Here is a 70,537-nt window from a genome sequence, read left to right on the forward strand (position 1 = left end):
CCCCCAGCCCCTGCCTGTGTCCCCCATAACCTCCCAATCCCAGCCTGTACCCCCCATAGACACTCCCACCCCCCAGCCCCTGCCTGTGCCCCCCATAACCCCCCAACCCCAGCCTGTACCCCCATAGACACTCCTACCCCTCACCCCCTGCCTGTACCCCCATAGACACTCCTACCCCTCACCCCCTGCCTGTGGCCCCCTTAGACACCCCCTCAGCAGAGGAGTCACCTCCTCCCCACACAGCGCCGCGGGGGGAGGGGGGCTCTCACTCACACTCTGCAGCAGGCTCCTCCTTTGCGCCGCCATCTTGCAGCAGCAGCGACACGCCGGTCCCAGCCCCGCCGAGCGCGGCGGCGCCGAGAGCTGCGCCCGGGCTGGGCCGGCGGGTTTGGGGAGCGCGCAGCGCCGCCTGGCGGGCAGCGGGAGCGCCGCAGCGGCCGCGCTGGGATGGGGGCGGCTGCCGGGTGCTGGTGGGTTATTCCCTGCCCCTGCGGCCCCGGGGCACCCACCCGCCTGGGCTGTCCCGCCGTGCGCGGAGGGGACCCCCAGACCCCGTGGCGGGGAGGGTCAGGATGGGGATTAGGGTCCCCAATTTTCTAATCTCACAAAATGGAACACCGTAGCCCCGCCCCTTCCACGAGGCCCCGCCCCCTACTCACTACTTCCCCCTCCCTGGCTGGGGGAGGGGACGGTATGTTGAGGCAGGGGATTGGGGCACAGGAGGGTTTATGGGCTGGCTGGGGCTGAGGGGTTTAGGGTGCAGGAGGGGTTCTGGGTTTGGGGGTCTCAGGGCTATGGTGGGGGGGGGGGGGTTGGGGGTTCAGGCACAGGCTTATGTCTGGCAGCTCCCAATCAGCGGCGCAGCAGGGGGGCTAAGACAGGCTTCCTACCTGTCCTGGCTCCGCGTTGCACCCCAGAAGCGGCCAGCAGGACCGTCTCCTAGGCAGGGGGAGCCTGGCAGCTCTGCGCGCTGCTCTCGCCTGCAGGCACCACCCCCGCAGCTCCCATTGGCCGTGGTTCCCCGTTTCCGGACAATTGGACTGCTCAGGGCGGGGGCAGCGTGCGGAGCTCCGTGCCCCCACCACACACACACACCTAGGAGACAGAACTGCTGGCTGCTTCCAGGACACAGCGCAGAGCCAGGACAGGTAGGAACTAGTCTGCCTTAGCTCTGCAGCACCACTGACTGGACTTTTAACGGCTCGGACGGTGGTGCTGACCAGAGCCGCCAGGGTCCCTTTTCGACCAGGCATTCCGGTCATAAACCGGACACTTGGCAACCCTATGTGGCACCTGGCTTGGGCCCTGTGTCGTGGACTCTGCCTGGCTGCCCTGGGGATCAGCTCCCTGCCTGCTGGGTTCTTAGCAGGGCCTCAGCCCCTGACCCAGCCCCTGCCTTTTTCCAGTGGGCCTGGATTCTCCTCCTCTGCCACACACCACCTCCTTTCCCTCTCCCTCCTCCTCTCACCCCAGTGCCCACTCCTCTCCTTCCTCGCACCCTGAACGCTCCCCTTACTGGAGCCAGACATGGCTCCGTTTGCACTGCAGCCAGGTGGGCAAGTCCCAGCCTGAGCAGATGCACACATGCTAGCTCTCCTCAAGAGCTAAAACAGCGGTGTGGCCGTGCTGGCACAGGTGGTGGCAGCAGTTAGGGCCTTACTACAATCCTACTTGATTCCCTGGGCACGTACTGTGAGGTCTAACCTGAGCCACCGCCTGTGCCGAGGCTGAAACACTGGTTTTGGCGCTAGCTCGAGCTGAGTTAGTATGTGACCATCTATCCACGCTAGAAGCACCCTCCCACCCATACCTACAGCGTGATTGCTCATACTTCCCTCTTCATGCTTCAATCACACAGGGCTGGATAAGACACAGGCCTCTAGCTCCTGGAGTCATGTGATTACACCAGAACCTCAGCTTTCATTTTCACTTAGCCCTCATGGTTCAGAAGAAAGGTTTGAAAATGTGACCTGAAAATCTGCCTGAGCCTGAAACAATAGATTGGAGAGGTGTGATCTGCCCCAGGCATCTCAATGGACAAGCCCCACTGCTCTGGGGGCCCCCACAAACACCACTCAACAGAGGTCTGTGTGTGCCAGCCAGGAAAAGAGTATAGCAGATACTCCTGTCCTGTGGGGAAGTACTGAAGGGCCTCTCTGCTATTCTGCCTCTTCTCCAGGGGAAAGAGGGTCCTTTGCTTTCCCTCTTCAGGAGGGAGAAGGGGACCTTGAGGAGAGGGGAGGGTGTCCCTCTGCTACCATCATTCTAAGTGGGGGGAAGGATCGGGGGAAGAACCACGGTGGGCCCATGTCATGGTGTGCCTAGGGTGCCTGAAATTGCCTTAATCTGACCCTGCACTCAAAAGCTCTTCTCCTCAGCTCCAGATGACAGCTGGTGCATCTAACAGGTCTTTAAAGAGGGTCAGTTCTGATTAAGTTCAAAACCTTAGGTCTCATGTCTCAGCTGTGTTCTTTCCCCTTTATGCCATTGGAGTAGCTAGATCTACTCCATTTAGAATGCCCCTGGTGTAGAGGCAGCATAAAGCCCTCTGCTGTCCTCCTTTGCAGTGCCCAGCATAGGGACATGTTGGGGCTGAGCCCTGGGACAGTAGAGGGCATGTCAGCAGCAGAAAGGGTGTGTGGAATGTCGGAATGCATAGGTGGCTGTGAGTATCCACCCTAAATTAGAGCAGCCCCTGAGGTGGTTCTAATTTACACCAGAAGCTCAGCTGGCTCCTGGACCAATTCAGAATTCAGTCACCACAAAACTACCTTTGCAAAACCTCTTCCCCTACTACTGGCCTGTGCTTCCTGCGAGGCACAGCTCAGAATTTGGGCCATAGTTGCCGAAGTCAGTGGAGTTACTCAGGAGTCTCTTATAACTGGCCCTTGGTCAGGGCTAATCCTATCAAAGGAACCCAGTGAATGAATTTAGAGAAAGACAGCATAGTTTTTAAAAATTATATCATTATATACATGCACATGTACAGATAATTGGTTTTGGTCTTTCTCAAGAATGTGCCTGCACCTTTCTAGGTGAGGGTAGCCTGTTTCAGGAATGATGGGTTTTGTATAACATCTTTACGGGAACAGGAGGGGAAATGTAAAACTAATCCCATCATTTAATGAGGAGTCAGATGAAGAGACCTCCACTTGTGTGACTGACACATTTTTGATGTGAATGATGGATAGCAGAATGGATGCCATAGCACTGAAGGTTTCTGAGAACAGCACATTTCTCTGTGTGAATCAGTACCCAAGGGGCGTAAAAGTGATCAGATGTGAAATTCTGCTCTTGTGTGGCAATGTCATGCTGGCCAGGGTGGGAGTTCTCAAGGTTGGACACTCCAGTAGTCCCATAGTATTCTATTGTTTTGTAGAAAATATATGAGGTTCAGACACATAAAATTCTACTTTCAGAAAAAACACCAATGAATTAACTCAATGATTTTTAACTATGTCTATGAAATGTTGGGGGCCTGGCCAGCACAGTCCAACCCCTCTTTGTCCACTCTTGTCTAGTGCCTGATCACATGTTTCTTTCAAATATGTGGAGCGTTCGGATCCTTTTCCTTCAGACACAGTACACGATCCATTGGCTGGAAGTTGAAGCTAGACAAATTCAGACTGAAAATAAGGTGTAAATTTTTAACAGAGAGGATAATTAGTCACTGGAACAATTTACCCAGGGCTGCAGTGGAGTCTCCATCACAGGCAATTTTAAAATTAAGATTGGATGCTTTTCTAAAAGATCAGCTCCCATTCAAACAGGAGTTAATTAAAGGAAGGCCTATCAGCTATGTTATATGGGAGGTCAGACTGCAAGGTCACAGTGGTCCCTTCTATCTTTATAATCTATGAAGGACACAAGAAGTTCAATAATCCAAATGGAAATAGATACCATGTTAGAATGATTTCTTAGAAAAAAGGTTAATATTGGCCAGGTAAGAGAATATGCTAAACTGAAAGTCCCAGTCCTGCAAACAGGTACACAGAGGCTTAGCTTTATGCACAAGTTTAGTCCCATTGATGTTGGTAAGCCCATGTGTAAAGATAAGCACATGTGTAAGCATTTTCAGGATCGGGGCTTGCATGTGCACACAAATCAAATGGGGGAAATTATTTTAAAATAACATTTCTCTGGAACTTCAAAAACCCATGTAGAGCAGAATGTTTCTATTTGGTTTATATATTAAAAAGATGAGGGGAGATCTCTATTTTAAAACACAACTGCATTGCAGCTATCACCTTTTCTGGATTGCAGCAGATGCTGATTTGATGATGCCGAAGGTCACAGTCCTATAACATGATGAGCATGGGTAGCTTCCTGTGCCTGCAGAGAGCTCCACTGAAATCATTGAGGCTGTGTATGGGCACAGGAATCTGTCCATATGCATCACATTGCAGGATTCGGAATTAGGATTGCATTCTGCCTTATAACATGTACATGCAGCTCCCACTCAGGTTAATAGAAATTGTGTGTATATGTTACAGCAGAATTTAATCCAGCGAGAGAGAGCGAGAGAGCACTCTCTAGAGGTTAAAGCAGACCTGCTTTAGTCCTAGACTCTCAGAGTTTATGGCCAGAAGGGACCATTAGATGAACAAGCATGACCACCTGTGTATCACAGGCCATTACATTCCACCCCTTTACACCCAGGATTGAGCCCTACAGCGGTGCTGCTATGTTTTACTAAAACACATCTTTCAGAGAGGCATTCAGTCTTGCTTTGAAGACATCAAAGGATGAAGAATCCACCTCTGCCCTTGGGAGTTTGTTAATCACCCTCACTGTTAAAAACGTTTGCCTTATTTCTAATTTGAATTTGTCTGGCTTCAGCTTTCAGCCATCAGTTCTTGTTATACCGTTATCTGCTAGATTAAAGAGTCCTTAGTCGCTGTGAAGATACTTATACAGCGGAGTCTATTCTTGGCTCTGCCACAGTCACACTGTGTGACCTTGATCAAGTCACTTCACAGCTGCGTACATCATTTTTCCCATCTGCAAATTGTGACTAGTAAGAATTACCTCACCGGGGTGTTTGCATAACACTTAGAGCGCCTCAGCTGGAGAGTGCTACAAATGCTGCGCCACACAGCTTTTGCTGTGTGTGATTAACCCTATTTCCCCTTTTCTATATTTCCCCTTATTCTCTCTTCTTAACAAATTTCAGCAGAAATCACTGTGCTGAATGTCATAGCCAGAACCTACCTGAGGAAACAGGATGTTGGTCATTTAAGCCCCTCTGAGCCCCAATCAATAAATAAAATGATCCAGTGAGTCAAGCTAATAGTGGCATTAAAACAATCCCTCTCTCTCCATGTGTCATACTGCAGTCCTTGTATCAGTTATGGCGCTCTTATTTGTATTTTCTCCATTGTTTTGCTATCCCTGGTAGGAACCAGATCTGCATGCAGTTGTTTCAGGTGAAGACTGGCATTATTGCCTCCCTAGTTCTACAGGTGTTTTCTCCATAATAAGGGAAGTGCAGTGACTCTATTGGGCCAATGGGCGGGAGATGGTTTCTACAGATAGACACAGTCCTGAGGAGTGCAGTGATGGCGAGATAAACATTCACAATGCTTATGTTTCAGAGTAGCAACCGTGTTAGTCTGTATCTGCAAACAGAACAGGAGTACTTGTGGCCCTTAGAGACTAACAAATTTATTAGAGCATAAGCTTTCGTGGACTACAGCCCACTTCTTCGGATGCATATAGAGTCATATATATATGCATATATGCATCCGAAGAAGTGGGCTGTAGTCCACGAAAGCTTATGCTCTAATAAATTTGTTAGTCTCTAAGGTGCCACAAGTACTCCTGTTCTTTTAACACTTATGTTGTGTGTGTGATGAGTCATGAGGCTGGATTCAAATATATAATAGAGGGGAAAGGTGGGCGAGGTAATATCTATTATTGGACCAGATTCTGTTCGTGAAAGAGACACGCTTGTGATCTTACACAGAGTTCTTCTTCAGGTCCTGTGTTAACTCGAAAGCTTGTCTCTGTCACCCACAGAAGTTGGACCAATACAAAATATTACTTCACCCACCTTGGCTCTGTAATATCCTGGGACCGACACGGCTAGAGCAACACTGCAGACAATCGTCTAATAGTTCCAGCCTTGCCAATCTGTAGTCACAAGCAACATCTTTTTGTGTGTGTGTGTGTGTGGGGGGGGGGGTTCTTCTTTGCTTGCAGATCATGGAGGCTGAGGTTGGAGGAGAAAGCTACAGTTTTCGGGGAAGGCTGCAAGTTGGATGGTGGAAGAGAAATGCTGGTGCAGCATAGCTGGGCCTGCTGCACTCATGTCATGCTACTCCTGGTCTTACTGCTGCAGAGCCATTCAGAACCTGCCCATTGAAGGGGCAGGACCAAAAGGTATAATGGAGACCCTCCCCTCGCCTAGGGTTACCATACGTCCTCTTTTTCCCGGACATGTCCGGCTTTTCAGCAGTCAAACCCCCGTCCGGGGGGAATTGCCAAAAAGCCAAACATGTCCAGGAAAATGGCGGCTCTGCTCCTCCCCGACTCTGTTTAAGAGCCGGGCTGCCCGAGCGCTAACGGCTTCGGGCAGCCCCCGTGCCTCCGGACCCTGCGCCGCCGGAGCCCGGGAGGGGAAGTGCCCGGCTGGGGGCGCAGGGTCTGGAGGCATAGGGGCTGCCCAAAGCCCGAGCGCTACCGGCTTCACGGTTTGCCGGGCAGCCTCCAGACCCTGCGCCCCCGGCTGGGCGCTTCCCCTCCTGGGCTCCAGCTGCGCTGGGGAAGCGCCGGCCGGGAGCGCAGGGTCTGGGGGCTGCCCGGCAAACCGTGAAGCCGGTAGCGCTGGGGCAGCCCTTTCCCCATGGCTGGGAGTGGGAGGGAGGAGGGGGCGGAGTTAGGGTGGGGAAGGGGCGGAGTTGGGGCGGGACTAGGGGTGGGGAAATGGGCGGGGCCAGGGCCTGTGGAGGGTCCTCTTTTTTTATTTATTAGATATGGTAACCCTACCCTCGCCTCTCCCTTTCCCCACATCTTCAGCCTTCTTCCTGCAGGCCCAGCTGCCACACCTTTGCTGCCCCCTCCTGGCACCGACCAGCTACTGTAATAGTGGCTGCAGCACCACGTGTCAGGTCTATGAAGTGAGTAATGAAGATGCTGCTGTGTAGTGCACTGGCACTAAACAGGAGTCAGCAGGCAGCAGCTGGGCCTACAGGCATCCCCCTTTCCATGCAGGCTCGAAAAGGAGAGAATGGGAGAAGGAGAGGGAAGAGACAGAAGTGTGAGAAAGAACTGGAGAGAGAAAAGCTGTCAGCTCCCTTTCCCAAACACACCCCAGGGGTTTGAAAAGGCAAAATGGAATAGCTTCGCCCAGGAGAAAGGTGGCGGGGAGCAGGGAGACAAACCTGCCTCCACTCCATGTCTGTGTGTGCCCAAGAGACCAAACAACAAAGGTGATGATCCCCCGAATGTTCAACCAATCTGGATTTTTTGAGTGGGTAGGTTTCGGTGTTGCCAGCGACTGTGATTTTATTGAGAGGCTCATGATATTTATTTATATTTATTTCATAGTCTCACAATAGCCTAAAGCCCCAGCTCCTGGAGTCCTTGTGATCTCATGAAAATTTCAGCTTTCATTTTAAAATACAAGGCAGTTTCTAGCCTTCATGGCCGCAGAGCAAAGCTTAAAAACATGGCCCCTAAAGGTTCAAAAAACAGAAGGAAATGAAAAGATGCCAAAATGTCTAATTATCTGAAATCTCATGATTTTTAAGACAAGCTCATGGGTTGGAGGGGGGTCGGAAGCTAATTATTTTTGATTGCTTGGTCAGCAATGCTGCAGTGGCTCACGGGTTATTGGTTGACAATGAGTTTTTAATGGGCTCCAAAGGACATTTTTGCAACCTACTAACATCTCAGAAGCTAGGGGAGTAGAACGAAGCCTTGCCCCAAATGTAGCCTCCCACTTCACTGGGTGCACTGTACTAAACTCTTTTTGACATGATTTTGAGTTGTAATCAAGGGAGGCACATTTGACCCACAGCAGCACCTTAATCCTGGCCCAGCACCACAACCCTAATCCTGGCCTGGTGTAGAGGGGAACTGGAGAGCAAGCCCACCCCACACTCACTCCACAGTGATGGCGCCTGTCCCTGGGGCTAGGCCCAACTCCCCAGTCTGGTTGTTGCCATCTGGTGCACGGGGGTCACAGCACCATTCAGGTTTGGCCCAGTCACCCCTCTGTCATGACAAAGGGGCATCTGGGTCAAATTCGAATGAGTGGCATTGCAACCTGGCTCGCGGGTCACAGCGCCACTCCGGTTTGGCACCCTTGGTTTCAGAAGTTCTGCGGGTGCAATTGAACCCAGGCTAAAGCCCCAAACAAAAATGGATCAGAAGATGGCTCTGCGTTTCCTGGCTACTCGATATTGCCCTAACTAGAAGGAGAGTGTTGCAGGGGGAAGGAGGATGTCTCAGGGGATTGGGAAATGGAGTCTTTCACCACCAGGACCCCTGTGTTGATTGACCGCAAGTTGGGAGAGGGGGATGGGTAGGATCCATAGGACTCAGATACCATGAGGATTAAGATAGACAGATGTGAGGAAAGTGTCATCTAAGGTTAGGCAGGGGATGGTAATTTGAATATTATGCTTATCACATTGTGGCTATTGGAAATGAGATAGGTGTTTGTGGGAGGGTATCTATTGCTGAAGTCTACTGTAGCCGTGCCTGGGGATTTTTTTAATATTTAATGAGATTTTTAAAATGTGTCCCCTGCTAGAGCAATGGATAAATAATCTAGAAATACATCACAGCAATAAACTGTAGGGTAAAATAACCCCCAAATCCCCAGGATATGAAAGGGAAGAAAACCCAAGACATCTTCATTATGGTTTGTTATTTTGAACATGACAACTTTATTGATAAGAGACACCAGTAGTTACCACCTTCACTTTGTTAACCACAAATATACAGGACGTAGTAAACACAGGTGCCAAGATGGCAGGGTTTATTGGAGTTGGTTTTGGAAAAACATACTAGGTAGGGGAGGGAGTGGGGGGGACACTCAGCATTGGACAGACACCCGAGGAATCTGTGTGCAGCAGGCCATTCTTTAGTCATCATATATATGTATTGCTTTATATTATACATCTTTTTATTTATATATAATATATATATACTATACACAGGCAGTAACACTGCAGGGGAGGGGCAGGGAAACCCAACTGGAGCTATCAACTCCACAGAGGCAGTGAGATCGTCTGGAGAAATGGTTCGTATGTGCTGCATGGGGTGACTGAGCTAACCTCTGGGACTCATTGTCTCCTCGTCTCTCCCGAGGCTGGAGTTAAGATTCCTAAAAGGACCCACCCATCTGTCCTGCATTCTCAGGGTCTCGCACATGCTTATAAGGGTACAGGGTGCTGGCAGTGTCAAGTGCAGAGACTTATTCCTAGGGAGCCATCAGGAACAAATGCGGGGGGGCACAGGGGGTAGTGAAATTAGTTGGTGAATAGCATGTGTGTATGGGAGGGAGAAACCTTGTGCCTGGGACTTGTCAGGACACTGGAGCTATAACCCCCTCTGACACCTCCTGTTGTGAAACAGCCTCTAACTCAGGGTCCCCACATGCTCTGTGTGCACGTGGGTGGGGGGCCAGAATCGTTTCCTCATTTCCAGTAGGGAGCCTGCAACCCTGTTAAAAAGCCACCAACACCACAGAGGGAAATGCCCCCTAATTGTTCTACTACTCAGAGACCCTTGTCCTCTTCTCTCTAGCTCCCCCAGTCCCTCATTCATCAGGGCTGAAGATGTTACATTGAAAAAGAGTTCGCTGCTCCCACCAGGCAAAAGCAAAGCCAGGAACTGAGCCACCAGAGTGGGCAAACCCCCTAGGAACCACTGCAAGCTCCTGCTTGCCATGCAGACATGGGCCGAGGGACAGAGAGGTGGGGAATAACCTGAGACAGGAGCAGACTGGTTCTTCAGCTGCCTGGGAGGTGCCTGTCCTGACAGGGGAGGTAATGAGCCTGGCCGAGTTCCACCTCAGAGCAGATAGGGGGTCCCTCGGTGTTTTGAGGGTAGCAGGGTGTAAGGGGGAAAGGTCTCTTTAAGGCCAGCTCTAGATGACTTTAGGGACCCTCCCAGCTGTGATGGGAGAGGGGACATTAAAATAGTCCCATGGTACAAACCAAAATAAAAACATCCCCTCCCCACGGGCCGAACACTCTCTGGTGAAGTGGGAGATGGTTGCTGGGTCTCAGAGATTCATTCCAAAAGACATGTTGGGGTTTTACCTTGAGACACCAGTTGCTAATATCTCCTCTACCTCCCCACACAACCCTCCTCCATCCCGTCATATTCTCTCTCACTCCTGGGGGAGAGAGAACTTGGAGAAAGCTCTCTCTGACATGGATTACAAAGAACCCCTCTCGATAAAGTCCCCCCTCTCCCCAAACCTAAATATTAGGCTACCCCAACAGAAGAGAAGCTTGGGAGATGGGAACCCTTCCCCACCAAACTTCCTATTTACAGTATTGCTTTTGCTCGGGACCATGGAGTGAGAGACTTGCCCAGCTCCTCTTTGTGCTTCAACTGTGACAGGGCCTATCATTTCCTTCCCCTCACCTCCACTAGCTGCTAGCCATGTGCCACGTACAGCGAATCACTGGGAGAGGCGCCAATGAGGAGGCCTGTAGACAATATACACACACAGGCACATAGATCACGCAACAGCTGGAGTCTCAGCTCCCTCCCATAACAGCTCCTCCTCTTTTCAGTGCCCGAAGGTGGCAGCTCTGAGAAACAGCCCTTTAAAGATAGACACTGTAGATAAAAACATGTATATAATTGTGTACAAAGGAGGGGATTCCTCACTAGACAGTTCCTCCCCCCATTTTGGGGCTGCGTCTCCCTATTTCTACTTCCCCCGCATTTGGGGAGGGGTGTGTGGCAGGGGAGGAAGCTAGTAACCTAGATCAGTGGTTTTCAACCTTTTTTCATTTGCAGACCCCCTAAAAAAATTTCAAATGGAGGTACAGACTTCTTTGGAAATCTTAGACATAGTCTGTGGACCCTCAGGGGTCTGCGGACAACAGGTTGAAAACCATTGACCTAGATGTTTTGCCCTGCTCTCCTGGCAACCCAAGTTCAATTCCCAAACCTGGCAGGAACTAGGAGTCCTAACAGTAAGTGCTCTGCACTGCAGGGCCACCCAGAGGATTCAGGGGGCCTGAGGGCAAAGCAATTTCAGGGGCCCCTTCCATAAAAAAAAGTTGCAATATTATAGAATACTATATTCTTGTGGGGGCCCCTCCGGGGCCAGGGGCAAATTGCCCCACTTGCTCCCCCCCCGGGCGGCCCTGCTGTACTGCCACCTAGCACACCTGTGTTCCATCCTTGATCTCTCAATTCCTCAAGGTGCTCTGGAGAGTGGCCGCATGGTTATTGTTCTGTACTATCATACTGCCCTGGTTCTGCTCCTGATCCCTCCATCCTAGAGGCTGTGAGCTCTGCCCAGCTCAAGCGTGGTAGCCTAAGAGTTAATATTCTGCACACCCATATGAGATACCTAAGCTTTGGTTCCTGGCCTCATTTTCTTAGGGCTTGTCTACATGGGGAAATTGCCCCAAATAGTTATTGTGGAATAGCTCCCCCTGTGGACACTCTATTCTGGAATAAAAGTCACTTGTAGTCCGGAATAATTAGTGTACTTCCAAAGCCGAGTAAGGATTCTGGGATAAAAAAACCCATATTTTATTCCAGAACAGAGTGTCCACACAGGGAGCTATCCTGGAATAACTGTTCTAGTGGATTTCCCGGTGTAGACAAGCTCTTAGGCTGCCAGGAGCTAGGGGCTGAGGATGGAGCACTGACATCTCTGAAGAGCTGTAAGATAAACAAAGACCATATTTCAGTGGGAAGAGAGTGCAGCACGGCCCCTCCGGATTTTGCAAGGGCAGGGGGAGAGGCTCCCCATTCAGCTCACTTAGCAGAGCTGCTGTTTAAAGATCCCTCTTAGGTTCTCTGATCCAGTCTCAGTCAGGATAACTTTGGGACAAACACAAGAGCCCAGCTGCTGGGGCCCTTCTCATTGGTTACACCCACTCTAAGAATGTCTAGACACCAGCTGGCAGAAAAGCAGCAGTATTTCTTTCCAGAAGGGCGAGAAGCTCCATTGGGAGTCCTGCCCTGTTTCTCTGGGCTCCAGAGAGCGTGGCACAGATGCCCAGGATGATCAGTCTAGGACAGGGGTCGGCAACCTTTCAGAAGTGCTGTGCCGAGTCTTCATTTATTCACTTTAATTTAAGGTTTCGCGTGCCGGTAATACATGTTAACGTTTTTTAGAAGGTCTCTCTCTATAAGTCTATATTATATAACTAAACTATTGTTGTATGTAAAGTAAACAAGGTTTTCAAAATGTTTAAGAAGCTTCATTTAAAATTAAATTAAAATGCTGATCTTACGCCACCAGCCTGCTCAGCCCGCTTCCAGCCTGGGGTTCTGTTCACCTAAGCCTGCAGCGGGCTGAGCGGGGTGACTCGAGGTCAGGGCAGAAGGCTGGGGGTGTGTGGAGGTGCAGAGCAGAAGGCTGGGGGTGTGTGGGGAGGATCAGGGCAGAGAGCTGGGGTGTGGGGGGGGGTTCAGGGCAGAGGGCTGGGGGTGTGTGGGGGGAGGTCAGGGCAGAGGGCTGAGTGTTGGGAGGAGGTGCAGGGCAGAAGGCTGGGTGTTGGGGGGAGGTCAGGGCAGAGGGCTGGGGGGGTGTGGAGGTGCAGGGCAGAGGGCTGGAGGGCGTGGGGGGTGCAGGGCAGAAGGCTGGGGTGCTCAGCTGGTGGGGGTGCTCCCAGCCCCCTGCCCTGAGCGGCTCATGGCAGGGGGCTGGGAGGGATATGCCCTGTTCCACCCCCAGGCCCGTCCCTACCTCTCTCTGCCTTCTCTACGGAGCAGCGAGCACGCTACCGCTCGGCTCTACTTCGCTCCCCCTCCCCTTCGCCGGCAGGAAGAGGGGGGAGGAGGAGGGGCCGGAATGCACCACGTTGTGGGAAGAAACGGGGGGGAGCTTGGCTGCTGCAGGACCAAGCTTCTGCCTCCTGCCCCCGCAGGGGAGAGCGGTGGGCGGGGGGGCTGAGTGGGGCAGGGGGCCGGGACCCCCCGCACTGTTATCCCCTGCAGGGGCAGGCGGCAGAAGCTTGGTCCTGCGGCAGCCAAGCTTCCCTCCTCCCCCTTCTTCCCCCAGCTTGGTGCATTCCGGCCCCTCCTACTCTCAGTGGGCAGCAGCCGTGCCACTCAAAATCGGCTCGCCTGCCATGTTTGGCACAAGTGCCCTAGGTTGCCGACCCCTGGTGTAGGAGCACAGGGTGGGTGGAATCTCTCTAACTCCACCAGGGATGTGGATTCAACAGGACTATAGAAATGAAAATTCACCCATTTTCGTCCTGCACCTTTATTCTGGGCAAAGGCCACAGCGCTACCAGAGTTGGCTGGCAAAGTTCCCCTTCAGCTGGTGTGAAGCTGGCTTTTCCCCAAATCAGCCCAGTGCCTTCCTCCTCATGCCGTGCTAAGCCAGTTGTGATCCCTAAGCGGAAGGAGCAGGGGACCGAAGGGAGTTCTCAGGAGTTTCTCTCAAGACATCTTCCCCACCCTGAGGGTGCAGCTTGGTTCTGGTTCTCCCTAGAGGAACGCAGTGTTAACCTCAGAAGGGTGCTTACATGGGGATGGGGAAACACCTCCAATCCAATCGCCTGGGGAAAGAGGGATTCTCATCGCATAGCCCATCTAGTCCAGTCCTGATTATTCTCTTGGTTTAAAATCTACCAATGTCTTTGTAGTTTTCAATGGTGCCTGCAAAACTCCACCCCCAACCCATTTTCTCTTTCAACCCCCCATCCCCCACCCTCAATACCACTCTTCCCTACACCCCTGAAGATAAACCACCAACAACTTCCCATACTGTCTTGTACTGCTGAGAGGGCAATACCCCATGGGACAAAAGGGTTGTGATCTGCCCCATTGCTTGCACATCCACCCACCCCCCACACTTGCACGCCTGCATGCTTGCTCTGACCTCTCCCTCCCTCACACACTCCTCCCCCATCTCCAACTCTCCCTTCTACACACACAGACACACACACATCCGCTCCAACACTGTAGGTGCCACCTTCTCTCCCCACCTGCCAGAACCGCTTGAGCCTCTCCACCTCTTAGGCCTTTGCTTCCTGCACTGGTGCCCTTGTCACCCTCCCCTGCCCACCAAAAGACTGAGCTGGATTCTTGCCCAAAGCTGCTGCTCACTCCCAGGTTGCCACGGGAGCTTTTGCCGAGACAGGGACAGACTTGGGAATACACAGTTTGGGTCTGGTGGACAATTCAGAAGGAGGGAGGAGCAGTTAGGGATTTTTTTTTTCTTAAAAAAACCCACCAATAAATAAAAACAAATGGCCCAGAAGGCTGGAGCATGGCCAAGGGCCACCTGTTGTGCTGGGACACACCTGTCTGTTTTGTGCCGCGGCCTCCCACCGGCAGAGGGAAGGGGGCAGAGGGGAGGGGCACAGGAAGGGGCACCAGTGTAGCTCAGTAGTTCTGTGTTTGGTACCCCTGCGTCTCAGCGTCAAAAGCGTCTACTGGAGGGGGCTGCTGGTACGTCCCCACCGTGTCTGTGGCATCGTCCTCGTTTGTGTAGGGGGCGTAAGGCAGGCCGGAGTCCTGGCTTGGGTCCGTGTAGTCCTGGGAGAAGAGGGCCGAGTCGGCACCAATCCGGTAGCGCTGGTACGCCAGAAATGCCTGGCCCACCTTTAAGGGAGGACAAGGGGAGAAGGGAAGCAGAGAGAGAACAAGGCAAGAGAAAGGGAAGGAAACACGCCAAGGAGGAGAGACAAACAAAAGCCGAGTTAGTAGTGGTTAAGGATTAGTGCACAAGGCATGACTGGAAATCACTGGTTAAACACACCCAAGTGCAAGAAGAGTTAGTGTGCCCCATGGAGAGTGTGAGCCCAGGACAAGAGAGAGAATGCGTGAGTGTGCCACCCGCTGCTTGCACTTGCTTTGCCCAGGCCCACAGCAGTCGCTGGGGTATGCTGGGTCCATCCTGCCCAGCGACGGGGTTCAAATTGTGCAGGCATAGACGGCCTGCAGATATACATGTATAACGTCCCCTCCCCAGCCAGGTGATCTGCTTCACATCCACCTCAGAGGTCTTGCTCCTTTGGGCTGGATCTGTGACCCATTTCACCTTAGACCCCATTGGGGCTCCAGACTGACCCGCCAAAGGGAGGAGATGGACGTGAGGCAGTGGCTGTTCCCATTAACCCTTTCGCTGCCAGTCATCCACTGAGCGACCCACTATGCTGCCAAGAAAAAAAATCACAGGCCTTGCTGGGGATGGGAGGAGAGGGGAAGCAGATGCCTTCCCTCTGGGAGAGCAGTTAGAGTAGGTCCAGCCTTGTTCCTGCTCCCTGCCTCTGACATTGCTTTTGGAATGCTCTTTGGTGTGACAAGGTCATTGGGGCTGGGGCTTATTGAGGGTCAGGGACCAGAGGGCTGCATTCCCGCAGCGTCCCAGACATGTTTGAATGGTCCAGCCACCCAGGGACCATCCCAGCGAAGTGAGTGAAAGGGGCAGAGGAGTGAGAGGAAGTGGAGATGGGAAGTAGGGATTGTGGTGAGGGGAGCCCTGCCTGGCTAAAATATTAAGACTGAGCAGATTCCAATAGAAAGGGATACAGGTGTTATTCAGCGTTAGTCAGGTGTGGGAAAGTGGAGGAGGAGAGGTGGGTCACTTCCTTCCAACTCCCCAAAGGACAATTAACGTCCCATCCCAGTTCCAAGGCACATCGCTTCTCTCTCTCCCCACCATGTCAGCTGCACCGACATGGCAACGTGCATCTGTATTCTCAGCCCCATCCCCCACCCCGATCCTGGGAGTTGGAATCATCTGCAGCAAGACCACCTCCTCCCCTATGCACACCCCTTCCCCGCCAAGGCCCTGGAGGAATGGCGCTAAGCGCCCCCCTGGGGAATGGCCCTAGGGCAGCGGTGCAGGGGAGCTAGGGAAGAGAGTGTTGTATTCTTCCTGAAAGCTAATGTGTCTGAATCTCCGGAAAGCCAGAAATGTCAGGAGGCCCTGTGAGGAGAGAGGGGGAGGGGATAAGGAGAAGAGTCAATGAGGGAGACAACCAAACAAAGTCACGCGACTGAAATAAAAACCCCAAGAGACACCATTAAACTCCCCTTCCTTCAGCCAAACAGGGAGAGGAGCTGGACCTACACCTTCCTCCTCAGGCCTTTCATCTCATGGCCCTCTCTTCCTGTGACTGAGGAACCCTGGTCCGTGGGGAGAGCCCTGCAGTGCCATTCATTGGGTACGTCTGCACTGGAGCTGGAGGCATCATTTCCAGCTCCAGCGGATGTACAGGTGCTAGCTTTGATTGAGCTTGCGTGCTAAAAATAGCCATGTAGCAGTCATGGTGCTGGCAGTGGGATGGACCAGCTCTCTGAGTATGACCCTGCCCTGGATCCTAGGTACTTACTCAGGTGGCTAGCCCATCCTGCCATGGCAGCACTTCTATTTTTAACACCCTAGCTTGATCAAAACTAGCATGGGTATGTCTGCCTGAGCTGGAAACTACACCTCGCACTCCAGTGCGGACACACCCAGACAAAGTTTGGGAGAATGTGGCAGGTGTTGCTCTCCTTTGCCACATCTCTCAGGGGGTGAAGATGCTGCCTCCACAGCTCTTCCAGCCCCTGATTTCCCACCTCCACTGACAGCCCCATCTGCACTAGAACTACAGAGAAACGTCGAGTGAAAAGAGCAGATTCTGGTTGAGTGGGATGGCAGCTATGCCACTGGCTTGATCTTATCATCTGCGTACCACACATTTTCATTCCTAGGAGTGTGTTGGCTGCTATTTTGTGTGTGTGGGGGGGGTGACACAGCATCTTGCAAAAGACAGACACACTGTGCTCTCTTGTGCAGACTTTACTTATGTTCTTTCTTGTTTTGTTCCATCTCTTTATTTGAAATAAAAGACTGAAAGTACAAGGAGGCTGTTTGTGTATGGAAAAAACCCAATAGGTTACATTGAAATGGAGCCCCAAAATCTGGACAAGTAGAGAAACTCCCTGATGCGGGTTGGGGGATAAAAAGGGAAGGGAAAGGAAGCTCTGGGAAGGGTCCAAACAAATTCTACCATTTTCTTCCTACCAAATGAATAAATGAACTAGGGATGCCAGCAGGGGGGCAAACCAGATACAGAGAGGGGGAAGACCATATGCTGTGCTACAGGATGTTAACAACCATCCCCTCCCCCAACACAGCTGCTGAAGCCCCTCCTGATGTCAGGAATGCTAGCAGCACATCCTGGAAAGAGAAGCAGACTCTTTGTATGGTACTTATACAGTCCCCATTGCTACAGTATCTCACAACACCTCGGTGAAGTAGGGCAGGGCTATTATCTCCACTTTACAGACGGGGAGCTGAGGCACAGGGAGGTTAAGTGGCTTTCCCAAAGTCACACAGAAAGTCTGTGGCAGAACAAGGACTTGAACCCAGCTCTCCTGAGTCCTAGGCTAATGCCCTACCCATTTCTTCCTCCATTTCTTCTACTGGTCCTCTCCCAGAAGCCACTTCAGCTTCTGTTCCATTGGAAATGCAGAAGGAGTCAGCTCTAGCCAGGGGACCTTCCATCTACAGACGGCTGGGCTAACCCTAAGTGGGGTGGAAACCGCTATGCAGGGGAGCCCTGATCCAAGGGCCCTAATCAGGGTCCCGGCTGCTTTACTCACCCAGGTGAAGATGGAGAAGAAAGAGAAGGTGATGGCTGCTCGGGCTGCATCTGCCCCCTCATTCAGCGGGTTGTTCTCATGCTTTGAAACTTGCCACTGGTTGGCCAGGAAGCAGAAGCCAACAAACCAGAGGAATGCCCAAAAGGCTGGGAAAGGACAGCATTAAAACAAGATAGAGAGAGAGGGATAGGGTACGGGTAAACAATAAATACATTAAGTTTCTCCAGCAATTTCTATCCTGCAAGACTCCCAAGTGTTTTACAGAGTAGGCCAAATTCTGATTGTGCAGTCCCACTAAATTCAGCGGAGAGGCATGGCTGTAATTGAGGGCAGAGCAGTCACTCTGGGGTATGCAGCTGCAGAGAATACATTTAAGGTATGGTGTGGTACCAAGGTTTTATCAGCATGAGCTTGGACGGTCACATGATTCACATGAGTGAGTTCTGCAGGGCCTCCCAAATGAGGCCCTGCAGCCCTTCTGAACCAGTTACGCTACACAATATGGTCCTGGAAGGACAAGTGAAGAGCAGATTCTCCAGAACAAGCGGCAAAGGAATTGTAGGCAGCCAGACTGAAATTACACAGTGATTGGAATTTAGACAGGACACCAGGCCTAATGCTTTTACACTTATAAAAAGTGCCATGGGATCTATAATACAGCTATATGATGACAGACAGGCCCTCCGTTTTACATCTCTTCCAAAAGAAGGGCCATACACCCTGGTAATACACAGAATAACAGTGCTCCTGCTCAAGGGACTGGAGAATGAGTAAAGAGAGCAAGAGAGCAGCAGCATTTTGATGGAAGAAAACCCCTGGATCACAGCTCCCCTGGGGAGGGATGATAAATGAGCAGGATCAGAGTTCTAAGGGGAGAAAGGAGTGTGGATGATCCAGATCGGAGCATCAGGGCATGGGAAAGGGGCTGGCCTGGAGTTCCTGGAGGGAACAGAAATTGATGCATTTACCCCCTTTCTGAGGTACGACCAGATACCTTGGGAGAACCAGGTAGGATGTTTGTTCCACTGTACTGCACTCAGTTTCTCTAACACACTCCCTTCCGCTTCCCTGCATCTCACTGTTATTTATAAAGCACTATCGCTGTGCCCTGGCTAGACAATGCGCAACGTTTGCTAAACAAGCAAAAAGACCCCTGAAGGGCTTGCACACTTAAAGGCCAAAAGAGGTACAGGAGAGTGAACAGACATTGGGCCTGATCCTCTTTGTGCAACCGTTTTCCAGTGGGGTAACTCCATTGGTGTCAGTGGAGATACTCCTGACGTGAGCTGATGGGAGTTCAGAATCAGGTCTGCAGAACGGGGGGGTGGATGTCATGTTGGGAAGGCTTTGCAGAACAAGTGATTGTGTATTTTATTTTAAAGGCAAGAGGGAACTGTCTCAGTGCACATTCTTGGGAAGCTGTTCCGGGTGTCTTGGGGCTGTGAAAGAAGGGATGAAGTTGGGAGGGAATGAGCCAGACAAAGGGAATAGTGAGGAGCGAAATGTCAACATGAAGGAGAGCGCGTGTGGGGACGTCGGAGGAGACAAGGACAGATGAATGAGGGAGTAGAGGACAGGAAAACTTTGGAAGAGAGATGAGGGAACTTGCTGCAGAAGATGAGACATGGTATGAAAGAAAACAACTTTCCCTGTGACACCCACTACTCATTGAAGCCTCCAGCTGAAGTACCAGGCACACAGGTGCTGCTCTGCAGCTCAAACAAACTAGGGACCATGGGAAGCAGAATGTAAGTTAGAACACCCCTGGGTGCCAGGAGCTGGGCAGGGGCCTGCAATGCCCCAGAACATGCACAGTACAAAAATGACTTAAAGGGAATTTATAGTCAGACTATTTAAAATTCTGTGGGTTTTTGGGGGGGGATGGGGTGGGTTCTCATTTGATTCAAACGCCCGGCATTGGAAAGAAAAACCTCAGTTACAAGATGTGTCACCCTCTACTCCTTCAAATAAGGGCCTAGAAAGATCCTACCCCAGTTTTCTGGTCTTCCAAGAAGACCTCTAGCAAAAACCAGGGAAAATGAGACTTGATATTTCTAAAGGAAAAAATAAGGGCAAAAAGGCATCCTTTCAGGCTGTTTTTATGCAGCATACAGAATTAAAATAAAGGGGCATAATGTTTCTTTCCTTTGCAGGTCATTTTTAAGGCTTGCCATTTTTAATCACAGGAATGCAATTTGTACATATGCTCACATCTCCCACATTGTGTGAGGAATGCTTGAGCTGCCTGTGGTGTCATTATCCCATCAACAAATCATAAGGCAGCAGCAGAGGCCAGAGAGAGGTCAAAGAGAGACAGGGCAAAGAGGAAGAGGATGAGAGGAGGGTGGGGGAAAAAGATGATGAGTTAAGAGGAAGGAGAGGATAGGGGACAAGAAGAGGAAGAAGAAGGAAAGAAGAGAGGGAGAGGAGAAGAGGAAAAAAGAGGAGTGGGCGTAAGAAGGGGGCAGAGGAAAAGAGGACAAGGTGAGGGGGGACAAGGAAGGAGACCAGTCAAAGAGCTCCTGTTCCAGGGATATCTGGCCAGCTGGCTTATGAAATAAGACAGGCTCCTTCCCTCAGCTCAACTCCCTGAGGAAAGGGGTTCTATGCCAACCAGCCAGGAAGCTCACCAGAGACGCCGATGTCCGAGAGCACTGCCTTCTTGCGGTCCTTGACGCTGCTGATCTGTGGGAAATAGACATCCAGAGCCAGGTAGAGAAGGCAGCTGAGGAAGGCGAGGACGCCCACGGTGATGCCATAGTTGCAGGCGTTATGGTTGCGGTTGAAGATACAATGCTCCTCCACCTCACTGGGGCTGTTCAGGTAACCTTCATTCACAATGGAGCCGAAGACAACAATGGAGAACACCTGAGGAGACAGAGGCAGGAGGAAGGTGAGGACCATGCCTGCCTCCAGACCATCAGGTGACTAGTGCAGTGGAGAAGAGGTCTCCCAAGACTAGCTGGTCCTCATACTCCTTCTCTGTCTGAGCTGCGAGCCTGTCTTGTTAGCTTGTTTGGACTACATCTGAAAAAAACTGAGTCACTTAGAACCATAACGGATTTTGGAGGATTTTGGAGGGGGGTTCTCAACAAAACGAAAAACTGAAAATGGGTCAAATGCAATTTTGAACATCAGTATGAAACAATATTTGGAAACAAAGTGTCAATTCCAAACCAAATGGTTCATTTTGACATTTCCAAAATTTTTGTTTTCAGGGTTTTTTGTTTAAAACTATTTGCGGAATTGGACATGAACTCAAATAGTTTGGTGCCCCCCAAAATGCACTTTTCTGTGAATTTACTAATTGCTAAAAAAGTTTTTGCCCAGCTCTAGTTTGGGCAATAGTTGAGGGGAAGTTTACCTGAAAAATGTTACTTTATTTCTAAGAATTGCCTCATAATAGGATATTCTAAACTTATAGTTTTATTTTATTATTATTTTTAAAAATTGAAGCTAAATTGAAATAGGTAAATCTCCATCTGAAATCAGAGTGCCCACACACAGCCTAGTGCCAGATTAAGGAAAAGGGTGAACTAGGACTGGTTTCATTTCTTCGGTTTTAGTTCTTGGGTAGGTAATCTCTGAGGGTTGGTCTACACTGAAAAGTTATATTGGCATAGCTACAACTCTCACGGGTGGAAAAATCCACACCCCTGAGCAACGTAGTTAAGCCGACCTAAGTCCCCATGCAGACAGCACTAGGTTGATAGAAAAATTCTCCCATCAACCTAGCTACTGCCTCTCAGGGAGGATTTACTACAGATGGCAGTGTCTTCACTGATCCATTACAGCGGTGGAGTTGCAGCATTGTAAGTGTAGACAAGCCCTAAATCCTCACAATCCCATACTCTATAGGCAGCCATTCACCCTCCCACTCCACCCTCCACCCACCAGCTCTCTCCAGATGGCTTTCCCTTCTATTCATTGTTCCCTCCTCCCCGTTTATTCACTTATTTTATCTGTCCAACTTCTTCTCCGTTTCTCTCTTCCCCATTCACCCTCCCATTATCCACTCCTCTGCAATCTCTACTTATCTGTTCTCCTAACAATCCTTCTATCCACACCTCCTTATCTTTTCTATCCATCTACTCTGTTCACTACATCCTTCCCTCTATCCAACACATAACACTAGCCATCTGTCTACTAATATTCTCATTCTATCCATTCAGCCACTGACTGATTCACTCTTTCCTTAGCTATGGATTTCGCAGACATTTTTGGATTGGAGCACCGTGGCCCATGGATAATCACATAGCACATGCAATACATTCACTTCTGGTACTCCCAAAATCACAGCCCAGCCTGCTCCATGCGTATCAGATCACTAACCCAGCAGCATTCTGCCCATGTGCTCCTTTCGTTTGTCCTCCCTTCTCTCCATCAACCCAGAAAAGGTAAGTGAATAGGTGACTGAATGGACTGTCTAACCCAGTATGGCCATTCTTATGTAAGCTGATGATCACTTTCCTCTCACTTTTTACACACCAGTGTAAAAAATAAAAAGAGTAACTTCAGTGGGTTTCCTGTGGTATAAAGGATCAGGTCCTCTGTGCCTGTAGTGCAAGATGGGTGTAAATCTGGTTTAGAGGAGTCAATTTACATCCACACAGAGGGTGAATCAAAACCGAGATTCTGCAATCAGTAGTGACCCATACAGTGTGCAACTCACTAACTGATAGGTCAGAATTCAGGTGGCTCGTTTCTTGGTGCGGTAGCAACAGGTGTATCCATGTGAACAGTGTCCCCCATCCCCCATTAGTGCAGGGAGTGGAGGAGGCACACAACTGTCCCACTGTACATATCCCACTGAGGTGCCAGCTCACAGGCTGGAGCAGAATACACAGGGCTGCAAGAACACATGAAAGACCCAATTCTGCTCTCATTTGCAGCAGTCTGTCCTCACTGGCTCTAGTTTTCAAGTGAAAACCTTACTCACTGAAGGCAGTTTTACTCCCACTTTATACAACAATGGTGCTGTTTAAATGATAAGCATTCAGAAGGGGAAAGCAGTGATTCCCTTTGCCCTTGCACTGGTATATGCGGGGACAGAATGTGGTTGAATGAAGGCAGTGTACGACGGAAATCAAAAAGGGAAATGTAGAGGGAAAGCACACAAGGCTGGCACTCTCACAAAACAAGCTCACAGCCACCCACAGACATAACAGTGCCTGTGGCACTGATGGATCCATTTTAGATTAGTAGCCAGAGGAAGCTGTCAAATTGATTGCCTGTTCCCATAGGGCCCAAGCTATATTAAAATTAAACAGCTGAACTGTCCAGTCAGGGATCTTGCATCTGAAGAAGTGAGGTTCTTACCCACGAAAGCTTATGCTCCCAATACTTCTGTTAGTCTCAAAGGTGCCACAGGACCCTCTGTTGCTTTTTACAGTCAGGGATCTTGTTCCTGACCTATAAACTGACATGGACTTGTAACCAAGTGGGTAAACCCAATTGTGGGGTTTGAAAAGACCGACACCTACCAAAGCCCTAAGTTGGAGAGGGGTGATCCCTAGTAAGCTTTTAGCATGAGTGTAAGTCATTTGATTGTTTTCAGATGTTTTCTCTGTAAAGCGTTTACCCTAAGAAGAAAAGCAGTTTGCTGTGTGAAGGCTGGTTGGTAACTGCTGTACCCTGTTCTAGCCCCTGGAGAGAGGTTACCCACAGGGGCTGGATGGGACCCTGTCAAACCTGCTGAGGAAACCACGGTGAGGAGCAGAGGGGCTGTGAAACCCCTGGTCTGGAGGGAGAGAGACAGGGGCCTCTGACTGAGAGAGGTGACACTGGAAGCCGGAAAGCTTAAGAGCGTGCCCTCGAGGAATCCCAGGTGGTAGGTCACAGGTGCAGTTAACCCTGAAACTGCAAGAGGCACCAGTAAAAACCTTGAAAGAGAGAGAGAGCTAGAATCATTCCCCACTCCCATGACTAAAACTGAGAGCAAAGAGATGTGACTATCAAGTTTCAGACAGTGAGCAAAGATAGCCAGGGGCCTGACTAACAGGAATCATTCAACTAAAACACCACCCATTCCCCTGTGTCACTTACAGGGTATAAGCACCATTTGAATTTTTGCTATTGCAATGGACCAAGAAATTTGAGACGCTGTAGTGCCAGGGTGGGAATAAATTACTGGTCAGTTATTTCCAATCTGATACATAATCAGCCATCAGCAGGGTTGGAATTTGAGATCCAAGCATGGGCATCTGCTCCTTGACTGGAGTACCTGACAGCACTAGTAGGTTGTCATCTGCTACGTGGACCAGGTCCAGCACTAGAGGGAGATTAGATGCACACTCTACCAGTGCATTTCACAAATGTTTGCTGACAGCAGAGAAATGGTGAGACTCAGGAAATCTATGGTTCCATTCCAAGTTCTGTAGTGGAGTGTGCTCTAGTGGGCACAGACCCGTCTGCCCCATTCCCCCCAGACCTGACCCCTTTTGCCCATATCCCCTCCAGCCTGTCCCTATATCAGCACTGTCTCTCTCTCTACCTTAGCCCAGGCATCTTGTCTCTTCTTAGTCTCTCTTCTTTCCTGGTCCCAGGCCAGGTCATCTTGCCCAGCCAGTCCCGGTCTCTTCCCCACAGCTCCTTATCTACTCTCAGTCCTCCCCTTCCCAACACATAAGCTCCCAGTCTCTCACCCATCTGCCTGCCCATGTTCCCCACCAGCTCCTACTCCCAGTCTCCTTGCCCAACCAGGCTTAGTTTCCCCCTCACCTCTTTTCTCCATCTTCCAGTCCCAGTCTCCTATGAAGCTCCTTTTCCTAACCTATTCCTTCCATTGGCCCCACCCCACAAGACAGGCTCTTGCAGCTCTGTACTCCATTCAGGCTCCTTCTCCCTCCTCATTGCCTGGGCACCGGCAGAGGTCGCATTCAGAGCACAGGAGCCAATCTCCCTGCTCTCCCTTCCTGTACCCAATGCCACTGTGAGCTCTAGCAGCTAAGAGAAGCAATTGCAGGGAAAGTCCTGCTCAGTGCCTCCAGCCTTGGACTGACACATGTTCAGTGCGAATGGAATCTTCACAGAATGTAGCTGCCAAACTCCAACAAGCCTCTACTGAGTATGTGCAAATGAAGATTTTTCAGTGGTTTATAATTTGGGCAGATGGCAAAAGGCACACCCTTAACAGCACGACGACCCCCTGCTGAATTTCAAATCCCTGCTCCACAGCATGGAGTCTCTCTAGCGTCACAACAAAACAGAAGAATATTTTTTAATACAGAAAAAATATATATATATTTTTCCTTAACCTTGTTCTTACAAACAGATAAGGCCTGAGGCAGATGCCCAGAATGGAAATTTTCAGCCCAAACACAGTTAAAGTTTGGGAAAGTTATAAGCAGCTAAAAACGGTCTCTTACAATGGGAAGTGTCAAGCAACCTTAACTAACGATGGTGCTAACAGCTCTGCCTATAATTAGGGCCCTACCTATTTCACGGCTATGAAAAACTCGTCATGGACCGTGAAATCTGGTCTCCCCCTGTGAAATCTGGTCTTTTGTGTGCTTTTACCCTATACTATACAGATTTCACAAGGGAGACCAGCGTTTCTCAAATTGGGGGTCCTGACCCAAAAGGGAGTTGTGGGGGGGGGGGGGGGTGTCACAAAGTTATTTTAGGAGGGTCATGTATTGCCACCCTTACTTCTGCACTGCCTTCAGAACTGGGCGGCCGGAGAGCAGCGGCTGTTGGCCGGGTGCCCAGCTCTGAAGGCAGCGCCCCACTAGCAGCAGCGCAGAAATAAGGGGGGCAACACCATACCAGGCCATCCCTACTTCTGTGCTGCTGCCTTCAGAGCTGGGCGGCCAGAGAGTGGCGGCTGCTGACTGAGGGCCCAGTGCAAAAGTAAGGGTAGCAATACCGCAACCCGCCCCCTACAATAACCTTGCAAACCCCTCCCAACTCCTTCTTGGGTCAGGACCCCTACAATTACAACACTGTGAAATTTCAGGTTTAAATAGCTGAAATCATGAAATGTACCATTTTTAAAATCCTATTACTATGAAATTGACCAAAATGGACGTGAATTTGGTAGGGCCCTACTTATAATCATTTGCAATAATTGTTACAACTCCTACCCTGATGGAAAGCTGGCAAACTTCTCAATGTGATATAAAAGCAAGAGGATCCAACCAGAGGTGACGCTGGCATCCGAGTTGCCTGACCGCCTTGTACTAGGTGATGAAATGTGTATGCCCTATTTGCCACATAATCAGACAAGAGAAATTTAGAAGACCAGAAATGCCATCCAGGTAGGCATAAACTAGAGCTCATCTTGGTTTTAGAGCTGGAGATGGGTATAATTTATATTCCCCGTTATGATCAGATGATTGCTTCCTTTAGGCAGCTTTTGGGGACTTATTTTCACTCCTGGACCTATTGCAATACCCCTCACAGAGACTAAGGATTGCTGTGAGTTCCATTCCTCACTAATGGACTACATTGTCCAGGCCTAGCAGGATACTATATTCATCTGCCCTTCACAATGACACAGAAGCACCTAGACATTTTCTTGCCCATTGTCCTTGCAGGTCACCTTGGCTTACAGATGGCCTGTGACATTTAGTTGTATAAGGTCCAGAGAGGGGGACAGGGTTTGTCTTTGTATCTGTTCTTTCTATTAGTATATTCCCACCCTTTGCAAAAATGGTTCAGAGGCTTGAAATTGTACAGGACCCATCACTGCCCCTCTAGTTTCAGACAGCAGTGGTGGCTCTAACCACACTTTTCCATCTGCGAGTGGTGAAGAAGTTGTAGCCTTTCCTCTCTGAGGTGGACCTTGTCAGGGTCATCCAGCCAAAGGCATGATTTACAGCAAAGCACCCTATTGAGGGCTACCCTTGTAGATGTCTCAAAAACTTGTGATTGCAGAATGCTGCTACTCCATCTCCTGAGTGGATCGAGCCCCTGAAAACATACACCACGCATGCTCTGCACTGGCTACCCAGCTCTTCCCAGTGCGTCTCTAGGTGTTGGTTTTAATCTATAAAGTCCTATGTGATCGGGGACCTGGAAACCTGAGAGGCCATCTCCTTCCTTATATACCTTCCCCACAGCTGAGATCAGCGGAAGCATTCCTGCTGACAGCCCAGAGAAGTGGAGAGCTAGTGGCAGGGTGGGAGGCTTCTCAGCTTTGAAACTGGCTCTCACTGTCAACCCACCACCACTCTGGTAGACTGATGGTGAGAGCACAGTGCAGTGAGACTCATCTATTTCCGTAAGCATTCAACTTGATAGGGGGCCAGAATGGGGTGATTTGAATGGATGGGCACAGTTGGGCTGGCAACGGTTGCTGCCTACAATAGGCACCAGCCTTGGTGTTTTTCCAGTTATGTAAACATGCCTAGAGGATGCGGGGCTGGGCGTGTAATAAATCATCATATAAATAAATAACGGCTTGGGAGAATCCACATTTGGCAGTCTTCAGAATGGAGGGTAGGGCCCACCTAGCCCCTGGCAGTTAATCCTGCACATGAACAGTGAAGGTGGCTTATCGAGAAACCCATTCGGATAGGTCTTACATTTGCTTGATTTCATGGTAAAGTAATGATATAAATGTTTAATTAGATCACTAATTAAATAAAACTTCCCCCTCACCCCCCAAAAAAAATCCCTGCGTTAACTCAGCACTCAGGTTTCACAGCTAAAATGTCAGAAATGCCAAAAAGTTACAGGGATACCAACATAAAAAATAGGACACTCTGGCTGATAGTGTTGGGCCTGATTCACCACGCCTGCCAGCCACGTAAATCAGGAGTTACCACGCTGAAGTCAGTGGAGTTACATTGCAGTAAGCAAGAGGAGATCTGGGCCCTTGGTACCTGTTACTAATAATGCCTAATGTTGCTGTAACAAGATGACTAGAGAAAAAATATTACATATTTTCAGTTTGCTTGCATCGTGCACTTTGGGTGTAGTCACTTTCCCTGTGTAGTAGCATTATTTATTATTGGTGAGTTTAGGGGCCCCAACAGAGATCAGGACCCCATTGCCACAGGGGTGGCGTATATACATGGTAATAGACAGCGCCTTTCCCAAAGAGTTTACAATCTCAACAGACAAGACAAAGGAAGGATTATCCCCATTTTACAGATGGAGAACTGAAGTGCCGAAAGCTGAAGTGGCTTGCCTGTGGCCATACAGGAAGTCTGCGACAGGCAAAGGAATTAAATCCTGATCTCCCAAGTGCCAGCCCAGCACCTTAACCACAAGGCTATCCTTCCACTCTGCATAGTTAGTTAGGCTCAATCCTGCAAACACATGTGCCTAACTTTATGCAGATGAGCCATCTCATTGACTTCAAATTGGACCATTCATGTGAATAAAATTACACACGTTGGTGTTTGCAGGATGTGGGTCCGGCTGGTTTCCACTGGTATTTGTGAGAGTTTCTCATGCTGCAATTGAGAAAGAAAAAATATTTTAAACATAGAAGAATGTGATTGTAAAACTTAAAAAATTGGGGGGTGGGGGTCTGAGAGGCAAGGGCATTACCTAAACCTACTTTGAAATCACTGTTGGAAACTGCCTAGATTTCAAAGCAGATAGTACCCTTTTAAGAGTCCAAGAACAACTTTCCTTTGGCCATGTTGCACATTCTGTACTGTATGTTTTATGCAATATATTTTACAGCAGAAAACATAATATATTAAGCTACCCATTCAACTAGAAAAACAGGGTTAGCAAATAGTATTTCCATGTGATTTGGCTGAGTTAGCACTGCTGTCGGAACCCTAACTTTTATAGTTCTTGGCTTCTTGTGGTTGTGAGCATGTAACCTTAAACAATGAATTAACACAGGTTTTTTGCAATTACTTTTCTATTCTTATTTTTAAGAAACAGAAAAAATAAATAAAATCCCAGAGCTAGTCCTTTTGCAGTGCTAATAAGCTCTGCCAGGAAAACTTGTAGGCTCCTTGCTATGCAGCTGTTTGGCTTGCAGCGCTTGCAAGGTACTGAACCAGAAAGCGCTCCCCTTGGGCTGGGTCGCGCCATTTAGGCCCAGCTCTAGGCACCGTCCGAGGGAGAACACTGAAGACGTTTTCCTCAGAGAGGCAGAGTTCCTCCTGCGGCTGCCCAGCATACAGAGGAGTGCACAAGCTGCTCCAGGTGCTGCATCATTCCCACTGGATCAGGGACTGGGAGTTATATGGGCCTGTAATGCCCTTGCTCCAGCAAATTCAGGGCCCGGGGGCCCGGCCCCACTAATGTTCAGGGCCGGGTCTCTTCCCCAGCCCCGCTGGCTGCCCCGCATGCCTCCCCCGGAGTGTCCCTGCCTACGCCCTGGGCGGCTGCCCTGACGCTCCGCGCTGTGCTCCCTCGCTGGCTGCTGCTGGCTACAAAAGGGAGCGGCGGCAGGCTGAGGCAGGAGGCACACACATATGATGGCAGCCCTCCCCTCCGCACCCACCACAGGGGAGGTGAGCCTGGACCTGAGAGGGGCCTGGCCCCTAAGAGCATGTGCAGTGATGGTGCCGGGTGAATGTGCTGTTGGGGGGACTGTAGAGTCCTCCTCTCTGGCCCCAGCCCCTGGGGCAGCCTGCCTGCATCCCAAACTCCTCATCTCCAGCCCTGCCCCACCCCAGAGCCTGCACCCCCAGCCAGAGCCCTCACCCCCCTGCACCCCAACCCTCTGCCCCAGCCCTGAGCCCCCTCCCACACCCCAAACCCCTCATCTCCAGACCCAGCCAGAGCCCTCATTCCCCTACACCCCAACCCTCTGCCCCAGCCCTGAGCCCCCTCCTACACTCCAAACCCCTCATCCCCCCACACCGCAATCCTCTGCCCTAGCCTTGAGCCCCGTCCCACACCCCAAACCCCTCATCCTCAGACCCAGCTGGAGCCCTCATCCCCCCAAAACCACAACCCTCTGTCCCATCCCTGAGCCCCCTCCCACACCTCAAACCCCTCATCCTCAGCCACACCCAAGAGCCCTCACCCCCAGCCATAGCCCTCATCCCCCCATACCCACCACATTGTGCAATACAGGGAAATTGTTAAATGCTTACTGTTTCCAGTCCATTTTTACATTATTTTAAAAATATATATATCAACTTACAAGGCAGGTGTGGGGAGGAGGCGGGACTTGGACCCATTCTGGGCACCACCAAAAATGATACAAACCTGCCGCCCCTGCACTGGATGGTGACTAACTCTGCTTGCTGGTGCTGGGATGCCGCGCCATTGCTCCACCAATTCTCTGCCCCCTTCCAGGCACCATGCACTGCTGCAGGAATAGCTAGGGATCAGTCCCTGCACGCCTGGCTGGCTCTGACACGCCCTGCTCCCACCCCTCACTGCATGCTTGCATATAGACCAAGCAGAATCTAGTGCTTGTCTAGCACTTGTTCAGTTAAACCCGTGGGCCCTAATTCTCTTCTCACGTCAGTCCGGCATAAGCCAGGGGTTCTCAAACTCGGGGTCATGACCCCTCAGGGGGTCACACGGTTATTACTTGGGGGGTTGCGAATTGTCAGCCTCCACCCCAAACCCCACTTGGCCTCCAGCATTTATAAGAGTGTTAAATATAAAAAAAGTGATTTTAATTTATAACGGGGGTTGCTCTCATAGGCTTGCTATGTGAAAGGGGTCACTAGTACAAAAGTTTGAGAACCACTGACATAACCCCACCGACTGCTGTGGAGTTATGTCGGAAGTACACTGGCCTGCAAGGGGTTTTTAAACAAGTTTGGTCAGGCAAACTCAGAAGTGCCGACCGTGCTCCTCACCCACCCTACGGTGGACTCGCTTTATCACTTGCAGCCAGTCCTCCTCTTAGACACCCACAAACTATTACCATGCATTCCCATGGCACATCCCCCGTATCAGAGTGCAGTAACGAAGGAACAGGGCCGGCTCTAGCTTTTTTGCCGCCCCAAGCGGTGAAGAGGGGAAAAAAAAAAAGCCGCGATTGGCGGCACTTCAGCGTCTGCTCTCCCACACCGCTTCATTATTCAGCGGCAATTCGTCGGCCAGTCCTTCCCTCTGAGAGGGATTGAGGGGCCTGTCGCTGAATTCCCGCCGAAGACCCGGACGTGCTGCCCCCTTCCATGGGCCGCCCCCAAGCACCAGCTTGCTGCGCTCGTGCCTGGAGCCAGCCCTGCGAAGGAGCACTTGACAGAATGGCCAGAGGAGATAAAATGAACACTGGCGTGTTGAAGGGGGAAACCAGGGAGCTGAACCTGCTGATAGAATCGCACGCCGTGCAGAGCGTGTGTGTCGTGTGCCCGTGGCAGGGGAGAAGGGGCAGGGGAGCGCCTGGGGAAAGGGAAGGCAGCTTCCTTCCTGAAAGACATTTTCCTCCTTGAATTGAAGAAGCTGATTTGAACAGCAGCAGAGGGAGGAACCGCACTCTGGGAAGGAGAGATTCCCTCTGCTTGAGGCATTGCTTTCCCCTCCGCCCCAACACCGCAGGCTGAGCCATGTAGCCAGCATAGCAGAACCTCCTGAGTGTCATGTGATGCTTCCATCATGCTGCCCATTTTCAGCAGTGCATTAGGCCCTCCTGAGCATCACATGATGCGTGCAGAACACTGCCTGCTTTCAGCAGTGCATTAGAATTTAATGACTATCCCATGAGGAATCCGACACGCTGCCTCCACTCCAGAGATCCCCAAGATTTCCCTACTGTGGAGTTGTCTGCTATGCTTCCTGCCCTAGCTAACTCCCCACAATTGCCTGCAGTCACAAGGCTGTCACACTGCCTGCTTTCTCCCCTTCCCCTGAAGCCCTTATTTCATTATAAAAAGGAAATATTTTAGTGACATACTATTCCTCATGGGGCTTATAATTAAATCCTGCTCAGACAAACAAAGCAAAAACCTCTCCTGCATTTGCTATCAGTAGTGACCCAAAATAAATAAATAAATCAAGCTAGGCTAGCAAAAAGAAGCAGGAGAAAGACAGGCCTGCTAGAGATTATCCAGCTTTTATTTTCATCCAGGCACCCACAACTAGAGTTCCTGGAAGGCTCTGGAGAGCCCAACATAGATACATTTCTTTCTACGTCTACTTTGATTTATTGCATCTGAAGAAGTGGGTTTTAGCCCACGAAAGCTTATGCTCAAATAAATTTGTTAGTCTCTAAGGTGCCACAAGTCTCCTGTTCTTTTTACTTTGATTTAGGTAGTTTTGAAGAAAGCATATACTTAGTTTCTTTGGTAAATGTCTGTGACAAGTGCTGGATCAACAGTCTGGCAGCTAAAGGCCTGTGTTTACCCACAGAGCAAGGTACCGTTCAGGCAGCCAAAACTTCCTAGATGCCACCAGTGTTCCCTCTAATTTTTCCCACCCATGTGCGGAATGAATTTTGTTATGTGAGGCTGGGCTGGGCTGGGTTGGGGCTAGGGGAGGGGCACTTCTCCCTTGGCCATGGCAGGTCTGTGGCTGGGCTAGGTTGGAGCCGGGGGAGAGGAATCTCTTCCCGCCGCAGCACTAAGCACCTGCCCTGTGCTTAATAAGCTGCTGCGCGGTCCCGCAGCTTAGAGAGAATTTAGGATGCCACCCTCCTGGTGTGACTGAGCCCTGACCGGGAGGGTCACCTCTGTGCAGGACAGTCCATCTCCTTGACCCATTACTTATTTGGTTGCTCTGCTGAGACAGTCAGCTGGGGGTGGGAGGAGGGAATGTGGACAGCAATCCCAGTAGGAATTGAACAAAACCAACTAGCTCACTTCATCCTATCAGTAGCCAGATAACAGCTTTTAGTCACTGCCGATCTGGGGCTGACCTGGAGCAGGTGATATAGAGGTAGAAGGCTCTGGAATCCTAAATTCCCACAGCCGGTTCCCACTGTAGGACTTGAAATGGTGTGACTGAGCTGGCCCACTTTGCTACACAGCGCTGAGGTGCTGCTCACTAGTATTAACCCCATTACATCCTGCCGGAGTAGCGCTCGAGAAGTCTATATAACAGAAGAAAGCATCCTTTCTCCGCCATCGTTCTGTTCCTCTCCCTCCTTGGCAACCCAACCCAGCTTCCACTGAAGTGCTCCTCCTACACTCGACAACAGAGACAGAAAAGACCTACTACGTGACCTAGGCCTGGTAACTGCACCCAACAATACATTTTCTAGTGCTTTGTACAGGCCGTCTTATGTGTCCCATAAGGGGCTTCTATCATGTCTCCTTTGGAGAGTAAGGATGAGATTTTTCGAAACCGCCCAAGGGATCTGGATTAAAAATTAAAGGGAATTGTTCATCCAGATTCCCACAGGCAGCTTTGAGAAGCTCAGCCTAATCCAACGGATCCCCCTACCAAACATTCTTCCTGATCTTCAGGCTAAACAATCTTCTTAATTTCATCCCATTACTCCTAGTACCACCCAAAAACATTCCTCTCTAACTTTGGTGTCAATACCCTTCAAATGCTTCCAGATGGTTATTCTATTCCTATTGGTTATTGTTCAACCTAGCAACTGTACACATATTTAAATCAAATTTCATCTTTCCTCATAAAGGGACTGGAGGGCTTAATGATCTGTGTGATTTCCCTTCTCACAACACCCTCTAATTCATCAATATCTTTCTAGTAATGAAGTTCTCAGACTGAATACAGTATGCTAGGTGCAGGAGCACAACCTTTGTAGAGAACTATTATCTCTGTACCCCATGATGTAACTGATGTCTCTGCATACATGCCTTAAAGGAAAAAAAAAATCACACTGGCCCTGTTTGCTGCCATCTCCTATTGTGGGTTCATGTCTAATTTACAATCCACTATCACCCCTAGGTCCCTCTGCATTATTGCTTCCCAATGGTCTCCCTTATTTTTCCATCAGTGTATTAGCCTGTATTTTTCCAAGATGAATCTAATTTTATTACTTTTTTGCTCATGTTTCTAACTGCTCTTGGTTCCTTTTTGTTATTTCTCCTTCCTCACTGGGGTTCGCAACTCTGCCCAATTTAGTGTCACCTACAAATGTCAGTAACATGAGGCTTACTGCCACTCCCGGATCATTACCGAAATGATAAACAAAACTCGACTTAACAGTCCCTGCTGTAACCCACCCAGCATCTCCTCCAGATCAATCTAGTGTTAGGTATCATTATTCTTTGGTTATTGTGGTCTGTTAGCCAGTTCTCAGTTCACATGACAGCGTCCCTGCCCAAGCCCATTTGAATTGTTGTTGTCAATAAGGCTTCATGAAACACTGCACCCACTGCTTTAATTAAATCCAAATACATTTTATATGCACTGCTGTGCTCCCTTCAGCGGCCTATCTGCTGACATACTAGAAGGCAGCCAGCAAGCAGGTGTGGTGGGTGTGGTGAAATCATGTGAACAAGATGAGGCAGCTACCACTCACAGCACTCAGTGCTATTTCTGGCAAAAACCGAAGGGAAGAACCAAGGCTGAGCAAATGTGGAAACTCATGAATGCCGCTCTGCTACCAGAGTGAGACTGGGAACTCACTGTGGGGAAGCAGCGTGTACAAGAGCCCAGCTTTGAATCCCCTTGTCACCCATCAGAAAGGTGAGGGGGTAAGTCCCTCTCCCAGAGACTCAATAGCCTGAAGTAAGTGGAGGCACCACCAATGGAAATGTCTAGGCTGAATTCAGCAGTGACATACATGGGCTGTAAATTACAGCCAGTTTCTGACCAACATACATCTAAAGTAGTAACAGGGTCATTTGCAATGATTTAGCAGTCAGCATGTGTAACTTCCACACCTGGCCACAGGGGTGGAGTGGGGGGAGAAAAAAAAAAGGGGGGGGATAGCAGAAAAAGCCCCTAATAGGGTTGTAAAAGAAGGCTGTTTCTCTATTCTCACACACACCATCCTCCACACCTTCAGGGACATTCAGGTCCTAGTGGAAGTGGGTATAGCTGCCACTGACTTACAGTACTACACACCAAGGACTGGATCTGCTCCCCAAAAACCAAATCAGTGTAAATTTCACTGCTTCACTATTTACACCCATTACTTGACTAACCTGTACTCCGAATGCCGCTTACACCCTCATTTAAATTCCCACTGGACTTGGCCCCAACATTTAGCAGTCCTGTAAGTGCAGGGCTTGGAGAGAGTATGATGTAGTGCATAGGGCACTCAATTAGGCACCTGGAAATCTAGGTTCTATCCCAGCTCTACCATTGACCTGCTGTGTGACCTTGGGCAACTTATTTCCCCTCTCTGGGCTATAGTTGCTGTGTCTGTTTTGTGTATTTAGACTGTAAGCTCTTTGCCGCAGGGACTCTCTCTCACTATGTGTTTGTAGCGGGCCTAGCACAACAGGGCCCTGATCTCAGTTTAGATAGAACCTCTAGGAGTTTCTGTAATTAAAAGAGATAAATGATAATAGCAACATGGAGTGAAAGAGGAGAGGGGATAGTAAGGGGCTGTTTTTATTATCCTATTATTATTTATTAGCTGATTCTGGAGTTTACATATGGTTGAAGGAAACTTTGCTTTTCTAGTCATATGGCAACATTTTATTCAAAGCTTTCACTGAGCAGCTGCTGTTTGAAATGCACAGAACCAAACCACCTAACTGAACCTATTTCTAAAACAAAGAGACACTCCCAAGCTGTTTATGGTTTTTAAACTGAATGATGCTTCAATCTCTGGAATTAACAGTGCCCAGCAATCAGGAAACCCTGAACAATAAGCAACAAGCCTTTTCTCAATTAACACTTTATTTATTTGTGGAGTCAAAGCTAGATTCAAAAGTGGGCATGTCCTGGGTGGATTTGATTTAAATCAAATTGATTTAAATCACTATTCAGGAAGACTCGATTTAATCATGGATTTCTATATAAAAGTGCATTCTTGTTGGTTGTTATAACCTTAATACATATTCTTCACAACTCGGAGATAGATGTAGGCTTCATTTTTAGAAGGTACACACAAAACATTTTTTAAGTGATTTACTTTGAAAACTTTTCAGATTAATTTTACAGCTATATCAGAAAATGAATGATTATTTGGATGTTTCATTTACCAGAGCTAACTGAAGCAGATATTTATGAAGTCATTGGGAGGTGAACTATCTCCAATTCAACAGGTTAATCATTAATATTTGGAGGATTTTCTTGCCATGCTGTATTAGGAGGAGAACATCACCAGACAGACATTTAAATTGTTTTATTTAACTATTTCTCACCCCTATTTATTTATTTTAAAACATTTTTGCTGTTAACAAGCAAATCCACAGTTTGAGAACTGCAAAACTAAGCATCTCTAATGGTATCTTCTAGACCAGAGGTGAGCAAACTATGGCCTGCGGGCCACATCAGGCCCATGGGACTGTCCCGCCCAGCCCTTGAGCTCCTGTCCGGGGAGGCTAGCCCCTGGCACCTCTCCTGCAGCCTCAGCTCGCCGCGCCACCAGTGCTCTGGGTGGCGGGGCTGCGAGCTCCTGCCGGGCAGCTCAGCTGCGAGAGCCGCAAGACTGTCCCAGTGCTCTAGACTGCACGGCGGCGTGGCTGGCTCCAGCCGGGCGGCACAGCTGCCAGTCCTGGTGTTCTGAGCGGCATGGTAAGGGGGTGGGGAGGGGGGGGATTGGATAAGGGGCAGGGGGTCCCAGGAGGAGGCAGTCAGGGGAAAAGGAGCAGGGGGGGTTGGATGAGTCAGGGATTTTGAGGGGGGCAGTCAGGGGGTGGGAAGTGAGAGGGGGTAGATAGGAGGTGGGGGCCAGTCTGTCTGGGGAGGCACAGCCTTCCCTACCCGGCCCTCCATAGAGTTTCAGAACCCCGATGCGGTCCTCAGGCCAAAAAGTTTGCCCTCCCCTATTCAAACTAAGCACTGAATCCCATTGGGTAGATAGAAAGATTAACCTAAATAATCTATACAGAAGCCCCTGGAATCCCATAAGATTGGGTCCCTAACCCATGAACTATTGGAACTCATTAACAAAACTTTTCTTAAACATTACATGAATATATTGTCTCTATTTCTATAATTCTATAGAATTAGAATTTATAATCCCTATTTCATGATGATATGAAAGATATCTTTGAGCTATAATGTATCTTAATTAAAACTATCTTTAGAGAGGTTTTTTCCTCAAAAAGCATTTTATCAAAAAAATCCGATTTAAATAACCCCCCCCTTTTTTTTTTTTAATAATTGATTATTATCCACCCTGGGCATGTCACATCCTGCCTTAAAGACTTACACAGGCCCAAAAACCAGCATATGTAGCTGCGTGGAAGAAGATGGGAATAGCTTCTTATCTGAAACGTGGAACAGGGAATGGCTTGCTCAGTGTAGCTGACAATGGTATAAAGAGGCTGTCATCTCTAGATCACTGATTTCAGTGCAAATCACAGGTCAGGGTAAGGGTGTGACTGGATGACTCAAGCCTGGTTTCTGTAAAGCTTTCCAATGCTGCTAACACTTATGGGAGCTCTAGTATAGAGCCACTGGCATTTTACCCACTGTGTCATCTAAGGCTAGATCTATACTTGAACCGCGGCAGCTGCACTGCTGTAGCAGTTTAAGTGTAGCTGCTACCTCCATCGCCAGGAGGGATTCTCCCATTGCTGTAGTTAGTCCACTGTCTACACTGGGGGTTAGGTTGGCTTAACTATGTCTCTCAGGGGTGTGGATTTTTCACATCTCCGAGCAACGTAGCTGAGTCGCTCTAACGTTTTAGCATAGAACTGGCCCGCCTACTAAGAACAAGTCTACGTAACATGGTGGTAAAAGCCTCATCTATACTAGGACTCCTACTGTTGCAGCCGGAGGTGAAACTGCACAAGTACTAGCAAAAGTGGGAGATTTTTTTTGAGCAAAAAGACAGGGTCTGTGTGAAGGGGAGACAAAGCCTTTTACCTCTAAGGTAAAATACAAATACAACTCCTGTCAATGTGACCTAGTGATCTAGGCCTGAGACTCAGAATCTGTGCGTTCTATTCTTAGCCCTGCCTGCTCATTGGATGATGCTGGGCAGGTTGCTTAACTTCTCTGTGCCCCAATTTCCCTATGCGTAGCATGGCTTGTGTGAACAGAGTTGGTTGTCTCAGTCTGGTTGTCAGTGGACAAGTCCCCCCATCTCCACTGGCCCCCTTGTGGGGGGGGGTCTCCACAAGGAGGCTAGGGACTGAACAGATCATGTACAATTAACTCCTCCACGCTCCAGTAGGTGCTGCTTTTTCCAAGCTGAGGCATGATGGGGAGCAGTGTGGGGGAGGTTTGAGTGGTTACTGCCCTTGGTAAGCAGGTTTGGGGAAAACGTAGAGGACTCTGTTCTCCAGGACTGTTGAGCCAACACCTTTTGCCTGCACAAATTGGTTTAATTTTTTTGTCAGGTGTAAAGAAAGAAAGATTCTGCCCACGTGCTACAACAAGCATCCTTACGTGCGTACTGGGGAGCTGCTACTTCCTATCACCAGCAGCAGTCTGGAAACATGAGCTCCCTCACACCAGTGTCCTGACAGTGCCCAGAGTCTCACTCTAGTGATGCCAACCTCTCTACACTGGCCTAAGCCTCCTGTGTGTCAGACCCTGTCACCAGGCGCTCATTTTCTTCTCAACGTTAAACAACATATGCCATCTTCTACAACCTACCTGAGTTCTTGTGCCTCATCCTTTAAAGGTGTGTACTGCACTCATCGAAATTAGATAGTATGCTCTATGGGGCAGGGGCCAGGCAGAGGTGCTGGAACAATTTGTATAGTGGGGGAGCTGAGAGCCGTTGAACCAAACTGTAAACCCTGGATATGATGGAAACCACTTCAAGCCAGAGGGTGCAGCAGCACCCCAGCACCCCTAGATCCAGCACTTATGGGGCCAGGTGTTACTCTGTGATGGTAAAGTGCCAGGCATATCTCTGGTGCTTCACAATAATACACAGCATATCATTACAAATGCTTTGGGTTAGCCTGTGAACTCAAGACTCTGGCCTGGTCTACACTACGACTTTAATTCGGATTTATCAGCTTTAATTCGAATTAACCCTGTAACCGTCCACACAACGACGCCATTTAATTCGATGTAAAGGGCCCTTTAAATCGATTTCTGTACTCCACCCCAACGAGCGGAGTAGCGCCAAAATCGATTTTAGCAATTCGAATTAGGGTTAGTGTGGCCGCAATTCGATGGTATTGGCCTCCGGGAGCTATCCCACAGTGCATCATTGTGACCGCTCTGGACAGCAATCCGAACTCGGATGCACTGGCCAGGTAGACAGGAAAAGCCCCGCGAACATTTGAACTTCATTTCCTGTTTGCCCAGCGTGGAGAGCACAGGTGACCACAGATACCTCATCAGCACAGGTAACCATGCAGGCTGATAATCGAAAAAGAGCACCAGCATGGACCGTGAGGGAGGTACTGGATCTGATCGCTGTATGGGGAGAGGATTCAGTGCTTGCAGAACTTCGTTCTAAAAGACGAAATGCAAAAACTTTTGAAAAAATTTCCAAGGGCATGATGGAGAGAGGCCACAATAGGGACTCTGAGCAGTGCCGCGTGAAGGTCAAGGAGCTCAGACAAGCCTATCAAAAAACAAAGGAGGCAAACGGTCGCTCCGGGTCAGAGCCGCGGACATGCCGCTACTACGCCGAGCTGCATGCAATTCTAGGGGGGGCTGCCACCACTACCCCACCTTTGTTCGTGGATTCTGGGTCGGGGATAGTCTCGACGCCTGAGGATTCTGCCGATGGGGTAGAGGAGGAGGAGGAGGAGGATGAGCTTGCAGAGAGCACACAGCACTCCATTCTCCCCAACAGCCAGGATCTTTTTCTCACCCTGACTGAAGTACCCTCCCAAGCCTCCCAAGCCAGTACCCAAGACTCTGACCCCATGGAAGGGACCTCAGGTGAGTTTACCTTTTAAAATATAAAACTTGTTTTAAAAGCAAACGGTTTTTAATGATTACTTTGCCTGACTTTGCATTCGCGGTCAGTTCAGCTACTGGAAAAGTCTGTAGCTACTGGAAAAGTCTGTTAACGTGTCTGGGGATGGAGCGGAAATCCTCCAGGGACATCTCCATGAAGCTCTCCTGGAGGTACTCCGAAAGCCTTGCCAGAAGGTTTCTGGGCAGTGCATCCTTATTCCCTCCTCCATGGTAGGACACTTGACCACGCCATGCTTGCAGCAAGTAATCTGGTATCATTGCCTGACAAAGCCTAGCAGCGTATGGTCCCCGTGTTTGCTGGCATTCAAGCAACATCCGTTCTTTATCTTGTTGTGTAATCCTCAGGAGAGTGATATCACTCCTGGTAACCTGGTTGAAATACGGGAACTTAATTAAGGGGACAGAGGTGGCCGTTCCTACTGGGCTGTTTGCCTGTGGCGGAAAATAAATCCTTCCCTGCAGTTAGCCAAGCGCAGATGGGAAATTGGCCCTGAAGTTTTCCGCGTTTGGCTAGCAGGGTTCTTCCCTGTTACCAGCCACGCGGTGGGGGGAGGGTACCGTGATCATCCCAGAGAATTCATGGCGAGGGGGGGGGGTCGGCGGCGGGGGGGGGGGGGGGTAGTTTGGTGCCTGCAGGGATCTTCCCTGATACCAGCCATGCGGTGGGGGGAGGGGTACCGTGATCATCCCAGAGAATTCATGGCGGGGGGGGGGGGTTAGTTTGTTTTCTGGTGCTGCTGAATGTTAACAGAAAAACCGCAGCACTCTACTTGCCTGAAGGGGCCCAGACAAGCCCCCCCCACACTGCCCCCCCCCCAACTGGCTGAGATTGGCCAGGCTTCTGCAGCACTCTACAGGCTATGCTTGGTATGTGGGAAAGGAGGGTGCAGAAGCTGTAAAACAATGGCTTACCATGGCCGCATGCAAGCCGAATTCTGTTGCCCAGACCTGTGATCTCTAGCAGCAAAGCCACAAGCACTCAGCATTAAGAGGCAAAATGCGACCTTGCACAGAAATCACATGTGCTATGTAATGTGAACAGTGTTGGTCACCGTGAAAGAGTATAAGCATTGTTCTGCAAAATGTAGCTTTTAAAACAATTCTCTCTTTTTTCCCCTCCCTACAGCAGCTGCAAATTCCTCAAGCCTCCCTCCTCCATCCCGAAGGTTATCACAGATAAGGCGTCGTAAGAAGAAGACGCGGGAGGACATGTTTTCTGAAATTATGCAATCCAGCAGGAGTGACAGAGCTCATCTGAATGAGTGGAAGGAAACAGTTTCAAAGTATAGGAAAGAAGTCAGTGAACGTGAGGAGAGGAGGGACCAACGTGAGGAGAGGAGGGACCAACGTGAGGAGAGGAGAGACGATCGAGATGAGAGATGGCGGCAGGAAGACCAGAGGATGAAGGATGCAACGCTGGGGCTGCTCCGGCGTCTGGTGGAGGTTCAGGAACGGCTGCTGGAAAATAGACTGCCGCTTCAGCCCCTGTTCCACCCTCCCCCCTCCCCATGTTCCGTATCCTCCTCACCCAGACGTGTAAGAACGCGGGGGGGGAGGCTCCGTACACCTTCCCATTCCACCCCAGTAGACAGCCCAAGCAAAAGGCTGTCATTTTTTTAACCTTTTCTTTGTGGCTTTTTCCTTCCCAGCAATCCTCCTCCCAAATACCACCCGGGTTCCCTCCCTCTTTTTCTAATCTATTAATAAAGAATAAATGATTTTTAAATGATAGTGACTTTATTTGGTTTGAAAGAAAGCTGGGGGAAGGGGCAGGGTGGGTTCCTTACAGAAAATCAGTCAGTAAAGGGGGAGGGTTTTCATGAAGGAGAAACAAACAGATATTTCACACGGTAGCCTGGCCAGCCATGAAACTGGTTTTCAAAGCTTCTCTGATGCACAGCGCTTCATGGTGTGATCTTCTAATCGCCCTGGTGTCTGGCTGCGCGTAATCAGCAGCCAGGCGATTTGCCTCAGCCTCCCACCCCGCCATAAAGGTTTCCCCCTTACTTTCACAGAGATTGTGGAGCACACAGCAAGCAGAAATAACAATGGGGAGATTTCTTTGGCTGAGGTCAGAGCGAGTCAATAATGAACGCCAGCGACCTTTTAAACGGCCAAATGCACATTCTACCACCATTCTGCACTTGCTTAGCCTGTAGTTAAACAGCTCCTGACTCCTGTCCAGGCTGCCTGTGTATGGCTTCATAAGCCATGGCATTAAGGGGTAGGCTGGGTCCCCAAGAATAACTATGGGCATTTCAACATCCCCAACGGTTATTTTCTGGTCCGGAAAGTAAGTCCCTTGCTGCAGCCCTTTAAACAGAGTAGTGTTCCTGAAGACGCGAGCGTCATGAACCCTTCCCGCCCAGCCCGCGTTGATATTGGTGAAACGTCCCTTGTGATCCACAAGTGCTTGCAGCACCATTGAAAAGTACCCCTTGCGGTTTATGTACTCGGTGGCTTGGTGCTCCGGTGCCAAGATAGGGATATGGGTTCCGTCTATTGCCCCACCACAGTTAGGGAATCCCATTGCAGCAAAACCATCCACTATAGCCTGCACATTTCCCAGAGTCACTAACTTTCGTAGCAGCACCTGAGTGATTGCTTTGGCTACTTGCATCACAGCAGCCCCCACCGTAGATTTGCCCACTCCAAATTGATTCCCGACTGACCGGTAGCTGTCTGGCGTTGCAAGCTTCCACAGGGCTATCGCCACGCGCTTCTCAACTGTGAGGGCTGCTCTCATCTTGGTATTCTGGCATTTCAGGGCAGGGGAAAGCAAGTCACAAAGTTCCATGAAAGTGCCCTTACGCATGCGAAAGTTCCGCAGCCACTGGGAATCGTCCCAGACCTGCAACACTATGCGGTCCCACCAGTCTGTGCTTGTTTCCCTTGCCCAGAATCGGCGTTCCATGGATAGAATCTGCCCCATTAACAACATGATCTCCAAAGCACTGGGGCCTGTGGTTTCACTGAATTCTGTGTCCGTGTCCGTGTCCATGTCCTCATCATGCTTGTCGCTGCGCTGCCGCCGCCGCTGCCTCCTCGCCTCGTTTTTCTGGTCCTGGCTGAGCATAAACTCCACAAGAACGCGCGAGGTGTTTGCAATATTCATGAGTGCTGTCTTGACCTCAGCGGGCTCCATGCTTGCCGTGGTATGGAGTCTGCAGTGTTCACCCACCCAGGAAAAAAGGCGCGAAAATGGTTGTCTGCCGTCCGTTGCTTTCATGCAGGGAGGGAGGGAGGGAGGGAGTGAGGCTGTACCCAGAACCACCTGCGACGATGTTTTTTGTCCCATCAGGCACTGGGATCTTAACCCACAATCCCAATGGGCGCAGGAGACTGCGGGAACTATGGGATAGCTATGGAATTGCTACCCACAGTGCAACGGTGCAGAAATCGACGCTAGCCCCGGTACTTGGACGCACACCACCGAATTACTGTGCTAGTGTGGCCGCACTCATTTCGACTTTATACAACCTGTTTCTCAAATCCGAATTATCTAAATTCGGATTAATCCCGTAGTGTAGACATACCCTAAGTCTCAGCAGCACTGGGGGAGAGGTGCTAAAGAGGGGATAAAATGGGCCAATAGGAACTAGTGAGTAGAAAATGAAGTAAGGGGGAGAAAAAGGAGCACACCCCCTTTCTCCCCGTGACTAACAAGCAGGCTGTCCTTGTTGGGATGCTGACCCCAGGGTACTGCCAATGTTCTGCAGTGGGACATTTGTTTCTATAGCTAAGTGAAGGTCTGTAATGTTCTGCATAGGGTCAATCCCATTCCATCCTCTGTCAAGGTCAAGGAGACAGAGCTGGTGGTTGTGTGGAAACAGTAGGGCATCCAAGGGAATGCTAAATGCAGGGTAGTCTGTCATGGCTGGGCAGTCATTATGGAACAAGCATGAGAGTTCATGGAGGAGCCGCCAGAGTACAAGAAACAATGGAGCAGAAAGAAGTGCGGAGCAGAGACCGTCTCTTGTTCTCTCTCCCTCCTGGCTTTGGGAAGGCAGAACCCTGCCTGCAGTGTTAGAGTGAAGTCGTGGTATTACAAAAAAGGGAGAGGAAATTCTGTCCCAGAGATTAGGGTTGGAAAAATCCTTTTAGGTCACATCATGTCCATCATCCTTGGCTGGAATACTCTCTGCTGCTTTCCCCAAGCCAGGCGATGGGTGTGTGTGTGTGTATCCATCACTTCATAATGGATTTCCATAGCAGCTTTGCGCCAGGAGATTTACTGAACTCCCCGTCCCGCAGTAACAACCACGCTGTACTGTACCGTACATAGGCCCAGTCCGACAGACCAACTGACCATATTAATCATATCCCCAGGGATCTCAGGGTGCAGCTAGGCTTTGCAATCAGGCTGAAGGGGCATCTTCCTTGACAGAAATGGACTGTGCCACTTTGGTCACACCAGCAGACGGAGCACCTCCTTTGCACCGGCACAGAGCTTGATCTGGCTATGGGATGTTAGTGCCAGCAACAGGCTGGCCAATCCGATCAACCCGTGTCCCCCCCACCCCCTATCTGCCCTTTCCTTTCCATTTTTTCCATATACATTTAAAAATACAAAAACAGGGAGCTACTTTGGGGCACCTCAGGCTCATGCTTGTCCACCTTGGTGTGTGTGTGTCTCTCTCTCTCTTCACGCTCTCCTCCTCACACTGCCCCCCACCCCCTTCTTAACGCAATCTCTCTCTCCAGCTCTGTGTTTGCAGCTCGCTCCCTTAATCCCCATGACCTTCCCGCACAGAGCTACAGCCATGGAATCAGCGTTACAAGATGAGAGACCCTCCTCCCCCCACCGTAGCAAGGAAAAGAGGCCGAAAAGACCCTTCCCCTCCCCCCTCTCACCGAGCCGCCCCCCCCCCCTGCACAGAACCACAACACATTGCAGAGTGGGAAAGAAGGCAAGGGAGCCGGGCGGGCGAGAAAGGACAACACGCTCCCCCCCGCCCCGCGTAATCTCGTACAAGCCCCCTCCCTCGCTGCCTCCAGCAGCAAGCAGAGGAGACGGAATTAGACGGGCTGGCGAGGCAGAGGCGCTGCCGTGCAGAATCATCATCTCCACCACCCCCACCCCCCGCAGACACCAGTGTTTCCAGGTCCCCCTTTTCAACAAAACAAACAAGCTCCTCCCTGAAAATGTCCCTGCAACACTGACTGACTTGGGGGGACGGGGACGCCCCCACTGCACCAGATCCTACCCTGGGGAGGGGCCCCGCGCCCGGACGGGATCCCCCCGCGGGATTGTGTTTGGATCACGTCCCATTTTCCACCCTCCTCTCGGCTCCCGGGTTCTGCCCCCACCCCGCTGCAGAAACACCCCATCTTCGGGCAGCCGCAACGGGGGACACGCGCGACCGGCACCGGAGCCGCCACCTGAGCCGGGGTTCCCGGCGGGGCGGCCGCCTCTGCCTGGGCAGAGGTGACTTTGCAGCACCGGCTCCAGCTTCGCCCCCCACCCCCCCGATGGGGCCCAGCCGGTGTGCGTGTGGGGGGGGGGGCAGCAGGTGTGTGTGGGGGGGAGCGGGGACATTCCCCCCAGCCCGCTGCCTGCCCCCAGGGATCGGCCCCCGCCTCGTGCCCTTACCCAGGAGAGCACCCGCAGGACGGTGTGAGGCTGCCGGAAGAAGGTCTGGGGGTCGAAGGCGCCCCCGGCTTTGCCCGCTCCATACGCGCCCCCTTCCATCCTTGGGGCGCCCCGTGGCACGCCGCTGAGCCCCTGCGTGTGTCTGAGCCACTCCGAGCAGCTGGCCGGGGGGGCCCAGGAACGCTGCCCCGGGGGTAACGGAGGCAGCCGGGCGAGCGGGCGGGGGCTAGCTGTGCATGGCCGCGCTGTCACTCCCCGCTCAGTCACCGCTGCCCGGCTGGAGAGATACGCACGCTCCGCTCCAGGGCAGGCGCTAGTGCAGGGGCCGCGCGCTCCCTCGCAGCAGCAGCTGAGTGGCGGGAACGCGCCAGGCAAGGGGCGGGAACGCGCCCGGATCAACTAGGGGGGCCGAGAGCGTGAGCCCCTCTGAACGCGAGCTGTGCAGACCACAATGAAACCCCAGCTGTTTAGATATTTTTAATGCAGTGCTCAGGGCAATGAAGGGTGCTGCCTGTTTTATTTCTGTAGGGCCTACAAAAAGTATTGCTTACAAGTGCCTGTGCCCACAGCCTGAGTCCTGCTCAATGGTTACCTTATCTCAGTCCAACTGATAAACATTTCACCTTTGCTGCACTCGCATGGGTGAGCTGGAGGGTCCATGGGTGTCGAAACAGCCTTAGGTTGGCATGAAGGATGCTTTGAGATCCCAGCAGCCTGAGCTGGCAGGCTACAGGGCTGATATGGGCCAGGGAGTGAAGCTCCCTCATTGCTTCATCTTCAGCTTGCTTGCCAGCAAACAAGACAGTCAGTAAATAACATTGTTTATAGTTATTTTATTTGACAGTGCTGGAGCCCCTTTGAGATGCTTCACAGGAGACAAAGAAAGACCTAGAGTCAGCTTCTTGCCTCCATTATTAATTTATATATATATATATATATATATATATATATATATATAGTCTCATAGCAGGTAGACCCCCCAGTCGTGGACCAGGACGCCTTGTGCCACTCCAGCAGTGTAAAAACGTCAGAAAGGGGGTGCAGTGACTCCTGAGAGAATCCCAGTGTACCTGTCTCCATGCTGGGATGGGCAGTGGGCAAAGGAGGGCGATGGCTGGAGCTATCTGTGAATTTGGTAGTAGACAAGACCCCAGATCTAACACAATTTGGCAGCCTGTGTGGGTGGGAACAAGCCCTCATAGAACAGAATTCAATAATGGACTGTAGTTTGGCCTCCTACCTGGGCTAAACCACTTTTTTTTTTTAACAGTCACATCCACACTGGGCAGCCATAGTGTGTTGGCACATGATTCAGGTGTAAGCTTGGACTGAGTAGCTTAGACATTGGTTCTTGAAATTTCATGTGTGCTCTAGTGTAGACAAGGTGCCCATGGCCACCCACATTTTGACTACCATGATTTCTAGACCTCCTCTGAGCCAGTTCAGATGACATGGTGGATAAAGTGCCACTAGTCCAGCATTCAAAAATCACGAGTCAGGCCCCAAAATCATGAGATTGACTTAAAAATCATGATTTTTTTCAAAAAAATAATACATTGGGCTCTTTTTATTTACTTAGTTTCTGAGTGCTTACGTGTGCTCATTTCATGTTTTCAAGAATTTCTTTGAAACCACAAAGGCTAAAAACATACTTTTGAAAAAATGAAAGCTGAGATTCTCATATAATCACCAGCTTCCAAGAGCTGGGGCTTTAAGAAAAACACCAGTTATTGAGACTCGGGGTAAAATCATGAGAGTTGGCAAAGCTGCTGGTCTGAGGTAAGACTCCTACCCTTGCTACCACCAGTGGAATTGCCTCGGTGGGAAATTGTAAAGAAAAAGAAATGTAGTGGAGACATAGCTCAAGTTATTGGGCTTGATTTTCCTGTTGCATACACTGGTTTTATGCCCAGACGCCATTTGCTTCGATCGAGTTACTCCTCTACACGGGTGAATTGAAATCAGAAGCAGGTTCACTGGGTTTTTAACGTTTGTAAAAACCATTGTGTAGAGAAAGTCAAAGCTGTTGTGAGTATGAGCAACATTGTGGATTCTTCGGCGCAAAGCTCTGTTTCACTTTTCTTTTTTGCTCTCCTCTAGACACATTTTCTGGAAAATTTGAGCTTCTTATTTAATAATACCTAGTTTTTCATCAGCAGATCTCAAAGTGCTTCCCAACCTTTAACATACTCATGCTCTCAACATTCCTCTGAGGTAGGGAAGTACCATTATCCCCATTTTACAGAGGGGGAACCGAGGCACAGAGGGGCTAAGTGACTTGCTCAAGGTCATACAGGAAGTCTGTGACAGAGCAGGAAATTGAAGTCAGGTCTCCTAAGGGCTGGGCAAGGCTAGTGCCCTAACTGCTGGACCATCCTTCCTTCCATTTTTGTGGATTTATTCTGATGTATGGGCACGCAACCTCCTAGAGCTTTAGGTGCAACTGAATCTATTACAAAGAATTTAGGCTGAAGCAATGCCAACAAAGAAAAAACATTGCATACTGAGAGTAAACCCCTCTTCTCTCAACATAGTTAACCCACCCCCTCAGTAAAAGCCTGGAGAAACAGATGTTACAACATGCTCGAAGGTGAACAAACTTAGGCTTGTTTAATTTAGCATATTCGGACATGTGAGCTCTGCCTCTTCAAATCTGAGCAGTGCTGACGGGGGAAACTGACATTGTAAGAGGTTTTCTTAGATCTATCACATCAGGCAGACTGGTATTGGGACTAGTGATTGCACATTGCGCCTGCCAGTTCAGCAGACCTCACCGAGGAACAGGGCCGGTTCTAGGTTTTTTTGCCGCCCCAAGCAAAAAAAAAAAAAAAGAATGGCCGGAATGCCGCCCCTGTAATTGTGCCACCCCAAGCACGTGCTTGCTTTGCTGGTGCCTAGAGCCGGTCCTGCCGAGCAACGAGAATACAGTCTGGGACTGCATTGTCTTTTCCTGAGTGCCTTCTTCTCGGGTCCCGGGGACAGCCACGACTAGGGGGAATGCTTGGTAGCATGGCTGCAGTAAGGGATCAGGGCCTCCACACAGAAGGAGCTGGCCTCTGGGCTCTGCCAAATTGCGGTGTGGGTCCTGAGGCTTTCTCCACATGGAGCAAATCCCAGCCCATGGTGTGGGAGATCTCTGTAAGGGGATCTTCATGCAGATTTCTTCCTATAAAGCCTTCTTCTGTGGGTGTCACTGAGCTGGGAGAGGAGATGGAAGCTCTCTGAGAGTTTATGAAGCTTGTCTAATATTTTATATGCTAGGTGCATTCCTTAGGTATGCTTTACATTGTGTTGTGGAAGAACAACTATCTCGGCACAGTATTATACCATTCTGCTCTCAATTACATCAGTACAGCTGACAGTGGAATTTGGCTCTATATGTACATGTTTTGTTTTAACTATTAACTTAGGGTTTGCCATAATTATCAATATAATAATAATACACATCCCATTTTACAGGCTAGATTCTCATTTTTACCATATAATTATAAAATAACTCAATTGGAATATAAATCTTGTACTTACATTTCAGTGTATAGTATATAGAGCAGTATAAACAAGTCATTGTCTGTATGAAATTTTATTTTTACTGACTTTGCTAGTGCTTTTTATGTAGCCTGTTGTAGAACTAGGCAAATATCTAGATTAGTTGATGTACCCCCGGAAGACCACTGAGTGGTGACAGACACTGGAATCTTGCAGTCTAGCTTCCCAATGGCAGAGAAATCAGTGTTGCAGAATCTGGTACATTCTAAGCGTAAGTTGCTTTATTTACATATGTACATCAGATCTGGTATGAGACGATCAAATAGCCTACAGGGCAAATCCAATTTCCAGGAATCTCAACCCAACACAAAGGCATGGTTCCTGGAGAGTAACTCTGCTTCAGGAATTGACTCTAATCTGAGACCAAGGCAGGCAACAAATTCTCCTGCCACTAGCACAGCTCCCTTTACCTGGTAACCTGGGTAACCAAAATCTAACACAAGCATTTCTTCCAATACTCAAAGCTTGTCTGTATGCGCAGGACAAGAATTTGGGAGACCATTGGGGATAACAGGGCTTCATGTGAACACCTGCCATAACAATGATATATACATTGGTTATCCGTCATTTTAATCTGAGTTTATAGCAAATTTATTAACACTTTCTGCCTTTCCATACTGTTTCCCTTGCTCTTTTCTTCCTCAGTTCCCTTCTTTCACTCCACTTTTCTTCTGCTGTACAGGGGCAAATCCTGCCCCCTTACACCTATTGGACACATGCCACTGGAAAGGCAACAGAACTGTGCTGTGGGTGTGGGGTTCCATTGAGCAGGGAAGATTTGCAGGGAAGATAGGGGCATGAATCCCTGATAACACATATATGTGGGTCTGCTGACCAAACTCCTGTGTATGAACTGCTGCTCCCTTGGGTGCTACACTAGTGGTAGAATAGCTCTGTTTCTCTCTGGCTGTGGAGGGGGTGAGGGATTTGTTCTCCTTCCGCTCACCCTGTTTACTCAGGCTTGGTGCAGGGCAGACGCCTTACCCCATCTTAATGTATCCATTCCTTCCTTCACACTTTTCAATATCTGTTTATCTTTAGCTTAATTTTTTCTCTTTATTGAATGTTTCCATCTTTTCTTCTCCTTCCTCCCTTTCTGCTCAGAGCACATCTAAATGATATACTGTTAAAAAACACCAATGACTGCTAATGCCCTGTCATTGCTCCTATTGATAGAGTGGCACCAATGTTAGCAACAATGGGAAAGTTTTGCCTCCCAAATCCTGGTGTAGACAAGGCTCTGTAGTGAGCTGTGTTTGCAGGAATCAGAGTTTGGGCACAAAATAATTTTTTTTCCTCCTGTATCCTCAGCAGAATAACTTGTTGGTGTTTCTTTCCTCACCCCTACACTGGCAGGCCAGGGAAGGGGGCTGGAGGAACTTATCCGCCTGCTGATGACTCAAACACTACTGGGTTGTTGGCAGAACAAGCCAGGAATTCTGATCTGCCTTCCTCTTCCTCTACCTGGTGTGGTTTAGGATTTGGGGCCAGATTATGGCTGGGCACGGGCCCAGCAGTGATGCAGGTGCAAGGGCAAGGAGCTTGCACTGAAGAATTGTAGCTGTTTGGCAAAAGCTGTGTCTGAAAACAGCTACACCTCTACCCCGATATAATGCTGTCCTCAGGAGCCAAAAAATCTTACCGCGTTATAGGTGAAACCGCGTTATATCAAACTTGCTTTGATCCGCCGGAGCGCACAGCCCCACCCCCCCGGAGTGCGGCTTTACCGCGTTATATTCGAATTCGTGTTATATTGGGTCGCGTTATATCGGGGTAGAGGTGTAGTTAAACGGACACTAGCACAATTTCAAATCTAGACAGACCTTAGAGAGCTTCTTGACTCCAGTACTATCTGATTTCCCTTTGCCAAAGGAGGAATTAATAATTTATCTCATCCTCCAGTTCCCAATTAATAACTTTTCAGGTTGCAACTCAGCCCTATGTAGCTAGCAGAATGAAGAGATGCCTTATCAGAAACCCTTGTATAAACAAGTTATGGACATGATTTGAGCTAGCTTCTACCATCCAGCAGTATGACTTGATTTTTATTATGCTGATTTGTATGTTAGAAATACCAGTAGATGAACTGAGAGTGATTTAATATTGGTGGTGTATGTATTACATTTTCTTATGAAGAGGTGATAGTCTCCATCATTAAGTTGTTGCAGACAGGTTCCATGATAAGGCTTATTGTTAGCTCTCCCTTCCCTGCATAATGTTAACTCCAGAGCATTATTTTGTATTGTTTGACAGAGTAGTACCCACAGGCCCTAACTGCATTCAGGGTGAATTGTACCAGGCACTTAAAAATACGAGTACATGCTTCCTGCCCTGAAGAGCTCACAATCGGCTTGATAACATGTCCCTGCTGGGACAGGAGATGTGAATTATCTTATATCTTTTTTTTAAATCTTGAGGTGCTCAGATGCTAAAATAATAGATTCCAATATAAGAAACTAGATCTATTTTATCTGATCAATTGTTATCTAATCTAAGGATGTTTTGTTTTTTACAGTGTCTAGGTACTGTATACTGTATCTTTTTGCAAAGTATGAATAAATTAAAGGCTGTTTTTGAGTTACAAGGCATTACAAATTACCATGAACATGGAGCTGTTCAGTAGCAGAGTTAAAAGTTGCAACACTGCTCTGTGATAGGCCCTGTATTCACTTGTCTTATAACTGCAGAAGAAAAATATTTTTTGTGATTACTTAAAAATAAAACATGCTAGTGTATCCTGAACGTGAAGGCAATTGATCAAACCTTTTAAAACTTAACTCTAACCCCATATCACTGGGCCATTTCCAGGTGTCATTAAGGTTGTTCTGGGCTATGTAATATGATGACTACATGTGTACATTTATTTAGGAGATTGTATGTATTGCGAATATATTTGGATATCTGCCTTCCTCTAATTGTTCAACGGTCATACGTTTAAATGTTTAGTATTTTTAAGATAATATTTCTTGGAGTGGGAGCATAGCAGTGACCTTCATTTAAACTTCACAAAGTATTTTGTGTGTTAATTCTCTTACGTCATTTTCAAAGACCTTACCCAAGAAAATGCTAATTGACTTTGAAATTTTTCTTATGTAAGGAATTCAGGATTTGGCCCAGTGATATCTCCTGAATAATGGAAAATGTATATTTTAAGTGTCAAGGGCAAGGAGCTTGCACTGAAGAATTGTAGCTGGAAGAAAAACAAATAAATCTGAACTCTCACATTCAGCCAATGGACTACCAATTAGTAGCAGCAGTTCATCAGATGAATCACCCATTGGTTGATCATGTCATGAGCACACTGCACTTTTTATAACAGCTTCTGAAAGGGTTCATCCAAAGGCAGGAACCTTTCGCTTGGGAGGGTTCCCACCACCTTTTAAATTTGCAAGACAAATTCATTTACATCACAGCATCATGGGATGACATTGCATTATGGTGCCATCACAATGCAAGGCCGCTGTAATTGCATCTGCCTCATCTTCCCCACTCTTAAGTAAGCGGAGGACAATTCACCAGCCAGCTGCATCAGTGACACTGTCACCAGTATCGAGAGTCCCTGCCCTTTTCCCAGAGATGCAGTTATTGTTCAGGCATAAACACAGTTCAGCATCAGTCAAAACTGGTGCGGCTGCCTGGTTCCTCCAACGGCCTCTGCCTTAGAGGGCTTCTGCTGCCTACACAGCCAGCAGGTATCCCCAGCCAGGGGGTTCACCTAGCTAGTGTGGCAAGCCCCCCCCCCCCTTCCAGAGATAGGGTGAAGAGAAAGGTGAGAGGGAGGGAGAGAGAGAGAGAGAATAAGGAATAGGGGGGAGAGAACTGAAGGAGTCATCACTGCTCAGATGCTCCTTAATTATATTATCCAAAAGGGAAGATGCCAAGATGTTTGGGAGTCTTAAACGGTCCCTACCCTCCAGATATCCTTCTGCACAAACACTTCAGATATTCTAGAGGCTCCAGCTGCTCCTTACTCCTCACTCTATCATGCAAACTGCACTCTATAAAATGGGAAATAACCTCCCCCACAGTTTCCCTAACGGTCAGACCCCATTGGACAGCCCTCCATCAAATAATGCAGAATGGCACCATTAGAGACGGGAAAGACCTAGAGGCAGTCAAAGATGGCCAAACTTCGCAATGCCAAGGGCCACACTGGCAACTTGCATAAAAAAACCACTGGAGAGAGTGTCGAACTTATATCTGTTTAACTTGTAGCAAAAATAAATGCCATCCAATGGAAACTGGCTTGGGTACTGCATTTTTACCGAGTGTTTTTTAATAACACTGATCGGATATTGAGACTCTTCCTGCTTCTTTATCACCTTCTTCTCTCCTCATATACTGCTTATTCAGACCTAATTCTTTTGATCTTTAAAGACCTTTTCTCTGCATTCATAGGGTGGGTTGGGGTTGTGATTTTTGTGACTTTTTTATTTGTTTTTGTTTTTTTGTTCTGCTGCTGCTCTCATTCCCTGAATACTGCAGGAGCTCAATTAGTGCCAATTGTGATGGTGGCTTTTGCAGTGTGGTCCATCTCTCTGCTAGGACTGAACTGAGATCACCCAACTCATTGCACATACTGTAGAGCACTGAACAACCTTTGCCAAAAGAACTACATGCCCATTTGATACAGATTGCTCCCTATGCTGGTACTCTCAGGAGAGAGGCCAACGACTGGGATGGCCACAGACATTGAATTGTCCCTGCCTCATCTCTCTCTACCTCTCTGTTTTCTTCCTGTTTATTCTCTCCTTTTGTCTCTTACCCCCTTTGTCACTCTTCTGTACGGTCTCTGTTTTCCTCAAATCCCTTCTCAGCCTGTCCCTCCCTCCATTCCTTCTTAATCTCTCCTCACTCCCTTGCTTCCTCTTTGCTCCCTCTACTCTCGCTGTGTCCTCCTTGGTCTCTTGCTTCTCTCTGCTCCCTTTGTTCTCTCCACAGCCCCTCACCTTCTTCCTTTACTCCATCTCGTCTCTCTGGCTTCCCATTACACTATATCCCACTTCCTGCTTTCTCCTCTTAATACCTCACTCTACATATTCTTCATTCCTTGATGGAGTTCTTATGACACATCAAGAAATATGATGAGGCCAAATTCTTATCACTTGTCATCTAAATCAGGATTTGTACCCAAATCCACAGAGATGTCCTCAGAGATGGACATCTTATGCTTAAACCACACTTCACCACTGGGACTCTTCCCCCTGCATTACACACCTTGTGCTGTTAGGCCCCTCCCCTCAAAAACAGGGTTAGTGCAAGGACATCTTTCATAAATAGAATACCACAAATATATGAGCTGGTCCTTTATGTGACTCACTGGACAATGACAGAAAGTATGGAGAGGTAGAGCACAATGAAAACCATGCAGGCTATCTTCAGCTGCCTCACTGTAGTACTTCTGGATTGCGCAGAAAATGGCTCTCTCATTCTCATATAGCTCTGGAATCTTACATGCAGGGGAAGAGCTGTGCCCTCCAAACTATACCTATCAGCACCCCTGCCTATGTTCTCACTGACAACCACAAACTGAAGCATGTCAGTGGATGAGGGGAAGTCTTTGAGGACTGAAGTTGTAGGGCCCTTGAAGCGGTGACTCAAGGGAACCCGGGCAGGGGGGAGGACAGAAGTGATGGTAACTAAGCTGTTGTCCTCTGAGGCAGGGTCCCATGTAGGCCTGGCATAGCTGAAGATGTGGGTGATTCCATTTCTCACTGCCAGCGCTGACATGTGGAAAACTTCTAGCACCCCATCGAGGAACCCAAAGAAGAGCGAGATGCTCACCTGACGCATGCCTCCTCGCAGCACTATCTTACAGTCCTTGCTGTCCTCCCGCAAACAGGCAGCCAGATGAGGGTGGACCCACTGGGTACTGGATGACAAGATAGCCCAAACCACTTGTTTCAGGTGCCCCAGCAGCTGCACAGCACATCTCCTGCCACAGTGCAGCAGGATGGTGATTAGGTGAAGGCAGAAGACTCTGGCTGCTGCCAGGGACTGCCATAGTGCCTTATTTGCTAGCATCTCAGCCCAGAGCTTCTTGCCCAGAATTAAGAGTAAAGCAATTGCCATCTCTAGGCTGCAGCGCCACAGGATGAAGAGCCTGATCACCTGGGCAGTGACCCATTGGGACACTAGGTCTGCTACAGTGGTGAGGGGATGGAACAGTGGTTTGTAGATGTTCACAAAGATAGAATAGGTCAAGAAGTAGAGTAGCACCAGGTGGACTCGATGCAGCTCCCAGTCCATTCTGCTCTGTGTCTAGTAGTCTTCTTCACTGGCAGATGGAGATCCAACTTTTTTGGCCCTGCTCTTCGCTCTCCTAGAACTCCAGCCCCTCAGCTGTGGGGTTGTGCTCATCTTGACAGTAATGTCCTGCCCTGCCAGCTGTCCCCTGTATTTGGTTCTGGATAGTCCCCTCAGATGACTGGGTGATGACACCACAGTCAATTGCATCAGAAAGAGAGGAGGGGTGATGGGTCATGCTAGAGTACACTAGTAGCTTGAAAACACATGATCCATTTAAAGGGAGTGGAAGCTGGTGATAGAAGAAAGTGGATAGGCAAAAGTGAAGGAAAAGTGCTTGCAGAGGCTTTGTGCACTGGTACACCTTGGTCCCTCCTATTCTCTGGCTATGACACACCATAGTTTCATCTCCTAAAGGCTGTAATACTTAGGTCTAATTCTGGTTGTTGGGTTTGATGTGAGTGTGGCTGGGTGTTTGGTGGCCTGTGATGTACAGGATGATCACAGGAGTTCCGTTCTGGCCTTAAACCCTAGGACTATGACTAATGCTGCAAAGATCATACTGTAGCTGGCTCACATCAGGACAACCAATCCTGAGCAGTTGCCACTGTTACTGGAATGGTTTTTACTTGCCAAGGTTCTACCCCAGTTCCTGTATATATCCTGTGACTATCTATAGCAACATATAAAGCAGAGCAGAACTCTTTACAATGTTTTAACCATCAAACTTTTAAATGTTTGTAATTTGCAGTGGTGTCAAACAGGGATTTGTTTTGCTACCAACACTCTTCAGTATATTCTTCTCTCTGCTCCTTCATCATGCTTTCTCATATAACATCTCCATCTCCATACAAGATCGGACGGGAAAATTCTCCAACAGTGCAGGTCTAAGAGCAAAAAGCAAAGTCAAAAACCTGCTGATAAGCTAACTTATTTTCAGTGATGATGTGGTGCTCATCACACCCAGTGAAGAGGAGCTCCAGCACCTTTGCAGTAGCTTTGTGCTAGCTTGTGATGAATTTGAACTAATCGTCAGTCTGAAAAAAGAAAAAAAAAGAACAACCAAAAAACCAAAACCCAATGCTTATGGCAAAAGGTGTGTTTGACTGCCCCAGAAGTTCTAATAGCTAGCATCACGCTATAAGTTGTACAGCAGTCCTGTTGTCTAGGATCGATTGTATCGGATAATGTATATCCAGCTGGTGAGTTTAATTTTCATAACAGAAAGGCAGCCACCATATTTGCCCAACTGACCAAGTGCATGTGGGCTAGCCGGAAACTGGCACTGCACAACAAGATACGGGTCTACCAGACATATGTTTTGAGCATGCTGCTATATAGTGGTGACACCAGCTGCAGCAGACATGAGAGCAGGCTAAACACTTTCCATACCCTCTGTCTTTTCTTTATTTTGAATATCAAGTGGGATCACAAAGTTCCTGCCACTGAAATACTTGAGAAAGCAAAATTACAAAGTCTTATCATTATTCTCAAACACAGACATCTGCGTTGGCTTTGTCATGGGCACCAGATGGACGAAGGATTCCAAAGTATCTCATGTATGGAGAACTTGTGGATGCTCCAAGGACACTGGGTCGACCTAGGCTCAGGTGCACGGTCATTTGCAAAAGGGACCTGAAAACTTCTGACATCGACACAGCAAGGTGGGAAGATGCAGCTAGCAACTGACTGTGCTGGAGGGAGTCAGAGAGACTGAAGAGAGGGGGTTGAGAGAGTGGAAAGTGAAAAGAGTTAAGAGGAAAGCACAGCAGACCTGAGGTGCTAGCAGTGCACTGGCTTCATCTTCCGGCCCTGCGCTTTACACCTGCATTATCTGTGGCAAGGACTGTCACTTGACAATTGGGCTTTTAACCACATGGCACATAGCATCTGATCTGCTTTGGCATTACACCATTGTCTTTTCAGAAAGATGGTTGCCATTCATTTCTAATTTTTAAGTGCACACATATATAGCTGTGAATTTCATGAAATCCAACATAGATTTTATTTATATATTTAAACCAAAAGAGAGTTCAGCTTATCTTTGAAATGATGCGAGGACGGCTTTGCTGTTCTGTCCCTGTGTTTGGCCCAGGAATAGAGGCCAAGAGGACGGTGGGAAGTCAAGAATAGTTGGAGTGCACTGCACTCTGTCCTCTCCTTAGCACACTCCCCACAGCAGGGGCCAGAAGAAGGGCTGGCAGAGAGTATTTGTGCAGATGGGATTCCCCTTTAAGTGGGAGATATTCCTTGTAAGCTGTTACTTTGGCAGTAAGGTAAAGGTACAGTAGTGCTCCAGAAAACCAGGTCTAAGGAGTTAATTATGTAGGTATAACCACTCCCCTCAGCTCCTGGGACAGGAGCGAGCTGGGTAAATGTATCATGGAACAGGAAAAATTCTCTTGTTGGTCCCTGTTTCTTCCATCTGCTGTTGGAACATAGATCTACAATGCCAGCCATGTCGTTGAGGCAAAGAAATTAACAACACTGAGGGTATGTCTACACTACGAAATTAGTTCGAATTTATAGAAGCCGGTTTTATTGAAATCGGTTGTATACAGCCGATTGTGTGTGTCCACACAATAAAATGCTCTAGGTGCTCTAGTCGGCGGACCGCGTCCACAGTACGAGGCTAGCGTCGACTTCCGGAGCATTGCACTATGGGTAGCTATCCCACAGCTATCCCACAGAGTGACTGAACATTTATATGAATAAAGATAATATTCTGTTATCATAGAAGCAATCTTGGAACCACTCGCAATTATCATGGAGAACTTGTGGAGGGCGAGTGAGGTCCTAAAAGACTGTGAAGGGCAAACATTGAACTGATCTTTAAAAATGAAGAACAAAGAGGACCCAGGGAGTTACTGACCGGTCAGTCTAACTTTGATACCAGGAAATTATTAAACAATCATTTTGTAAGCATCTGGATCAGTGGTTCATAACCTCTTTACCATTGTGGGCCACACATGCAGCTCTCTATGTGTTATGTGGGTCACATCCACACAATATATATACTACCTGTATGCTGAGGATGTCACATGGGCCGCAGCTGCGTGCTGATTGGGTAGCAAGTGGCCTGTGGGCCATGGGTTGAGAACCACTGATCTGTAGGATAATAGGGTTGTAAGAAATAGCCAGCATGGATTTGTCAAGAACAAATCAGGTCAAACCAACCTAATTTCCTTCTTTCACAGGGTTACTGGACTAATGCATGGGAGAAGCAGTAGATATATGTGTGATATAACTTGATTTTAGTATGGCTTTACACAGTCCCATGTGATATTCTAATCAGCAAACTAGGGAAATGTGGTCTAGATGAAATTACTATAAGGTGGGTGCACAATTGGTTGAAAGCCCATACTCAAGTAATATTTATCAACGGTTATCAAACTGGGAAAATGTATCTAGTAGTGTCCCACAAGGGTCAGTCCTGGACCTGGTACTAGTCAATATTTTCATTAATGACTTGAATAATGGAGTGAAGAGTGTGCTTATAAAATCTGCAGATGACACCAAGCTGGAAAGGGTTGCAAGCACTGTGGAGGACAGGATTAAAATTCAAAAGGACCTTGACAAATTGGAGAACTGCTCTGAATTCAACAAGATGAAAGTCAGTAAAGATAAGTGCAAAAGGAAAAATCAAATGCACTACTACAAAATGGGAAATAACTGGCCAGGTGGTAGTATTGCTGAAGGATCTGGGGATTATATTGGATCACAAACTGAATATGAATCAACAGTGTGATGCAGCTATGAAAAAGGCTAATATCATCCTGGATTGTATTAACAGAAGTGTTGTATGTAAGACACAGGAAGTAATTGTCTCACTCTACTCAGTTCTAGGCACCACACTTTAGAAAAGTTGTGGATAAAGTGGAGAGAGTCCAGAGGAGAGCAACAAAAATGATAAAAGGTTTAGAAAAATGTGACCTTTGAGGAAAGATTTAAAAAAACTGGGTATGTTTAGGCTTGAGAAAAGAAGACTGAGGGGGTCTGGTAAGAAGGGCCCTACCAAATGCATGGCCCGTTTTGGTAAATTTCACAGTCATAGGATTTAAAAAATCTTAAATGTTATGGTTTCAGATATTTAAATCTGAAATTTCACTGTGTTGTAACAGTGGGGGTCCTGACCCATAAGGGGGTTGTGCAGGCCCTGGTGCCCACCTGTAAAGCCAGCCCTTCCCCTCCTCCCCCATAAATGACAACTACCCCCCCTACCATGCCACGCTGACTTCAGCGCTGCTTCCGGTAACAGTGCTGCCTTCAGAGCCAGCCACTCAGTTCTGAAGGCAGTGCAGAAGTAAAGGTGGCAACACCACGACCTCTCCTACAATAGCCAAATTTCACAGAGGAGACCAGATTTCACAGTCCGTGACATATTCATATGAATTTGGTTGGGCCCTACTGATTAGTCTTCAAATATGTTAAGGGTTGTTGTAAAGAGGACTGTTATCAGTTGTTCTCCATGTCAGCTGAAGGTAGGACAAGCAGTCATGGGCCGAATCAGCTTCAAGGGAGATTTAGGTTAGCTATTAGGAAAAACTTTCTAACTATAAGGGTAGGTAAACTCTGGAACAGGCTTCCAAGAGAGATTGGGGAATCCCCATCTTTGGAGGTTTTTAAAAACATGTTGGACAAACATCTTGCAGGGATGGTCTAGGTTTACTGGGTCCTGCTGCAGTACAGAGGGCTGGACCTGATGACTTCTCGAGGTCCAGCCATACATTTCTATTATTCTGTTGTCAAAGCTTACAAAGAGTATTGGAAGGGATATAAATCCTCATGCTTCAAAATTTAAATCAATCTCTAACTAGTAGAGATTAGGATTAGACCTTAATGGGGGCAAATTACCCTACATCTGCCTACTGTGAGGTCTCTAACACTTTCCTCTCCACCATCTGATCCTGGCCCCTCTTGGACACAGGATACTAGACTAGATGGATCACAAGTTTAACTCAGTGCTGCAATTCCATCCTGTAGTATCTTGGGTAGTTTAAGATCCACATTTTAGGAAATGTGTCACGTGGCACAAAATAACTTCTGCCACCACACAATGCTGTCCGGGCACAGTGCTCTCCTTTCCTAGTTCAACATCCTCCACGCCATGACCCAGTGTCTGCCAACCTCCCAAGTCCTCCTTCAGCTCCCTCTCGTGACTGAACATCCTCTTGTCACTGTCTCTGTGTTTCTTAAGGGCTGCTCACAGGGTATCGACGCTGCGCATGGGGACTACAGCGTGCTGGGAGCGCCTGCTTTCTGTCCTGCTCTGGTGTAACAGGGTCCCTCTTTTGAGGGTGATATCAGCTCTCTGCCCTGCTGTAGGTCTGATCTTGGGCTTCTGTGGCCAACTTTCTAATAACTGGACCACCCCTGCCCCACATATTCCCCCCAGAGTACCTGCCCTGACTCTTCACTCATGGCCCTGCCCCTGCTCCGCTTCTTCCCCCCAGTCCCCACCCAGCCCCAACTCTTCCCTCGAGGCCCTGACCCCCACTCGCTCCTCTCCCTTCCCCCACCCTCGCTCCTCTCCCCCCTCAACTCCAGCATGAGCAGCCTCAAGGGACTTTCAAACCCCAGCTCCAGCAGGCCACCTGGGAGTGCAGGTCAGAAGAGCCCTGTGACTGCACGGGAGCAGCGAGGCAGCTTTGCTGGTGAACTAGGACGCAGCCCTCCAGCACGGCAGCCAGGGCCGGATTAAGGTTGTGAAGGGCCTAAGTATGAATTACATATTGCAAAAAAATTATGAGGTCATCAAACTTTTATCTACATATGTATTTACATATTATTTATTTATGTAAAATTAACAAGTTTATTCTACTCTCACTATACTCAGTTCTTCACACAATTTTTTTCCCCCGAGCTTTAGCTGTGGCAAAGTCATGAATGATGTAATTGTAATTCAAAGACCTGATGATTTCATTCTCAATGATCAAGAGGGACAAAGCACTGAGATGCTCTTCAGTCATGGTGGATCGGAGGACATTTTTGACCCTAGTTAGAAGAGAGAAGGAACGTTCTCCACTACTCGGGTTACCATTCGTCCGGATTTACCCGGACATGTCCTCCTTTTGTGTGCTAAAAATAACGTCCGGGGGGAATTTGTAAAGCACTCACAATGTCCGGGATTAGCAGAGCGAGCGGCTGGGAGGGCTGCAGGGAAGTCCCGGGCTGGACTCAGGAGCAGCTGTAGAGGAGCCGGATCCGCCCTGCATTCTGAGCCGGCAGCTCCCTTGCAGCCCAGTCCAGCAGCACTGTGCAGGGCCAGACCGGGTTTTGTTGTGCAGGGCCAGACCGGGTTTTGTTGTGCAGGGCCAGGGACCGGGTTTTGTTGTGCTGGGGAGCTCAGCCACGTGTCCGGCTCGGCTGCACAGAGCCCAACACTCTGTTCTGAGCAGCAGGGTAAGGGGGACCGGGGGCAGGAAGGTTCTGGAGGGGGCAGTCAAGAAACGGGGGGGGCTTTTTGGGGGGAGTGGAGAAAGTTTTGGGCAGTCAGGGTACAGGTAGGGGGTAGGGTCCTGGGGGGCAGTTGGGGGGGGTCTTAGGAGGGGGCAGTTAGGGGACAAGGAACAGGGAGTCTTAGGTAGGGGGTGGGGTTCTGGAGGGCAGTTAGGAGCAGGGGTCCCAGGAGGGGGCAGTCAGGGGACAAGGAGCAGGGGGGGGTGTTTGGGAGTTCTGGGGGGGGCTGTCAGGTGGCAGGGGTGGGGAGATGGATCGGAGCAGTCAGGGGACAGGGAGCAGAGGGGTTTAGATGGGTTGGGAGTTCTGGGGGGGGCTGTCAGGGGGCAGGGGTGGGGAGAGGGATCGGAGCAGTCAGGGGACAGGGAGCAGAGGGGTTTAGATGGGTTGGGAGTTCGGGGGGGGGCTGTCAGGGGGTGGGGAGTGGTTGGATGGGGCGTGGGAGTCCCAGGGGTCTGTCTGGGGGTGGGGGTGTGGATAAGGGTTGGGGCAGTCAGGGGACAAGAGGCAGGGAGGCTTAGATAGGGAGTGGAGTCCTGGGGGGTAGTTAGGGGCAGGGGTCCCAGGAGGGGGCAGTCAGGGGACAAGGAACGGGGGGAGGGTTGGGGGTTCTGGGGGGGCGGGAAGTGGGAAGTGGGAGGGGCAGGGGCGGGGCTAGGGTGGGGCTCCTCCCGTCCTCTTTTTTTCTTGCTGAAATATGGTAACCCTATCCACTACCGTTAGTGATCATTAGTGACAAATTCAGACGTAATGCAGTTTCAACATTTGGGAAACATTCTATCTCAGAGGTGGGCAAACTACGGTCTGCGGGACCCTCCTGCTCGTCCCCTGAGCTCCAGCCCCAGGAGGCTCGCCCCTGGCCCCTCCCCTGCTGTTCCCCCTCCCCTGCAGCCTCAGCTCGCCCTGCTGCTGGCACAATGCTCTGGGCGGCGGGGTTGCAAGCTCCTGGGGCAGCGCAGCTGCAGAGCCCGGCATGACCCGGTGCTCTGTGCTGCACAGTGGCATGGATGGCTCCAACCGGGCGCCTGTCCTGGTGCTCTGAGTGGCACGGCTCTAGCGCTGCCAGCCATCAGTGCTCCAGGCAGTGCAGTAAGGGGGCAGGGGAGGTGGATAGAGGGCAGGGTAGTTCGGGGTGGTGGTCAGGGTCCGTGGGTGTGGATAGGCGTTGGGCCGGTCAGAGGGCAGGGAACAGGGGGGTTGAATGGGGGCAGTGAGGAAGGAGAGGGGGGTTGGGTGGGGTGGCAGGGGGCTGGTAGGGGCAGGGGTTCCAGGGACGGTCAGGGGACAGGGAGAAGGGGTGATTGGATGGGGCAGGGGTCTGGGGGGGGGCAGTCAGGAATGAGAGGAGGGGTTGGATGGGGTGATGGGGGGCAGTCAGGGGCGGAGAGTCCAAGGGTGGCCAGGGGGCAGGGAGCAGGATGGTGGTGGATGGGGCAGGAGTCCTGGGGGGGCTGTCAGAGAACAGGGAGGTTGGATGGGGCAGGAGTCCCAGGGGGGGCATCAGGGGGCGAGAAGCAGGGAGGGATAGGGGGTGGAGGCTGGGCCACACCTGGCTGATTGGGGAGGCACAGCCTCCCCTAATCGGCCCTCCATACAATTTCTGAAACCCGATGCGGCCCTCAGGCCAAAAAGTTTGCCCACCCCTGTTCTATCATATTGCATTCAGTGATAATTTAATACATCCAAATAGATTTGCTTTTGTCACCTTTTTCTCTCTATATATGAGAGTGATGTGAATTCAACAAATAGAAGAAATTCTTTAGTAAAATCTACTGGGAGATCATCTGGGTACTTCTGACACAGACGTTTGATATCTTCACTGACTTTGGAACTTGAAATGTTAGGCGAAAAATCTGTTAGTACACTAAAGGTTTTGTCAGTATTTTTGTGAGCCTCGATCCAATGTTCTAATGAACTCTTCAGTTTGTCGATGATTGTGATGAAGGTATTAACGCTGAAGGCCTCCTTGTCACTGAATGAGTGGGCAGTTGCATTGTTGCATGTCTTCTGTCTTTTGTGGTGTTTGGCTGACTTATACTCATAGTTAGCAGTCCTTGCAGCCCCCTGAATTTCACACTCATCAAAACTATCCCGCATTTGTGGAAGAACAGTTCCAAGACTCCTCATTAGATTTACAGCAGTGGAAAGGTCAATTTGAGTACTTTGCAAGCTTAGACTGCACCTGCTGAATGGCTGAAGTATATCATTGCAGACCACACACAAAATAACAGTTTCCAAAGTGCACATTGCATCACTCAGGATCTTTGCATCTTTTTTTGTTGCTGATTTTTGAGATTCATCATCCTTGATGCTCTCTAGCGCTTCAAGGATGGTGGGGATCCCAGAGCTTCAGCGTTGGCACTCCACCATGTCCCTGAGAGTGATTTGGGCACTGGGCATCCCTTTGGTAGTGAATCTCTAAGAATCATCCAATGACTGGTTGATGCAGAGAAAAAATTGTAAAATTCTTGGACAAATCCAAAAAAAGAAACTGCTTCAACACAACAATCCATGGCAGACTGGCCAACAAGGTTGAGTGAGCGTGCAGCAAATGGTATGTAATCAACCAAAGCATTGCGCTCTTTTGTCTTTGCCTGCATCCCTGAATATTTACCACTCATATTGCTTGCATTGTCATAGCTTTGGCCACAACAAAGGCTAATGTCAATCCCATTTTCGGTGAGGAAATCGAGTAGGTACTAGGCAAGTTTCTCCCCGTGTGGCTGGTGATATTTATGAAGGTCATGAAATGCTCAACTGGTACTCTGGGTAGCACATAACGCAAGATGACAGTCAGCTGATCAACATGTGACATATCAGTTGAGTTGACGAACACTGAAAAAAAATCCCACATCTTTGATCTCATCTACAATGGCCGATAGCGTCTTCTTTGCCAGCAGTGCAATGAATTTATCACAAATAGTCTTTGATAGATATAATGTATGGCCTTTTCCACGATTTGCATGTTCATTGATGTGCTGAACTAAGAAAGGGTCGAACTTAGCGATTAACTGCTGGGAGTCCCCCAACCCCCGCCCGCAGTAACCGGACTTTTAGTATCCGCTCAGTACATCTCACACCGAAATCGACCCCGTCCCCAGGCAACCCTATGTCCTGAGCCAGCCTGGCCTAGAGCTGCCTCAGCCAGGAGCACCATCCTCCCAGCCCAACTTAGCAGCCTCCTGTTGCCCAGCCCCACCTGCTATGGAGACTTGAGGGCAGCTGGGGGGGGGGAGGGGAGAGGCGGCTCTTATCTCCTCAGGGGAGTTCAGTCAGGGCTGGTGAGCAGCCTCCACCCACTCACAGGAGCTGCTGTGACTTTAAGAGGTTCCCTCCCACTCTGAGCTTGGCTCTCGTTATTGCCCAGGTGCCCCCCCGAGTGAGTTTCAGTGATGTTCACAGGCCTATTGGCATTAGGATTTCGCATTCTCAAGAAGTATGGCCCTAACCATGAGCCATAGCTCCACGCGCACCGCAGTTCTACTGTGGGGTGGGAGGGAATGACGTATGAACGCGCATGCGCAACGGTGATCGTACGCCCTTACGTAAGGCAACGTGGAAGTGACTATAAATAGCGCGTGCGCGGCCTAGCCGCCCCTTTCTACTAATTCGGCGCGGGTGCTCGCTGGGATGGTAAGTGGCTTTGGAGCGGCTGTTGGGCCGCGTCTCGCCATCCCCGGGCATCGCCGCCATCCCGGCCCCGGCCGCCTCCGCACCTGCCCCCGATGCCAAGGGGGCCCTGCTGGAGGCAGCGCGGGGCCCATTTCTTGGGTTGGCGGGGCGGGGAAGGGGAGACGGGGCTAGAGAGCGGCCCCCGCCCGGGCGGGAGGGACGTTCGCTGCCTGGGCTTGGGGAGCGGGGGTGGGGAAGGGACTATGACAGGCCTGGGCTGAGGGCGGGGAACTGCAGAGCCCCGGGTTAGAGTCGTTTGTAGGCTGCTCTCACACGTGTTCGCTGCTGGGTGGGGGAATGACTCGGGGAGAGCCCGCCTGGCGCCATGCCACCGACACCTGGGCTTTACAGCGCAGTCGCATGGAGTTCTCCTGTCCTCGCTTTACTTCCTGGGGCCTGCTCTGGCGTCTTGCTCCTCTTCAGGAGATCGGGGGGGGGGGAACAGATGGGCTGCAGCACAAAGCTTATGGATGCAGGCTTCAGCTGTAGTTGATTCACTCCCCTCACTCTTAAGTGAGGTTTTGCTCTGAAAAGGGACAGGCAGTGGCAGATCTGCCCCCTGTATACGTCAAGGTCCGTGATGCTGACTTTAGGGTTAAAATGAGCTGTTGCTGACTTGAATTTCCCTATCCTAGAAAGGCAGGGCTGTTGAGTGTAAGGTGAAATCTCGTCTAGCTTGTGTCACTAGTATTGCTAATGGAATTCCAGTTGCAGGGCCAGATTTTCTTAGTGTAATAATGCTGTTTTGATTGGGGGGGGGGGGGAGAGTTTGCACAGGTGTAAAGGACAGCATTTGGTCTTGCAGAGCCTGTTATTGCTGGTGGTAACAGGCAATTTGCAAGAAACTGGGGACAGCTTAATGAACTTTAAAAGGAACACAGTCAAAACTGTTAAAAATACTTTCTGCCCAATGTGACTGCTATAGCAGCTGCCACAAGATGAAGCTAAAAGTTTATTAGAATTCAAGGGGTTTTGACTTCTGGAAAATGGAGGGCACTGTAGTTAAATGACAGAGAAAAAGCCCAGAATTGTCCATTATAGAGGTTTTTTCACCTTCCTTAAGCATGTAGTATTTGCTGTATGGAAGCAAATATGTATGGTATCCAGTATGGATACCAGATTGGATGGACCATTAGCCTGAGTTGGTCTGACAATTCTTAGGATCTTATGTAACCCATCTTGGGATGAGTGCGCAGAGCTGGCAGTTGAGAAAACCTTGTTTTTGTAAGCTAATCACATTTCATCTAAAATAAGTGATTCCAACAAAGTTGGACTCCACGGAGCAGATTTTGTCACTTTTCAGAGTAGAATCACATTTTGCTATTAATTTCTGTAATCTGTAAGGACTCCCATGTGTGTCCATTCACATGCACATGGTGGGGGAGGGCGAGAAGGGTTTCTTTGTGGAGAACTGCCCTGACAAAACATTTGTGGCATTTTTGCTTTCCTCTTAGTAGACATTTAACTAGAATGGCACTTTGGGGGTTCAGAACCTCATCCTCCAAAAAATCTTTGTATTGTCTTTAAATTTTCCTCACTCATGTGAACAAATCTGATTGACACATGTAAGGCCCTGATGTATTCACCATTCTAAAATGGTAACACACTTAAACTCCAAACAGGAGAGCTGGTGGAGAGAGGAACTTCTAGAAAGCAGGACATACTGGTATGCCTGTGTAATGGCCCTCTCTCTCAAAGGGAGCAAGAGAGAGACCGCAACTAGTATGCTATTAAGGGCAAATTAATCACTCGGGCAACATGAGTGTTAAAAGTATGTCTCTTTTTTTGTAGTCGCATCGTAAGTTCTCAGCTCCCAGACATGGATCCCTTGGCTTTCTGCCCCGCAAACGCAGCCGTCGACATCGGGGCAAAGTGAAGAGTTTTCCCAAGGATGACCCCAGCAAACCCATCCATCTCACTGCCTTTCTTGGGTACAAGTCTGGCATGACCCACATTGTCCGGGAAGTGGACAGGCCTGGATCTAGTATGTATTTCTCTGCTGCTCTTGTTATAGGAGGTCACTGTACAGCTTTTTTTCCTACACTGAGGCAGTGGGAGGAGACTGTCAGGTTCACATGGGTCCCTAGGTTTGATTCCCAGTCTGATTTCTGCCACGTCCTTGATGTTCTTTACAATGGCTCCTCAACTGTTGTTTCCAGTTGCTAGTTATAAAAGCAAGATCCCAATGGCTAATGGATATGTCCTCCTCACCAGTTCCAGACTTTGTGCCTAGCTGGTGGTCGGTGTCTTACTTTACTGTAACTGCTGTTCTTGGGGTGTGTGGGTGACTTGCCAAGGAGCTTGCTGGGCTGGTAGAGCTGTGTTGTAGCAGACTACTTATGATGATCTTTTCTCGACGGGCGGACATAAGGAAATCGCCTCTGGCGCTTTTTGCTGACTGTCGAGTCCTGAATGTAGTTCTGTTACCAACCACCACCCAGCTCAGTTAGAATGGCTTCTCCATTTTACACCACAGGGCCAACCTTGGGTTTTAGTATAGCATCTAGTCACCATTATACCTTTAAGGTGCCTAATCAGGGTCCCCTGGTCCGTGAAGCCCACTGACTCCAGTTGCGTGAAGACCTTTAGGGGTCACTGGACCCTCCTGATACTTGGGGGTGTGTGTTTCATCTGCTATGGTGCTAACTGGCACAATGTGTTTTTGTCCTTCCCAGAGGTGAACAAGAAGGAAGTGGTAGAAGCAGTCACTGTGGTAGAGACTCCTCCCATGGTCATTGTGGGCATAGTGGGCTACGTGCAGACTCCCCGTGGCCTCCGCACCTTCAAGACCATCTTTGCTGAGCACATCAGTGATGAGTGCAAGAGACGCTTCTACAAGAACTGGTAAAAAAACATGGAGCGAGGAACCTCATTTAATCTAGCCTCCAGAGCCTGTTTCTTGCATTGCTGGTTTTGTTGAATGAGCGTAGTGGTATTGTAGTTTAGTCTGAATTGTTCACTTCAGGGCTCCCACATCACAGCTAATGATTGGCCCTTGGGGATCTAGGTGCTAGGCTGAAGTTTGTCTCCTCACATAATAGTATAAAACAGCAACTGGCTGGAATAGGGATTGCTTAATGCTTGTCAGGTGCTGTTTATAGTGGGGCTTGGGGATCAAGTTAACTGTCTGATGTCTGCATGAACACACTATGCATGTTTTTTCCATGAATGGACATAAGGAAATTGCCTCTGGTGTTTGTTGCTGATTGTTGAGTCTTGAGCATAGTCCTTTTTTCTCAGGGAAGGGGTGAAGATTTTTTTCTTATCACTCTTCCATGCATTGCTGTCATGCTTTCACATAAGGTCACTCTGACAATAGGGCTCCAGTGGGGTTGTCAGGTTCTCCTTTGCCTATGGGATTAGGAAGGATTTCTCCTAGATGCTCTTCTTGAAGTTCCCACACTGCCAGGATACCCCAAATGAACGCATGAATGGTGTTTTGGGTATTGCATTGGTGTCCTCTTACATCAACCATAAGTCAGGGTTGAAAGATGTAGGACTTTGTAGACTTGGAAGCAAGGCAAGAGTATTTACAGCAGTATTTTAAGGCAACAGATAATCAACTGATAGGCACTGTATTGTTGCAGAGCACTGCTCTGATATCTTGTGAATGTTTTATACTGTTTGCTAATATGCTTTGGATGAATTCATGGCAGCTCCGCTCAGCTCTGGCAACCCAGCCTCTGTCTGATGAGCTCCAGGCTCCGCTTGCTGGTGGAAAAGATTCCTTAGAAGCTGGCAATGAGCCGAAACCAACTCGGGTGGCAGCTCCTTCCGCTCACCCCCCTTTCCTTGGGGGACTGATGAAGGGCTAAGCCATACCCTCTCTGTACTCTGCTCCTGAAGGCACAAGTCCAAGAAGAAGGCCTTCACCAAGTATTGCAAGAAGTGGCAGGATGAGGAGGGCAAAAAGCAGCTAGAGAAGGATTTCAATAGCATGAAGAAGTACTGCCAGGTTATCCGGGTCATAGCTCACACTCAGGTGAGTGTTCTGCCTCCTTCATAAAGAGGGCTCAGACTTGGGGGTACAGAATCCACAAGGGCTAGGGGTGTCCTGCCATTGTCCACAGAAACTCACTCCACTGCTGCTCTCAGATTCCTTGTCCCCCCAAATCTGGTGTTCAGTGTTCATGCCTAATATTTATAGAGGTAGTGTGGTCTACTGGATAGCTCACTGGACTGGAACTCCAAAGACCTGGGTTCTATTCCCAGCTCAGCTACTAGTCTGCTGAGTGAACTTGAGCAAGTCACTGCCCCTCTTGTTTCTTGTGCCTCGGTTTCACATCTGTACATGGGGCTAATGGTACTGAGTTCCATTGTAAAGCACTTTGTTTTTTACTGATTAAAAGCACAGTATAAAAGCTGGGTATGGTATTATGCTTGACTTCAAAGTCTTATGCAAACCACTAATAAATCCTTGCTGTACCCCTCAAAGGTAAGGCGCCCCATCCCCATTTTACAGGTGTGAAAACTGAGTTTGGATTGTCAACAGCACCCTGGTGCGTGCGTGTATATTTTGTGTGTCAGAGCTGGCATTGGAACTTGAGTTCTTGGGCTCCATTCTGTGCTCAGACAACTAGACCACCTCCTCTTTCAGATTATAGTTACAGCTAGAAATAGGATTGAATGTTTTAGCCTCCTGTCCTGGGAGCCTCTGGGCCCCCATGGAAATCTCCTTTACTTGGTTTTAAAAAATGGATGGCTACTATAGCTTCAGACCAAGGATATGTGGGCAGTGCTCTCCTGTGGAGACCATCAGTGGCTTTTATTAATCATCCAGATTAATCAGGTCGTTGCTAAGCAGTGTGAAGCTCTCTCTCCTCCCCCCCCCCCCCCAATCTCACCCCTGCATGAGTGCCAAATACTTCCAGACTGAGGAATGTAACAGGATCTCCTGTGTGGCAATAAGTGGAGTAAGCTGTCTGGTCACAAGACTTTAATATATTAGAGATGGTCTCTTGTGGCAAGCAGCAAAGAGGGAGCTGCAGCTGCTGTCAGCATTTTAATGTCAGTCCCCCTTTTCCCAAATATAGTATAGAATACTGGGTGCGTTATGTGACCTTACTTAAGCCTCTGGGACTGGGTAACAGCCTTATCTTCAGTCCTTTTTTAAGATCCTCAGCCTGGCGACCAGCTGTAAGGGCGGTGTGAGGCATATATTACTTGTAAGCTCAAAAGCTTCTCACCAACAGAAATTGGTTCAATAAAAGATATTCCCTAACCCACCTTGTGTCTCTGCTGCTTTTCTTCTCATTCCCTTTGGTGATCTGGCTGCTAGAAACTTAGGCCTGTCTGCCATTGTACAGCCTTGATAACTCTTGCCCTTAACCCCAGAGCTTCAGTCTTCCAAGCATTGTGTATATTGTGACTGGGATACAGCAGAGGTGGAAAAATCCATCAGACCCAGGATGTGAATCTCAGACAGAGATTGCACTAGAGATCTCAGCGCTTTGT

At 49.2% G+C, this 70,537-nt stretch overlaps 3 protein-coding genes across 6 annotated transcripts in view; 1 reads left to right on the top strand and 2 right to left on the bottom strand.

The window, feature by feature from the left end:
* Positions 1 to 379, bottom strand: part of TAB1 (TGF-beta activated kinase 1 (MAP3K7) binding protein 1) — a 10,319-nt gene extending 9,940 nt beyond the window's left edge. Inside the window, exon 1 of the mRNA XM_054031280.1 lies at positions 274 to 379. Within this exon, the coding sequence (XP_053887255.1) occupies positions 274 to 306 (33 nt within the window). The 5' untranslated portion in view covers positions 307 to 379. The remainder of the gene's footprint in view (positions 1 to 273) is intronic.
* A 13,025-nt stretch (positions 380 to 13,404) lies between these two features.
* Positions 13,405 to 45,472, bottom strand: SYNGR1 (synaptogyrin 1). 4 transcript variants are annotated; one of them, XR_008445290.1, is made up of 5 exons: positions 45,161 to 45,469; positions 20,391 to 20,628; positions 17,761 to 17,906; positions 14,466 to 14,766; positions 13,405 to 13,647 (listed from the first exon to the last, which is right to left on the bottom strand). XR_008445290.1 is itself a non-coding variant. In XM_054031307.1 (5 exons), exons 1-5 carry the CDS (start codon positions 45,257 to 45,259, stop codon positions 13,600 to 13,602), a joined length of 699 nt encoding a protein of 232 aa, XP_053887282.1. In that variant the 5' UTR covers positions 45,260 to 45,471; the 3' UTR covers positions 13,405 to 13,599. The 4 variants fall into 4 exon arrangements, 3 of the variants coding, with proteins under 3 accessions (XP_053887282.1, XP_053887274.1, XP_053887290.1); XM_054031307.1 differs by having other exon boundaries at positions 14,599 to 14,766; positions 45,161 to 45,471; XM_054031299.1 differs by having other exon boundaries at positions 13,405 to 14,766.
* Positions 45,473 to 66,876: 21,404 nt separating this feature from the next.
* The window catches only part of RPL3 (ribosomal protein L3), a 10,935-nt gene continuing 7,274 nt past the window's right edge, over positions 66,877 to 70,537 (top strand). The window contains exons 1-3 of the mRNA XM_054031323.1: positions 66,877 to 67,067; positions 67,759 to 67,927; positions 68,930 to 69,065. Coding sequence (XP_053887298.1) covers positions 67,028 to 67,067; positions 67,759 to 67,927; positions 68,930 to 69,065 — 345 coding nt within the window. The 5' untranslated portion in view covers positions 66,877 to 67,027. The remainder of the gene's footprint in view (positions 67,068 to 67,758; positions 67,928 to 68,929; positions 69,066 to 70,537) is intronic.

Source organism: Malaclemys terrapin, chromosome 1 (genome assembly GCF_027887155.1).
Source record: "Malaclemys terrapin pileata isolate rMalTer1 chromosome 1, rMalTer1.hap1, whole genome shotgun sequence".
Classification (NCBI taxonomy): Eukaryota; Metazoa; Chordata; order Testudines; family Emydidae; genus Malaclemys; species Malaclemys terrapin.

Excerpts from the sequence above, each read along its gene's own strand:
- SYNGR1 (XM_054031299.1), bottom strand. The coding sequence starts at position 45,259 with ATGGAAGGGGGCGCGTATGGAGCGGGCAAAGCCGGGGGCGCCTTCGAC. Across the intron at positions 20,629-45,160 it reads TCCTGCGGGTGCTCTCCTGG|GTGTTCTCCATTGTTGTCTT; the intron begins GTAAGGGCACGA and ends CTGTCTCCTCAG. Across the intron at positions 14,767-17,760 it reads TCTTCTCCATCTTCACCTGG|GTGGGCCAGGCATTTCTGGC; the intron begins GTGAGTAAAGCA and ends CCTCCCTTAAAG.